The 72,089-nt window shown below is 35.2% G+C and overlaps 3 protein-coding genes and 1 non-coding gene across 4 annotated transcripts in view; 2 read left to right on the top strand and 2 right to left on the bottom strand.

The window, feature by feature from the left end:
- Positions 1-15,716: 15,716 nt before the first annotated feature.
- On the top strand, positions 15,717-16,400 carry LOC114189712 (protein FAR1-RELATED SEQUENCE 5-like). Its single transcript, XM_028078371.1, has one exon. The coding sequence runs from the start codon at positions 15,717-15,719 to the stop codon at positions 16,398-16,400; it is 684 nt and encodes a 227-aa protein (XP_027934172.1).
- A 3,576-nt stretch (positions 16,401-19,976) lies between these two features.
- On the bottom strand, positions 19,977-50,565 carry LOC114173498 (alpha-mannosidase At3g26720-like). Its single transcript, XM_028057951.1, has 29 exons — positions 50,243-50,565; positions 50,052-50,135; positions 48,822-48,910; positions 48,453-48,627; positions 48,144-48,263; positions 47,959-48,042; positions 47,810-47,881; positions 45,321-45,434; positions 45,092-45,192; positions 38,832-38,925; positions 38,551-38,718; positions 38,385-38,474; positions 36,341-36,406; positions 36,195-36,251; positions 35,388-35,610; positions 35,119-35,258; positions 34,890-34,958; positions 33,848-33,907; positions 33,677-33,748; positions 33,445-33,492; positions 33,230-33,349; positions 32,362-32,427; positions 25,482-25,594; positions 25,315-25,399; positions 21,370-21,480; positions 21,201-21,296; positions 21,033-21,080; positions 20,522-20,590; positions 19,977-20,432 (listed from the first exon to the last, which is right to left on the bottom strand). The coding sequence occupies exons 1-29, from the start codon at positions 50,438-50,440 to the stop codon at positions 20,181-20,183; spliced, it is 3,084 nt and encodes a 1,027-aa protein (XP_027913752.1). The 5' UTR covers positions 50,441-50,565; the 3' UTR covers positions 19,977-20,180.
- A 19,835-nt stretch (positions 50,566-70,400) lies between these two features.
- Positions 70,401-70,472, bottom strand: TRNAE-UUC. The gene has a single exon. It is a non-coding gene; the product is annotated as a tRNA-Glu (tRNA).
- A 1,419-nt stretch (positions 70,473-71,891) lies between these two features.
- The window catches only part of LOC114179487, a 1,087-nt gene continuing 889 nt past the window's right edge, over positions 71,892-72,089 (top strand). Inside the window, exon 1 of the mRNA XM_028065880.1 lies at positions 71,892-72,089. This exon is cut by the window's right edge and continues 53 nt beyond it. Within this exon, the coding sequence (XP_027921681.1) occupies positions 72,044-72,089 (46 nt within the window). The 5' untranslated portion in view covers positions 71,892-72,043.

Here is a 72,089-nt window from a genome sequence, read left to right on the forward strand (position 1 = left end):
TCAACAATTGTGCGTTTCATCTAGGTTGTAAACATTGAAAGCTGAAAGCTCCAACACTAAGGTCATCTGTAAGTATTGTTGAAAGTTTCCATGTAATATGATTTCTCTTATTGAGAAATTTTTGATTGAGTTTTGTAGGGGGAAAGGGTGAAAAGGAGTACACGATTGAACTTGTCATATGCCTCCCTTACCTTTGTGAGATTATTAAGTTGTATGGGGTTTAGGGTTTTTGTGATTTTTGCTATTTGAAGTTCAATTCAAGATGTGTACAAGTAGTGGGTCAATCAGAATTGATGTAGAATCTAAAGGCACACATTATTATGTGGTTGGTAGTTTTTAATGGTTGTTCACGTGAACTGTTTTTGTGGACATGTTAGAGGGAGGGAGGGATTAATTACTTATTTTTAGGTTAATTCTATGTTTAAAAAGACTTTGATTTTAGTCCTTGTTTTTAACTTGCATAGTGAACTGAACCTAGCCACTATAGAAAGCTTTGGAGTGAACTTGTCGTGGTCATAACATCAAAAATTGAATGATGGCCAAAAGCTTTCTCTCTTGTAGTCATTTTTTATGCCTTTGATTGTCTCCCATATACCTTTACAAAACTCTTCAAGATTTGGCAAGGGTATCAACTAATGGCAAGGGTATCTCCCATTTACGAGAGATATGGCTTTTTCATTTTGCCAAGAATTTGGAATTCTAGTAAAATGGATGCTGGATTCAAAAGTGTTAGGCAAGGTATGCTTCTAAAACAAATAAATATGTGTCTTGGTTCACACTAGAGTTTGGTTCATCCAAGTGTTGTGTTCATAATATAATTTTAAATATCATGGCATACAAATGGATGAGGTTCAATTCGTAGTGAGTTTATGCTTGTTAGTGCTGATGGAGGATTGTTCTGTCTTGTAGTTTGCTCAATGCAGACCCTCGAGATTGGATATATGATTGGTATGAATTATGAAATGGAATTTTTCTCAGATTAGTATCAATTGAGAAATGGAATGATTGAGGTTTTGTTTATGTTTTATAAATATTTTATGTTTGATTTGATTCATTAAGAGTAAGGTGCAACTTGTATTGCATTATATGATTTTATGATTAGGTAAAGACAAAGATTAATCGTGCTGATTTTAAATATTCTTAACCTGTTATATAATGTTGGTACCATCATTTATCATCATATCAAGATTATTTGCTTATGAACTTTTGAATAATAGCAATTTGAAGTTTTTGTGATGATCATATTATAGGAATTTTTGTGAAATTGATGAGACCTTTTTACAACCCGTGATTGAGGCTTTACAACTGATAGCAAACATCAATGTAGAAAGCCATGTGAAATGTCGTGTAAATGATGTAACAATTATTGCACGAGTTATTTGTTCCTCCTGTTTTGCAGGTTTTGTTGTAAATGATGTACTGAAAGAGGTATGAAGCCTGTTGAGGATTTATTTAAAACACTAGATAACAATGAATCACAGGTGAAACAAATAGCATGCGTAAAATCTGAAGCCAAAGGTTATTTTTCATATCCTAATTATTCTGATCTATAATCAATGTGGTTTATCTTCTCTGCCTCCAATTATAACAATGTAAACTTATCACATATTGTGAAAGACGAACAATTCTAATAGAAATAATTTATCTTTATCTTGATTATATATATATATATATATATATATATATTTGTAGTGTAGTTTTAATTGGCTAATTTGATTTTTTTTTTTGTTGTAGTATTTTCCTAGTTGCAGATGTCAACAATATTTTGACAATCAAATCATTGAAGCTAGGGAAGATTGATTTATTTATCTCAATAGTAAATGCTTATTATAGGTTGGTATGTTATGTTTGTATCCTTATAAAACTATGATTTAGTTTGAATTTGTACATTTCATTTTAATATTGTATCTAGTTGGTGATAAGTATAATTTTTTTTCTATTGTAGGATCAATTGGCTAGGATCAATTGGATGTGGAATATTCTAAGACTTAGGTTCATTTATACCGTGGAATTAGTGTGTTAGGTCAAGCTTGTATAAATTTTGTTACTTTTGTGGCTTGATATTGGTTGGTTATTTGGGCCATTTTGGGTTAGATGTTTGATTTGATATTGGTTGCTAGGCATTTTTTGTATAAGTGTGTTATAGTAGTTTGTTTACTATCTTGAAAGGAAAACTTGCCTAGCAATGCATGCATATTTTTTGAATCACATTTTGTTAGACTTTTGATTGATTGTGGTAGTTGCCATAGAAGTTTTATGCAGAAATAACACTAAAATAAGAAGGAATGAATGAAAATTAAAATAAATTATATAAAAAGAAACGCAACCACTAGAGAGTGTTTGTTGATCAAAGCACTGTGTATTAAAATACACATACAGAGCGCTTATTTAGAGAAGCGATGTCTATTGATATGTAGAGAAACATTGAGCAGATAGAGAGCGCTTATTTAGAGAAGTGTTGTCTATTGAATGTCATTAGATAGCGCTTTTTTGTAAGCGCTATCTATTAATAGATATCGGTCCAATAGAGAGCACTTAAAAAGCGCTATCTATGAACAAAAACAGCGCTGTATATTGACAATTTTGGCGTAGTGTCAGCTTCATATGCACTCACTTTGGAAGGGGGTGATTGAGGGTTTTCACATTTGAAGAAATCTTCACGAAATTTCTTGATTTCTGCCTATAAGTGATCAATGCGTCTATTATTTTTTTCCAATTTTTGTTTTGCAGAATGGGAATATTCTTGATCACCTTGAACGTCATCAACACCTTCATCCACCGTGCCTCCTTTAGAGAGATTCAGTGCAATCCTCAAAATAGCATTTCTTTTGTGTTCTTCGGTTAAAGAAAATTCCAAAACAATCTATAAATTAATAGATTAACCAAATATGATTAAAGCTAAACATAAAAAATATTTCAACACAATCTAAACCACAAAAATTGAAGATGGACATAAATAATCTTATTATTTTCAAACGCGAACTCAATGTTTGTTGTCCTTATGGTGAGATATGGCCATTCTAAAATTCTAGGGAAATAACATACTTGATCAATGAGACCTAAGGAAAGATGCTCCACAACCCAAAAATAAAACCCAAACTAATTTCACCCTACTAATGAAAACTTTGAAAGATGTAACAAACACAAAGATTTCGACTTTTACCTGCATCACTGAAGTTGTCCTAACTATGCTAATGGCATGCTTATTTTGTTGCTGCACATAAACCTCATATGACCGACTTATGGCGTCTATCAAGAAAGTATAAACGACCACCCAAATTGTAGATTCTTAAAGATGCAATGCTATCCAACAATTTGAAAGGTAACACTCTTATTCTACTAGAGGTTGTGGGAAAATATAAAACAACAAAACACATCAATATATACAACCGACAAACACCATCCACATCGTCCACCTCATCACTACTTAGCATGGAATAGATCTTCCTAGTTATACTTTAAATTGTTATGACCTCACCATCAAACAATGACCCAACTTCCCCACATAATTCGTCATCAAATTCAACGTCATCACCTATTACACTAAATTCCAAGCAGATGCAAACATCTACACACCTAAGTGGGATTGGGTTTTGCATTACACGAAAACCTTTAAATTCTGTAACTCATCACCTTAGCATCTCCCTTAACAATAGTTTTGAGATATCCACAACCCTTTCCATTTGCAAACACCATTTGAAAGGTGTACCTTCTAGATTTGAACGATGTATATGTCTCAATACACCATTGAGCTCAACAATGTATTTTTGTTTTAACAAATTCATGCATCCGAATCTATAAATAAACATGTCACAAAATAACAAGTAATTTTTTATTCAACAAATAAAAAATTTCCATATGATATCAAATATTTTTTAATAAACTCAAATTTACCGTCTTCTCTACCAAAATAACTACCAAAATAATTATTGAGATGTAAAAAAGAAATAAGCACACCTACCAAAATTCTTCACAAGTGAATTGTTTCCCAATTCACAGTTTCATAGACCTACTAAAAACCAATTCACCACATTATGATGTAAATAAAAAATATGATATGGATGAATTTTTAATAAAATGAAATTTACATGAATATAATTTTTACTTCAAACTTCAAAACAATAAATAAAGATAGAACACAAATGTATTTACACATAAGAAAATAAAATAGGAAAGTCAAAATTAAGGGTAAAAATCAAGTTATCATCCTAATAAAATATAAAAGACATCATTTTATATTTAAGTCCTCTCTTCTATCTCTAGGTTTCAATAACAAAAAGCAATTCTGCTTGCTGAATTCTTACCTCAATATTTGGAATTAAGAAAAATTTTCAATTAAAAAATGTAAACTATTAACTTTTTCGCATTTAACTTTAACTTTTTCATTGGGAAATTATACTTAAAGTTATTTGTGCTATGCATACGTCAAAATCAAGCTATACCAGTTTATACTATTTAATTAGTATAGAAATGAAGCTTTTTATGCAAGGTATATAGCAATATATACATATACATGTATCAGAAGTATGAGTAGGAATGCCACCATTACTTCATAATTGAGCACAACACACATGTCATACAAACAATATCATTATGCCAAATAGACATAAGTTAATGTGATGTTCATTTAACATATATAGTGCTATACAATGTGAAGCATGTTCTTATTTGTGAGCACGAACTACTAATGCTCAGGGAGGAAACTTATTCATTCTGATATATTATTGGAAGGTAATAATATAGCCAATATTATTATATATGAAATAGTAATGTGTGAAAAATTAATATAGAAGAAGCAAAATTTCCACATTACATATCCGTAGAAAGCACATAAAACCAGTGTTGTTAACATCATTCAACATCCAAATACACCAAAACTTTTGGAGTACATATTCACTGGATACCTTTTAAACATGGAAAATGATAAACTAACTCCATATTCTGACCCTTTCTTTGACTCCATGAGGTGACATGCATATGTGGCTTTTATTTTTTAAATTACAATTAATTTTATAAAACCATTTTCGATGCAGACGTGACTTTTATTTTTTTATTAAAACTTCTTTTGTAGAAAGACGTAATGGACAGTGGGTGTGGGTGTGAAAATTGAAGGGGCGAGAAATAGGTTTTCTTTGCGCAGAGCCAACAAAAACGAAGAAAGGGGAAAGAAAGAAAAAAAGGGAAAAGGAAGAAAGGATAAAAAGGGAGAAGACGTGTGTTGTAGTGAAATCGAAGAAGAAGAAGGGAGAAGACGAACCTCACAGAGTTAGGGTTGTTGGTGTTTTCCATTGTTCGATTCAGCGTCTTGGTTGGTAGGTTTGGTTTTTTTTTTTGCGTTTTTGTAATACGCCAACACTGTTTTGGTTTTTTTATTTGAAATCGCCATTGTGAGTTTTTTGGTTAAGGAACTGAGATTTTGTTTTGTTTTTGGTGGCATAGTCGTCTGAGTCATTCTTTAAAGGCAAAATTAACATCTATCTTGTGCAGGTGAATTACCACAACACTGTAATCGAAGAAGAAAAAGGGAAAAGACAAACCTCGCAAAGTTAGGGTTTTTGGTGTTTTTCGTTGTTGATTCAGCTGGTGGTTGGTAGGTTTGGGTTATTTTTTCATTTCTGTGATTTTGGTGCTTTTTGTTTGAAATCATCATTGTGGGTTTTTAAGTTAAGGAACTGTGATTTTGTTTTATTTTTGGTGGCATAATCTTGAGAGTCTATCTGGGTGTGTATGGTGATTTGCCGCAACGTATGAAATCTTCATTGTTAAATTTTAATGACAAGTTTTTTATTACAAATAATGCTTGTTTCATCTTAATTAAGTCTTTCTTGGTGTGTATGATTTTTAATGAACCAAGTACTTTGATAAGTGCATGAATACTAGTTTTCTGAATAGGTTGATTAAAATTGTGTGATTTTTTTGGTGATGACCTATGTGCACATAAGTGATGACCTGTGCTGCATTTTTTGCAATAATGTGGTATCACTCAATTTTTTGAACTTCAATACTATATCAGTCAATACATTTTTACGGGGTGATTCACTTTGGATAATTTGTGTTGATTTGTAATTATTTCTTTCATGTGGTTTCATCCACAAGTGGATTAAACATGTGTGATATGTTGATGATGACTTGTATGCACACAAGTGTTGACATGTGCTGCATTTTTTGCAATCATGTGGTACCACTCAATTTTTTGAACTTCCATATTATACCAGTCAATACTTGTTTATGGGGTGATTCACTTTCGATAATCTGTGTTAATTTGTAATTATCTCTTTGATGTGGTTCCATAGCCAAGTTGATTACACTTGTATGATTTATTGGTGATGACCTGTTTGCTCATACATGATGACCTGTGTTGAATTTTTTGAAAGCATGTGGTATGACTCAATTTTTTGATCTTTCATGTCATACCAGTCAATAGTTGATTATGTGGTGATTAAGTATGTGTAATATGTGTTGATTTATAATTATTCATTTCATGTGGTTTCATACCCAAGTGGATTAAACATGTCTGATTTGTTGGTGATGACTTGTGTGCACACAAGTGATGACCTCTGCTGCATTAAGTGATTATGTGATAAGTGTTTTGTGCACGAGTAGTAGTTGTTCAAAGTGAGAAGAATTACGTTGAAGTAAGTCTGAGTGCTTACATTGTGCTTACCTGACTTATGTATTCAGGTGATAAATATGAGTGCAACCAGTGAGGGAAGTGATTTCAGTGTTAACTGCAAAGTATGATATATTTTGGAATTCAATTTATTTTGAAATTTGTTATGATAAAAATGACATAACTGTATTTTTTTATTGTTTCATATTTGTTTTAGGCATTCATGCCGGACAAAATTGATTGGTAGTTTGAATAATAAGTTAACTGAGGAACAAAAGTCATTTATTCGAGGAACACCATTTGGATGGTTGGTTGAGTTGAAAGAGTCTGTGAAAATATCAAGGAATCTTTTGAGTCCGTTAATTAGTAGGTGGGTGGAAAGGTTTTGGGGGGGGGGTTCACATGAGTACAAAAGTTGTTGGATTTACCTATTTAGATGTATGTCTTGGTCTAGGTTTGAGGATGGTTGGTGAAAACATTGATTTAAACCAGGAAGGGTTAAATAATGATTCAAAGAATTTATTTGGAGCTGCCAAACTTGTTCATATCGAAATGGTATATGATTACATTTTAAAACATATTAAAGAGCTTTGTTTAGAGGATTTTGGTAAGCTTTATGTTTTGTTAACAATTTCTGAGTTTTTGTTGCCCAGTCGTAGTGGAACCGTTTTTTCTATTTTGTTCAACATTGTTGATGACCTTGGTAGTATTGGGAAATTTAATTCGGGTCGAGTGGTGTATAAGTATTTGGTTGAGAGTATTTGTGAAGCTAAATTGTTCTTGAAGGAGAAACAAAGTACCAAACACTTCCATGTAGCTAAATGTGTTTATTTGTTATAGGTAGTGTATGTTAAACTAATTTCAAACTCGTTTGATGACTTTAAAATATTTGGTTATGAGTTTTGACTGATTTTGATTACAATTGTGGCAGCTATGGTCTTTTGACCATTTTTTGATTCCGAATTTAAAGGATTGTCAGTGCACGACCAAGTTTCCCAGAATCTTGCATTGGATGAAAACAAGGGACAATCTAATTAAAAGGAGTTTCACAAATAACACTATAAGTTCGGTTTTTTTTTGTACGATTTTTTTTTTAAATGTGTCATCTATACTTATTGATGGTTCTTGTGAATTGTTGCAGGTTGATGTAGATGTTGCTGCCTCTGCAGAAGAGCTGACAATTCCTTCGTTAAAGAAGGTTTTGAGGTATATGGATGTCGAAATAAGGGTAGTAAAATAGTTGACTTAATTAAAGTTGTTGAACGTCAAGAAAGTGTGCTAGGGGAATTGCGAAAAGAACTTTTAGACTTGAATGCAATGATGATTGAGGGGAAGAACCAACGCCAGCAACACGAGGGCAAACTAAAGTTTTCTGAGTTGGGTGAACCAAGTGTTGGTGATTTGCATACACCTAATTCCAACCACCTCAAGGGCTTTATTGAATTTGGCGATTCTAGTGAGAGGGGCCATGTCGAAGAAGTACATTTTCAAATCAGGAAGCACAAGAATCTGAATAGAGCAACATGTATGTGCGACGAAGGGATGGTCCTCGGATGCGTGTCAAGAGTTTTGCAATAAGAACTCCTTTTGCAACATATAGTAGGAGGAAGTGCCATAAGTAGTTGATTTAGAAAAATTTATGTTTGTTGCAGTTAAGATTTATATTGCTAACTTTGATATTTTTTATTTGTAGACTTTGTAGAAGTGATTTATGACAATTTTTTTCTTGGCTTACTAATTGATTTATGAGATTCTGAGTGGTTTATGTGAAGTTGTAACATCCCTAAGGAATATTACTTAAATAAATAATAAAAAAATAGAAAATTGAATCTCAAAAGTCGCAATATTATTATTCCCAAACGCGGGAAAAATTATAATGTGAAAACACGCGCCAAATTTATAAAACATAAATAACAAGAGTATTACAAGTTCCAAAATTCTTATTCATAATTAAAACATAACAAAATATAGTAAAAACCTCCTAGCTCTAATCCCCAAGCTAGTCCTCACTCCGTCGCCTGAGCATCCTCAACATCACCTGTATCAACATCTACTCCCGTGTAACGAATCACACGATCATCGCCATACACAAACAGAAAGGGTGAGCTGATAAAAATAAAATAACATATATATATATATATATATATATATATATATATATATAATAACACAAGATAAGTCATCCACCCATATTATCCAATCTACTTAGTTCTTGGCCAAGACCTTAACCCCAAGGCTTTTTAGCCTTCAATCACACAAATGGTTAGCCTTGGACTCGGGAATATGATGCTCACACGAACCTGCCCGCTCGTGGTCCTACCTCTATGAACCTCCCCACTCGTAGTCCTACTCTACGAACCTTCCCGCTCGTAGTCTTGCTCTACAGACCTACCCGTCCGTAGTCCAACACATGTGATCCACCAACCACGTACCTCCCCGCACGCAGCATCTCTCAAGCGTGAGCACGAAACATACAAACCTACCTCGCTTGTATCCTCACGCGAGAGTAACTGGATATGAACCTCCCCGCTCATATCATCACATGTTAACCATCATCCAGGAACCTACCCGCTCATAGCACAACATCTCCCGATCCAAGTATAGCATCATTACTTAAAACGCAACACATACACAAGTCAAAGTCTGTAGAATTTTCGCCTGGTGCAGCCCCAATCGCCGCCAGGCGAAACAGGTCCAGACCGCCTGGCGATACCTCCTCACCGCCAGGCGCCAATGCTCTCCCAAACCAATTGTTTTACAGTCACCGCCTGACGGGGCACACCTTACCGCCAGGCGCCACGCGGTGCAAGGACCCCTGACGCTAGTCCTATCGCCTGGCGCACACACTCGAGCCGCCAGGCGCTACACTAGTGGCATACACACTATCTGATTTTCTTACACAGGACAGAGCACATGGACTTATACCACTAAACAACACCAAGATAATCATGTTCTCTTATTCTTCAACCTCGAATTGGTGAAATTTTGTCACACCACGCATGGTCCATTACCTATGATCCACTTCCTAATTGACTAGTTATGAATTGGCATTTAGAAACCATAATATCACATTCTCCAAGGATTTGTTTTAACATAACACCATTATTGCCCAATCCAGCACCTCCACTACATTTAACTAGTATTTCTATGCAATATTACATAATCAAATATCATCCATCATTGCATATAAGTCACGAGTGATACCTAGAGCCAATAAATCATACTCAACAATTATCCAATCACACATATGCAAGGACTATGCTTCCAGAACCTATCCTACTAATTAAAAATTATCCTTCTCCCTTTCTTTCCTTAACATTCCTACCAACACACCATATCCTAGTCTCCATTGCGTAAACATTATACCCCTCCAAAAGTACCCTAGTACATCAATCTTACCCTCTTCACTCACCAACTGTTCTGTATATTTCAAGTACCCAAAACTCTCTCGCGGCCAATCTACAGCACAACACCCAAACTGGGTCTGCTCACGTCACCGCCTAGCGGCCAACATGGAGCCGCCAGGCGACGTATCAGAACCTGGCTAAATTACAAGCGTTTCTGCATTCACAGTGAACCCCATTCTCACAAGATATGGTCTGGACTCCCATTTTATCAAAATCAAATAGCCCCTCGCAATTTATCAATTCGACTCCCAATCCTATTACTCTTTCCGCACCATTAGGTTTTACCCATACATCATTATATATCCCAAAAAAACCCAATATTAAATTTATTCCTAAGGTTGAATCACAATTCATCTTCTTTTCATCCCCATGTGTAATTTAAAATCATACAAGCAGTAATGAAATCATGATATCTTTGCAACCTCACAATTATAAGAATCATAGAGAGATCAATACATCACGAAATATACAATTCTGCAATCAAATAGTGACAGAATAATGTGCATCGTCTGGCGGTTCTTTCGTGCCGCCAGGCAGTTCATAACAGAACCCCAAAATAGGGAGAAAACTAACGTGTCGCCTAGCGACACATGCATGCCCGTCAGGCGATTTCTGGGCAGAACCCAGAATTGTTCAGAAAACCGCACAACCAGACATAGTGTTCATGCAATTATGATCATACAAGGCACAATATAGTGATTACGATTAGAAACACGCAGAAACAACTCCCCTTACTTGGAATCTTTGCACAAATTCGAATTTGATGCGTGTATCTAACTCAAAGATTCTCCCAAGCTTTGTTTCTTCTCCAATATTGGCTTCACTTCCAACTCTCTCTCTGCAACCAGTACCCATTCACGAAAAACTCCACTACCCAATGGTTCACCCTCAATTTTAGACCTTCTCTCTGCCTAATCTCTTCCTCTCTCAATCTTAATGTTCCCTTAATTACATTTTAATTTGCTAAAATGAATTTCTTAATTAAAAGTATGATTAAAGCCATTCAATGGATGTTAACCCATTCTTTTTCAGCTCTTACGTTGCCCCTGCATCAACTGCTAGGGTTTCTAAAACCCTTCCTAATCATGCCAAAAGAAAATTTGGCAAAAAGAGAGTAAATTTGTTCTTAGCAAGGTTTGAACCCACAACCCATCAATCAACAAGTCAAGTGCACCACCAATTAAACCAATTCATATTTGTGATAATTTCTATAATTCTAGGATTTTATTATCACGTCTAGAATTGAAGTATACCATCAAAATGATGCACAAATTAAAATAACATACAATTGGCACACATAGGACTCAAACCCAAGTCCTCTCACACAATCAAGTACTCTTAACCATTTGAGCTAGTACTTTTCCACATCATACCACCCCGCATCAAATGCCTTAAAAAGGCTTCTATTACCCGCATTTATTAAATAATTATTTAATTAACTATTTAATTTTCTCGAGTCTTACATTCCCCCCACCTTTAAAGATTTTTGTCCTCAAAAATATGACTTACCAGGAAACAAGTGCGGGTAGGATTGCCTCATGCGATCCTCCATCTCCCATGTCATATCCCGAGTAGCCTCATCCCAAAGCACTTTCACGGTCTTGATCTCTTTCCCTCGAAGCTTCTTCACTTGCGAGTCGAGAATCTGCACTGGTCCAGTGTTCACCGTCAAGTCTTCCCGGATCTAGATATCGTCCGACTCTAGTACATGGGATGGATCTGCTATGTATGATTTTATTCGTAGAATATATGTTAGTAATTTTTATTAATTAAAAGATAGTGGGCTTAGCAGAGACCACGAATTTTGAAGGTGTGCAAAATGTTTAGTGTAGGTCAACACTTAATACTTGACTGATAAACATTTATTATTGTGATAGTTGGCATGTATGTTATGTTCCACTTGTACCACAATTTTCCCACAGCTTCATCATGGGCAATATCCTACATTATATTTTATTCAATTTATGTGATTGACTGTAAGTGAGGTTCATACTGAAACCCTTTTCATACATTAAAAATTTTGAAGGTGTGCAAAATCTTTCTCGATGGTCAACAATTAATAGTACATAGATAACCATATAATATTTCTTGAGTTGAAATCAATGCCTTATAGGAGATGTGGCCTAAGATCATCAACGTTTGTTGTTGAAGTGACAGTCAATTACATGGATACCAAAGTGCACAAAATAAGTTTAATATCATACATGTAGTAGATCCTTCCAAACATGTAGTGTCATGAAAATTAAAATTAACAACAAAAACGCAAAAGTTAAAAATAAATAGCATAAAAATTAAAGACATTAAGCAGTCATGAGTTAGGTAAGTGATATATTATCCAGAACAGAAGATTCAACTTTGGAGCTCTCTCCAACCTCAAAACATGGAATATTGGAGGATGGAGGAACCATCTTCTGCAGTATATCCTCCACATTAGTAGTGTCAGTAGGCTGTACGTTGGGCTGCAAATTGGGTTCCATATTTATGTTGTCATTTGCGTTTGGATTGGAATTTATACTGGTCTGGGCATTGACTTCCACGTTTTGTTTGACAACATAGTTAAGTCGCACAACAGGCATAAAAGTTTTAACTTCTTCAATTGGATGACTTATGTCATACTTAAAAACCTATTTATGTCATAAATTATTATGTTGTGTAACTTGAAGACATGTTATGAAATAAAGAAAACATATATTTGTTTGAAGATTAGTTATTTGCCTTAACAACATTCCTAAGTGTGATGTTGAGGTACACAAAAGGTCTTAATATGGCAACCTATTCAATGAAAAATCATAAAGTTTTATGAGTAATTGTAGATGAAAAGGAAAAACAATAAAGAGACATAATTTCATAGTTTAATTACTTCTTTCAATAATAATACAGAGCCAACACCAATGTCACTACCAAACTCACGATCCGATAGAACTTTATTGTGTAGGAGTTATAATTTTAATGTCTCCATCGTCAAGTAAACTTGGAAATTATGTGATTTTAATTAATTAAAATTTTATCATAAAAACTTCAATAGTAGTGGTTTTACAGTAAGGAAAAAAATGCTAATTGTGGTGTTTGATGAACTTTTCTGCCCATGTCCATCCACTGGTATAGAAATCTCGTGCATGACTAGCAACAACCATGTTGTTCAAAAATTCTTGTGTATTATGTGTTTCATTTAACTCTTTGTTAAGCAAAACAATTTGGGCATGTCCAGCAGGGCCAGAGATGAAAGTGGTGTTGGCGTTCCACTATTCCAAAAATTCTTTCAAAACAGAATCATCAACAGCAAGAGCCAACACCAATGTCACTACCAAACTCACGATCCGATAGAACTTTATTGTGTAGGCTTCCTTTGGTTGTATCAGTTGGGTCCTAACATAGTCATTTTCCACATAAGCAATAAGTAAATAATGGACTGCACCGAAATCACTAAATCAAAAATAACCTTAATAGTGATGAGCATTTCCCCAAGGCCGTTTGATTGCACTCTTTGAAAACACAAGCCACAAAAGGAATTCTATTCATTGATTTTCTCTTTGATAGTAGAATTAAAACTTTTAATGTCTCCGTCGTCAACTAAACTTGAAAATTATGTTTAATTAATTAAAATTCTATCATAAAAACTTCAATAGCAATGGTTTTACAATAAGGAATAAAATGCTAACCGTGGTGTTTGATGAACTTTTCTACCCATGTCCATCCACTGGTATAGAAATCTCGTGCATGACTAGCAACAACCATGTTGTTCAAAAACTCTTGTGTATTATGTGTTTCATTTAACTCTATGTGAAGCAAAACAACTTGGGCATGTCCAGTAGGGCCAGAGATGAAAGTGGTGTTGGCGTTGCACTGTTCCAAAAATTCTTTCAAAACATAAGCATCAACAGCAAGAGCCTCCCAAGGATCCATTTTGTCAACCAACAATGGTTTCCTCTTTTGCACTTAATACCTAAAACGAAAGACAAAAAAAAAATGGTGAGGCAATGATATTTTAACGTAGATAATGACCAACGTGGTGTGCAATAATTGAAGAATGCACCTACATATTTATAGTTCAAGTAGAAGGATTGATAACATCAGAGTTTAAAACATAACCCGAAATGACCAATATGCCCTTCAATTGTTTTTTCAACACGGCAAATTTAAAGTTGTCTTATTATGCTTTCTTTGAAAGAGTGTGCCCTGTTACATTGCTTCTCACCCACCAAACAGAGAGATCATTAAATGGCTTTTACTTCGTCCAACCTCCTTCTTCAAAAAGAAATTGCTTTGAATGCAGGAGAGACCAACCATAGCAAAACACAATAAATGTTGAACCTAACATTTCGCACCTGCACAAAGAAGTTTTGTACAAACCCGTCCGACGAATCAAGGTAAGTACTATTGTGGTAGACGTTGTTGGAAGGTGAATACATAACTAGAAAACCTATAACTCTATTTTTTTTCTTTGTTAAAAAATGAATGCATTTAATACTTTCTATAGTAAGGTCATGAGGTATGGTTTTCAAAGGAAACTTACTAAAATGGCCATAAAACGTAACTTTGTCCTACTATGTATGTTGCTGCATTACAAATTAGATGAGTATGTGTTAAATTTTTTCCAACCTAAGGGACTTGTATGGATTACTTGTAGATGGATTACTTACAAGAAAACAATGCAATAGGTTTGGAGGACATCAATTTATTAGAAGAAGATGGGGATAGTAGAACTATCTTCGACGATGAAGGCATTCATAAGGAAGACAAGAAAAGCACTCTGAGGATGTTGTTTCTCCCTGTGTTGGAATGTATTTTGATAGCATTGATGACGTCAAGAAATTTTACAAAGAATACGCTTTTAGAAATGGTTTCGGGACAAGAATCAGAACTTCGAGAAAAGACAATGACAATCAATTATGTTACTTCCATTAGTGTGTTCGCGGGAGGGAAAGTGTGTGTCCTCCATACCACCTGAAATGAAGACACTATCCACACAAAGAAAATAATGTCCTGCGCGCATTACTGTGGTTAGAAGAGAATATAAATGGATGATTAGTAGTGTGGTCCATGAACACAATCATAACGTAAGTCCTTCCAAGTCAAGACTAATTCCTGGGAATAGGAAGTTGAATATGCAAGCCAAAAGAACACTTGACATAGATGACGAATCGGGTGTGCCTATTCACAAGAGCTTTCGTTCTTTGGTGTGTGATGCAGGGGGGTTTGAGAACTTACATTTTGTCGAAAGAGACGCAAGAAACTATATTGGTCAGCAATGACGCGCTTTAGGGAAGGAAGGTGACGTACAAGCTTTATTAAACCACTTTTCCAGTATGAGGGAGTTGAACAAAGACTTCTTTTTTGAAATTGACGTTGATGCAGATAATCGCATAACCAATATATTTTGGGCTGATGGAAGAAGTCGGGCTGCATGTGCATATTTTGGTGACATTGTGTCCTTCGACACCACATACTTAACTAATAAGTACAATATGCCTTTTGCACCATTTGTAGGTGTTAATCACCATAGTCAATCAATCTTATTAGGGTGTGGGTTTCTATGTACTGAAGACACTTGTACATTTGTGTGACTATTTCAAAGTTGGTTGCGATGCATGGGAAATAAAACCCCTAAAGGAATTGTCACTGATTAATGCAAGGCCATGCAAAATGTCATTGAAATTGTCTTCCCCAACACACGACATCATTGGTGCCTTTGGCACATCATGAAAAAACTACCAGAAAAATTGCTGGGATATACCAAATACAAGGAAATCAAGCATGGTGTAAAACAATTGGTATATGAGTCATCTAATGCTGAAGATTTTGAGAATAGGTGGGCAAAATTCATTGAAAAGTATGATCTAGAACTTAATGAATGGCTTTACACTCTTTACGAAGAAAGACGTCGATGGGTTCCTTGTTATTTGAAATGTCATTTCTGGGCAGGCATGTCCACAACTCAAAGAAGTGAGGGAATGAATGCTTTCTTTGATGGGTTCATGAACTCTACAACCACACTCCAACAATTTGTTGCCCAATATGACAATGCCCTTCGTTCTAAGGCGGAGAAAGAGTGCGAAGCAGACTTCGCTTCTACTAATACTACCCTTCCATCTGGGTCTCAATCATTTATTGAGAGACAATTTCAGGATGAATACACTCATGCGAAGTTTGGTGAAGTGCAAAATGAGCTTAGGTGTAAAATGAATTGTAATATCAAAAGTGTTGAAGTTCATGGTTGTAAGGCAAAGTATATTGTTAAAGAGGCGTTGATATGGAAAGACCAAAGTGCAGACAAATTTAATGAAGTTATATTTGATCTTATGACAAAAGACATTGAATGCACTTGTCGGCTTTTTGAGTTTAGAGGAGTTCTTTGCCGCCACAATTTGATAGTCCTTGCCTAAGAGGATGTAAAATTTGTATCACAAAAGTATATTTTGAGTCGGTGGAGCAAACGCATATTGTGAAGGCATACTTTGATAAGAGCATCATATAACACTAAGAAAGACGAACCAACTATTCATAGGTATGACTTATTGTGTAAGAGGTTCTATGACATTGCTGAGTTTGCATGCCAAAGCGAGAGGGGTACATAATTCTTGTGTTCCCAATTAGACTTATTATCAAGGAATCCTTCCTTATCTTGTTCCACTACATTGAGAAACTGTGAACAGGCAGATGTGCACATTTCTTCTCCAATTAATATTGGTGCTCACCAAACAATGATACGAAGTCCAATTCATGTTAAAAGAAAGGGTCGACCACGAGGTACAAGGAAGCAATCAACTGTCGAGAAGATATGCAAAAAAAAAAAAAAAAATCTATGGCAGCTAGGAATAAAGCATCTCGAAATGGCACTGTATGTATTTATTTGTTGTATTCAATGTACCATTTTTTAATACGCAGGTTATCCAGTTGTTAATTTTATTTGTCGACATGCACTTTAGGATTGGGAACTTCAAACTTCAACTGCACCAGCTCATGAAATTTTGAATCCTCAAAGGGATACCTCAACCAACATGGTTAGTTTTCATTTCATAATTATGTCTTGTTATGGTATTAAATGGAAATAAATAATTACCCCTTTAGCATGGCTAGGTTTATGATGACCAGTGCATAGGCTTTTTATCACTTTTAACATCAATAGAAAGTAATCAACACGTTACTGGTACAGAACATATAATTAAGTATGCTACAGTACAAATATGTTTAATTTTGCCTTATATTTATGATAGTTTAATATGCTAATTGTTTGTATTTTTTTTTCAAGAACTAGTATCAACAACAAACGACATTTTTTGGATCATTTGGTATGACCAACATGGCATAACCAAACACCTTTTGCTATTAGAGTTTGTGTTTGTCAATGGCATGTTTATTTATTCACACGGTGAAAGTATTTGTACTGAGTACTATTTACTATGTTCAACTTCAGAAGTAGTGATTAATATTATTCACAGTTTTCATTGACACCATTTTGGATTAAAGACTCACAATATAGTTGCTCACAAAAAGGTGTACTACCCTGGCATTTTATTAAAATCATGTTATCAGAATTTATATAGGAAAATGATATTCTAACTCTCATTTTTTACTCTTTCTCTTACTTCTTGACCTGACAGCTGAAGTGTATTTAATTTTTTAATTTGTGTTTTGTTTTGTAAAGACACTTTGGCAACGGGTCAAAAGCGAAGGGAGAAAGGGTTCTTCTATCCCGCAGACCACACCCAAACAAACAATTAAGGTTTCTCTCTTTCGTAGAACACAAACAAAGGTGGAGAAGACGAAATTTAATTCTGCCAATTTCCAACTATCACTTAGTTGAAGCGCTTCCATTTTTTATATTAAGGTATGCTAGGTAAGAGTTGTGTTCGTTAGCTATTTTAAAATACGAGATTGCTTTCGGAATTCAGCAAGTTTCTGAATGGCGATGACCGCAAATGACGGTGGTGCTGGCGACGACAACAACCAACCTACAAATTGTACCGTCACTTGAAAACCCTAACCGGCCACGAAAACGTTGTCTCGTGTGTGAAGTTTTCTAACAACAGGACGCTATTAGCCTCGACAAAACCCTAATCATTTGGTCATCTGTTCTGCTTCTGAAGACTGCACCATCCGCATCTGGGACGCCACCATGGACGATTGTGTGAAGATCCTCCGCGACCACTTTGTCGTGGTCTTCTATTTGAATTTCAATCCTTAATCAAACTACATTGTGTCCAAGTCATTGGACGAGAGCATTAGGGTTTGGACGAGAGCATTTCTAACCTTTCCAATCATCATACATCTTGTATACTCTCAGGTCAATTGCTCATTTGTGAAACTATGCACTATTTTTTCACTATTCTGAAAATAATCTCAATTCATAGTTGCGCACCTCTCAGTTAGATTCATTGAATAAATGTGCTTCTGCACAAACAGTTCTTGAATCAGAAGTTGTTGATAACTTAAAAACAAATTGGCAATATCTGAATGCAAACCTATATTTGTCATATGATTTTGAAAAGCCAGCTTAAGCAAATGTTTTGTGTAGCAATTGCAAGGAATGGAAGCAACCTATTATATGGTAAAGTCACATGCTTTTTCTACTTATTATTATTAATGTTTCTAGCATCATATAATGACTATGAACCTTATATTTTAGATCTCAAGGAACTACAGATTCCGTCGCAGCTCAATTTTTGCTCAGACATATACACTCTCAGATAGGAATGCTGCTTTTGATTTATTTGGGATCCTCAAAACTCTTCGATGTGGGTCTTCAAAGTCCAATGTCACTCGCAGCTGCCATATTTGGTTTATGACACTTCCAGTTATATTACATGTGTGTATACTAAAGGCAATTAATTTCTACATGAAGGCGATATCTGTTTCTTTGAATTTGTTCAAAACTTAACCCATTTGAAAATGCATAAAAAATATAAGTAAAAGGAAGATAATATTTTATCATCCTTAAAAAAATACATTCATTAATTTTAAATTAAAAGTAAAAAAATATGATAAAATATTATTATTTTTAGTTGTTAGTTAAGTGTCTTTTATTTTATGGGTGTCAAAATATCTGTATATAAAACATATGTTATATGAAATGTCTATAAAACATATATATTTATATAGAAATTAATGCACTGTCAATATATATAAATATATCTCCAGTCTACAGAGAGAGGCTCCTAACCAATTGTTGGGGCTTTTGCTTCCAACACCCTATAATTGCTACATACATGCACCTCTACAACTTTTAAAATATATTTTATGCTTTATTTCAATTGAACCTCTTGCTTTACTTTTCTTGCTTGTGAATGTATTCTTTTACTGCATTGAAAGTTTGTTCCCCATATGAAAGTGTGTCATGTGAATGTGAAGGGAGGCCTGAAGTATATTTTATGATGTAAATTTTATTTAACATTGTTTTGTAAAAATTTCGGTTCTATTATAAAGTTTTCTATGATTTGAGAGAATATGGTAAACGATATTGTAATAAGACTATCCGTTATATTTGTTTATGAAACATAAATGGGATGACACAATTATTATTGTTATAAGTGAAGAAATGGTCTAGATTTAATTATTTTGATGAAGCACAATAATTCACTTCATATTTCAAATTGTATAGTCCACTAAGCATTATGTAATTCAAAAAAGACCTCTAGATTATGTAAAGCAATTTTTTTTTTCGTAATATTATTCAACAATCCAATATAGAGTGTGCAATCCAATGTCCAAAGCAAGAAACCACAAGGGCACTAATGAAGATCAACGGAGATTTTGAAGGTTGAATTGGTTATAAAGCTGAAAGGACAAAATTAGCAATTTTTTTAAAAAATGGGAGTGTACGAGGAGAATATGTGCATACAATAAGTATAAAGCTTTTGTTATTGGTTGCTTCTCTTTTATTAGTATTCACGGTGTCTTGCGATTATCCTTTCCATGAAAATTGCTCTCTCTAAGGGATGAAGTTAGGTATGGATTCAATGTGACATAGGACTTGTCATCCAAGCTTTTCATAATAATAATTTGATTTTACAATAGCAATGGTTATAACTTTTTGCTAAAGAAACCTCGTTTTAACAGTCACCAGACACAAACCACGCAAACTTTTACTTATATTTTTACAAGAAAACATACATTCCAATGGAACATCATCAGATCGCAACCAGACACAATGCTTCGATGCTACTTTATTGGATGCTTCGATAATTTGCCATATGATTTTCTGCTCCAGAAACTGTTTGGAGGGGATTAAAGTCAATGAAGAATGTCCGAATCTCCATTGGAGCAAGTTCAACCACCAAGTTTATAGGATCAACAGGTCCTCCCCTCACCACCTTAGGTTCTTCGGTGGAACCTTCTACCTTCCAATTTAACTTCCTCTTTTCCATTTCAGCTCTTTCTTGATTAGCAGACAAACTCATCTCTGTTACTTTATTTATCTGAAAAGGATGGGTTGTTAAAAGGAAGCCTATATATGGATACATGATATGTGAAAACATAACCTGGAGTAGTTAGTTATCGCTCTTACCTTCTTGTTGGGAAACAACTTTTTCAATTCCACACTAGCCATTACTGAGTAATTATTGTCCTCTCCAATCTTTATATGTAAACAGGCACCAAACAACAATCCATGAATATAGGTTATGTGTGAATACAGAGTAAAATATGTGATATTCGGTGCCTAATAAAAACAATGGAAAACTTGTCGTACATCCTAAAGCTTCCAAACTATATCATAAATCATTCATATGATTAATATCTTTGCCTGGTTAAGCTTAGTTTATGGTAGCATTAACAAACTGCTATTGATCCCTAACAGTGAGGTAAAAAATATTATTTCCGTTTCTTTGATAGAAATGTATACATGTTTGCATTTTCATAGCACAGGTTAAGAGCAAGTAAAACATGTATGTGTCAGAAAATAATTCCAATCATGGTTAAGAATATAAGATTGCAAACAATCCTTGGAAGATCATTTTGTAAGGATCAGTTTAAATCTTTCATTATTATCAGTACATAAGTAAAAGAAATTACTATACCTCGAAAAGGTGAGCCAATCTTACGAGTATTTTTCCATTTTTAAATTCCTGCAGAAGTTCATAAAAACAATAGATACTCATCAAAGATAAAGATAATGTAAAATGTTAGAGGGAATCTTAAACTCATTCTATTTTTATCTCTAAATGTTCCCAATCTTCCTTGCACACCTGGAGGGTTAAAAGAGCAACGTTGTTTGGTAAACTGTAGGAAGAATCTGTGCCTGAAAATGTTGATGTAGCGAAATGTAACCAATTATCCCCATCCTGCATGAAGAGTGGAAGACAGTTACTCAAATGATTAAGCTACTACCTTCTTGTGGGTCACCCTTCATTTTACCTGTTCTGCGAAGGCCAAAAGCAGGGGTGAATATAACTCCTGGCCAACTGTACGACGCCACTTGGCACCTTCACCTTTGTGGTCAATTCTAAGGTAAAGTTTTCCTTGAATCTGTACATATCACAGAAACTTGGACTATTAGTAAATGGTAAGGTAAGTTGGTGCTTTGATGGGAGACAAATTTTAAATGGATTAGTCACGAGTACCACAAAATTTCTCAAGAGAGATGAACAAGAGCAAGAATAAAGAAGCTAGAGGAAGGAATTGGAGACTGTAAAATAGACAATCTCTTTTGTAAAAATGAAACTTTTTGTTGTTCGATATGTTAGAATATTCTAGAAACTTCAAGCATATTCTAGAACAAAGTAGGTAAATATCAAAAACTATTTCCAACTACTTTGTAGCTAAAGCTAGTCCATGCACCTCACTACTTCATGATTATATGAACCAAAAGAAATTGCAATCGTTCTCATTCATGCATCAATAATCCCAGCCAAACCCATCTACATTCCCTTAGGATTAGTTGTTTGACTTCTCTTTCACACCTTTAGTTAGCTTCTTGAACACACCTTCTAATTCTACGAATAAAAGACTCCTCTCTTGTATTTTTCACACATGACATATATGAAATTACTTGATTTTGTTTGAGATTAAGTGTGTTGAGAGTTTGATACTAAATTTAGGTGAATTAACAATGCAGTTATCCTTGGAGTCTGCAGGGGTGGTGGTGTGCTTTTCCATCTTTCTTGCCTTGTCCATTTGATTTTCATTTTACTCTTGTTTCTTATGATTTTCTCTTTGGCCAAGACATTGAAAGGTTTTCTTGGTTGAGTTCTTTGGGTGGAAATCCTTCTCAGTCTCAGAGGTGAGATCTTTCAAGTCCTATGGGAAATCTCATCAGTTAGGAAGGAATAATTGACGAACTTGAGTCAATTATTATCATTAGAATGAGATACAAAATAATTTAAGTTGTATAGCATCATTAATTCATCATTAGTTCAGTATTAGAAGGGCCAATTGAAGATATTTATGGAAAATAACAGATGGCAATTATGTATCAGGATAGTCTGCTGTCATTTGCAGTTCGTGGGCAGAGAATACCTCTTTAGAAGCTTTTATCTTTGGCAAGTATATTGTTGTGCTATGTACGACTTCTGTGCCTCCTAGTATTATATTGCCTTAGCTTATCAATTAATGTTCTATCATTTTGGTTCAACTTGTCAGATCAATGGGAAGAGGTATCTGGGTCCAGCATGTTGATCATTTGAAAATAGCTTGAGTTTCTGATTGTGCTGATGTACCAGAGGAACAATTAACTAGATTGCAAAATAATGTGGTGCATATGGATCAGAGGATTGCACACATGGAAGAGAGGCTTCTCTTTGAGGTGCAAAGTTTGCTCAGGAAGAGAACAAGGAATGAAAGTTATAATTCAAACAGGAAGGGAAATTTTCCAACTAGGGTTCAGATTTGAATTTCACGGTTGGATGAGCATTGTATAGCAGTTAAGAAAATGGAACTGTCATCCATTAAATGGGGAACACCCAGTGGACTGGATCACCAAGAAGGAATTAGGCTTTTGAAGTGCAAAATGCTTCGAAAATGAAGATAAAATTGGTTAAATTAAGTATGGATTCAACCAACCACTGAATCCTTGGAGAAAAAAAAAAGATGACCTCACTTAAGGGAAAATTAACGGCAGCTGGTTGAAAGGTTTGGAGGGTTTGAGAACCCATATCAGGAATTAGCAACCTCGAAACAATTAGGTTCTGATGAAGAGACAATCAAGGACAAAGCACTTTAAGAAATTGGAAGGCCCATGTCTAGGTTAAGAGCTAGGAATGCTCTGCAACAAAAAGATGACAACCCTAACTTGAAGATCTTGGAGCCAAAATTAATGAATTGTCAAAGCCTAAATGAAGAACCATGAGTCTTGAAGACAAGAAGAAATTTCAAATTAATTTACATTTTATATTGCATAAAATTTGTGATAATGGACCATTAGTTTTTGGCATTTGTTTTCGTTGATTTATTTTGGGCTTTTTTGTGTTTTACTTGTGAAGTGGGCTGATGTAGCAAACTTATGATCTGACCAAAGTTTGCCGGAGACATCTCAAGGTCTTTCCATGTTCTCTTAGTGAATATTTAAGGCAAGGCGCAGCAGTGGAAATTAAAACTCCACACGAGAAGTTTTAAGGAAGTGCTTAGGGGAGCAATTAGGAAGCTTTTAGGGGACTTTTATGAAGTCTCTAGGGCTATCCAAGGGGAATTAAACAAGCACTATGTAGCTGCCCCAATTCGTACTTATTTTGGATTTTGAAAAATAAGATGACAGATTTTGGCATTTTTTGAATTTTGTGAGAATAATCTCCTTGATTCTTGAATTTCTTCATTGAACTCTACATAGAGAAATATCAAGGGAAAACCACAACCGATGTAAGCATCCTAAGGTTTATCTTCCATCCTTGGAAATGGAACCTATCCTACCCATTCTATCTCTTCTTGCCTGGATCCATTTTCTCCTAAAAGTCCAATTTTTAAAACTCAACCACCTTTAAAACCCTAAACAAAAACCAAAATCATCTCTATCCTAATTCTTTGTATTTTTCCAAAGAATAAACCACCCTAAAACCACACCCAAAATTCATCCAACCGACAGCCCCATATTTCCCCTAAATTCCTAACCAACACCACAACTTGATTCCTTTCTCTAATTCCTAAATTTTCAGCAATTTTGTCTCCTCCATCCAACCCAGTTTTCTGAAAAAATTGTCCTATCAGAATCTTAATCTCCAGCAAATCAACAAGTCATCCCCTAACAAGGTGTGCATCAGGTTCTGTAGAGGATTATACTGAGAAATCTCAACTCCTCTCTTTACAATTAAATAGGCTGCCCGATGAAAAAATTTGGAAAGGTTTAAACAAGCCCTAAATGAAGGAAAAATATTGCCATTGAATTCCGTTGGGACAAGGCTAATATTTCAACAGGTGGGAACCAAGAGCCAAAGTGGATAAAGAAGGATCAATTGATGGATCTAAGGCATATATTATTAGGAGTTATGTGATTGTTAACGGTGAAGAGAAGAGAAGAGAAATGGATTAGGTTAAATAAAAAAGTGAATTCATTCAATTAACTAGAGAGTACACTGATAGTGTTTACATATCCACTGGAAGTGGTTATAGATGAACTAACTGCTCCGGCCAGGTACAGCTGTCAGTGGAATGCTGTCGGACTAATCCCGTAACAGACGTGTACTTCTAAGCTAATGCCTGAGACATAGCAGACATAGGTTGACCTCAATAGAACATTAACTCCTCCCCACAAAACATTCGAGGTGGCTGCAATCGAGAAAACTCAGCCACTTTGGAGTTTGTCTCGAAGAAAGTGCGACCATGTGGGAGGGAGGCTTCCTTGAGAGGTCAGCCCATTGATCCTGAGTGGGAATGCATACAACAGCAAGCTGCATTAGAAATTACACAATGCCAAATATATAGAGATCTTAGGTGATCTCTTAGGGTTTATTTTTCTTTTATATTTTTATATATTTCCTTATTTAATTAGGCTCTTTATAATTAGACAAATATCTGGTTAAAATCAAATTTATTATAATATGATTTTTGGGCATATCATATCATGTATATAGAAATAAAATATCCTTATAAGATGGAACCTGTTGTGTAGTCCATACAACCACTTTTATAATATCTTAAATGTACATTGCAAGCAGACCAGGATCCACACACAAGAAAATGGTATGTATGGAGAGATCAACTAAATAAAATCGCGTACTTGCACTCAGCATGACAACATCTATCTCTCAACAACAAAAGTCAACACAATGAGACCTTACCAGAGCATCAGAAAAATCTCTCACAAATGAACACAACAACCAGAAATCATTATGCTAGCAATTGTAGATGGATTGTCGGAAAGATTTACTTAACCGTTAAGCCCTCGCACTTATCAGCAACGCAAACTGTTTCATTGAGTACCTCACCTACACCTCTTGCATCATCATGAAGCAACCTCCTGACAAAATATAAAACCAAATCACAAAACCGAGTAAATATCAATCATTATTTCATTATTGAACTTTACCAATATAACCCACCTATGCAGCATCACCTCCATTTGGCCATCCTGCAAGCTGGAACCTCCAACTGAGCGGTCCACCAACACCGAGAATTCCACACTACTATCTTGAATATATATTCCTAAATTAACCTAAAGAATAGTGAAAAGCCATAATATTTATTAATATCCATTTGAAGAACAAATCATATGGACTAAAATGCAGAAATATATATTTCAAACAAATCAACAAGCTTAAGAAATAAAAAATAAAATAAAATAAAAGAAAGCATTTGTTACAAGTGAAGCAGAGAATAAAGATCAACGTGAGTGTAAAACTCTGTATATTGGTTAGTTAGTTAGTATTAACTATAACTTGTTCTTTACTCTGGTTAGTGTAGCTTCTTTGGTTAGACAACTACAACTAACTTCTTTGATCAGGACGTTAGTGATAATTACCAAAACACTGCTACTTAATTCTGATACCACAATATTAACAACGGAAACTAAAATCTTTATTCACTGCATATTGTCAAATTTCAAAATTTAAAATTCTTAACCTTAACTGAAACAAACGTTTAAATAAATAAGAAACTCCTTTCCGAAATACAACTAATAATAGTAACAGACTCTCCCCACATAGTTCCCAATATGACTCCTCACTATGTGCCTCTTCATTCGTATCTACCTAACATATGCTTCCACATAAAAATACAAATATTGCAGTCAAACACAAACAAAACAAAGATGAGCTAACAAAACAAACAACAAGACACAATTCATAACAAAATAATATATAAATCACATCAAATGCCTCACCCAACATTTTAACCACACATGTGATCTTATCCTACCATTCATAGCACTTGCTGTACCGCACAATAATTCAAAACACAACTCATTTCAACACGAGGCATCAACTCACAGAGTCACATGATAAATTACTTTTGCTACTGGCACACTCTCGCATAGAGTTTCCGGCCTTTTGCTCCAAGAATTAAGCAAATATAAGATTCTCAATTGCAATTCACACATGTAGCTTACCAGTCATTTGGTCACCACTAAAGTTAAAACTCCTCACTGCTCACCACTAGACGCGGATGGAGTACACTTCATACTTCTCTCCTGAAGAGACTAATGGACGAAGTTCACCAGCAGTACCACCACATAGAGTTTACTAGTCATTCACTCCGAAAGAGCTAAAGCCATCTTACTCACCTCTAGAGAGTGACATACGGAGTTCACTTCCTAGTGCCCTCCCAGATAGTCTTATGGGCAAAATCCACCACCTTTTGCTGAGACACGACACACTTTCCATTCTTTCCAATCTCTCAAATACCACATGCATCAACTCATTAAATGACCACACATATAAATTAATTTAGTCTTGCACATACAATACCACTACAAAATCTATAAACCACCACACATTTAACAAGAAATATAATTCTCCAGCGTTAAAGACTATTTCTTTATTCATCTTATGTATTCATAACTCACTCAGTTTCTAATTAAATTATCAAAACCTTCTAATTAAATTATCAACACCAGACATGCTAACTTTATGTTATATATACACGCTAACAAAAAGAAAGCTTACCTTTTATATATATATATATATATATATATGGAGGCTCCACTGTCAATGTATATAATTATACAAAACCACCGCATAAAAAATATTCCTATATATATATATATATATATATATATATATATATATATATATATGACCCCACCGCATACTAATTATGATACCAAAAAAAGATAAAGGAACAAATACAAAACCTTCAATGCTAAAAAAAACATTTCCGCATATACATAATAACCTGCATCCAGAAAGTATAATGCAACAACCAACCGTTATTCACCAACAAAAAAATCTTTACAACGTCAATGCTATCCATGTTTTGTTTTCTTCAAAAGAAATAAAACAATAAAACAACCAACTGAAAATCCAAAACAAACGAACTTTAACTTTTATATGCTTTAGGTATTATAATAATACAAAATCTGTAATTACATTCATAAAAGGAACCAAAACTGCAGAGTTTCCAACCTTCTATAAAAATATATAACCAAAAGAAGAAAATACAGAGCCCTAGGTTAGTAACCATAAATATACGTATCCAACTTTATTTTTTGTTTAGCAATCCCCGTATGATTCATTATCTTGCTTTATCTTTTTAAAATTTATTGTCACCTATCATCACGACCTGTACGCCCTACATACAAAACCAATTAACTTCCAGGAACCCAACCTTTTAATGCATCACAACCACATGATCTTACAAATTCACCGAATGGTAATTCACATTCACACCACCTTCATTATCTATATAATAATACTAGTAAAAATTTTACTCCATTATCACTATAATTATTATATTTCACATTATCTGTCCACCAATTCTTTCGTGTTATCTGCACACTCAAGTTGGTTTTAACAAATCTAATCGAAAGTGTCCCACGGATTACTCCATAAAGAGATATATCCTTTCCTCATAATTTATCACTTTATCTATAATCAAATAAATCCCCACAGAATTATCATTAATCAAATTAAATACTCTTATTTAATATTATGGTGCCTAAGCCCAAATTTTCAAAGAACCAAATAATTTAAATTCTACCCGGAAACATACTGCACATGCCAAAAAAAGAAAACGTTGCATCTCCATATGCCATAGTCTGATAATCATCAAATCCCTATTTCAATCTATGCTCTAGCTACAAAACGCAATACTTAAACAAAAAAACCGTAATTATATATTATATTAATACTAAAATTCCAATAAAACTACTCCAAAATCTGTCATAGAAAAACTAAATTAGTTAACTCATTTTACCTGGATTGTTACTTCTAACTCTTGATACTTTACTTTGCTAACCGGTATTGCGCTTAACTCCCAAACAATCAGTATTTTTCTCTCTCTTTCTTTTACCCTACAAGCTCTCAATCGGCACTATCCCATAATATATAGACTATCCCAAAGCTTTTGCAGTAAAAAAACCCTAATCACTACTTCAGGCCTTATTTCAGGTTTATTGCTCTTCTTCACGTCCAAATTCATTAATCTTCCAATACTTGTTTTAATACCCATTTTTTCTAAGGAATTGTGCACCTATAAATTCAATTTCACTCAATCTCACCCAATTCAATTAAAAGTTGTTGGTGGGACTTCAACCCAATACCTCCCATATGATACCCAAATACTCTAACCAAATGAGCTATATAACTAGTAAGTTATTTTACTCATTCTAAAATTTATAATTTAAACTTAACTCATTTTCATTATTCTACTAAATTAAAATTTTATAGGGTCTTACATTAGGAACTCAAACTCTGGCGAGCACAGCTTTTCATCCACAAATGGATGAACAAACCAAGGTTGTCAATAGGTGCTTAAATGTTTACTTACGATATCTAACAGATACAAAACCAAAACAGTTTACACTTGCCTTGGGTAGGGTTTTGGTTCAGCACAAGTTATAATGCATCTATGCGAATGTCTCCTTTTAGAGCACTTTATGGCCAAGACCCTCCTTCCCTGCTAAGAGGGACCACTATTCCTTCTTGAGTTAAAGGAATAAATTAGCTTACTCACCAAAGAGACTGTTAGAATCTGTTTTATTATTTGTATTAATTTTGTCAGGATTTGTGTTTTATTATTTCCTTATTTAGCAGATTATAATTGTAGTGTATGATGGTATCCCTGAATCATAGGGATTTGATTGTCTAGGTGTTATTATTATATTTCCTAAAATAGGATTCTAGCCTTGTATATAGGAATTGTATTCTCAGAATAATACATTGAACAATTCTAGACCAAGCTCGGGCTCTTCTTTTTCAACATAAGGTTCCTAAGAGGTTTTGGGGGGAGGTTGTTCTCACTGCATGTTATCTAATTAATAGACTACCTTCTAGTATTCTAGCTTCCAAAAGCCCTATAGAGGTTCTGTCCTCTTTTTATCCTAATGTGTCCACTTCCAACCACCTTGTTCCAAGAATATTTGGGTGTGTCTCTTTTGTCCACGTCCACAATGGTGATAGAGGTAAACTTGATCCTAGAGCCTTAAAATGTGTTTTCATAGGATACTCATCAACACAAAAGGGATATAAATGCTATCACCCCCCATCCCAAAAAATTTGTGTCAAGAGATGTCACCTTCTTTGAACACCAAAGTTACTTCCACCAAGCTCATCTTCAGGGGGAGACTGCAAGAAATGAAGATGAACTCCTTATGCTCCCTGACTTAAGTTTCGGACCAGAAATAGAGACTAAAAGTGTAACAACAGAAAAGGAACCTACTAAATCCAGTCAAGATGGGGCTGATGTAAGATTTGGGAAAAAATTGGTTTATACAAGGAAGACAAAGGCCATTCCAGAATCTGTCCATGTCCAACAATCCAAACCAACATTACTTGAGGTAACTACCCCTAATCCTTTAATATACACTAAATCCACTTCTGATTTTCCAAATGTACAAGAACCTGAATCCAGTTCAACACCACTTTATGAGAACCTAGATATTCCAATTGCCCTTAGGAAAGAGACTAGGAAATGTACCACCAAGCCACTATACCCTCTAGCCAATTACCTATCCTTTAAAAACTTCTCACCTACCCATAAAGCCTTCCTCACAAGCCTAAACACTACAACCACACCTACCTCTTTATCTGAGGCATTGAGTGATAAAAAATGGAAACAAGCCATGGATGCCACAATGGAAGCATTAGAGAAGAATAGTACCTGGAATTTGGTTGCTCTCCCAAATGGGAAAAAACTAGTAGGGTGCAAGTGGGTATATACTATAACATACAAGGCTGATGGATCCATTGAGAGGTACAAAGCAAGGTTAGTAGCTAAAGGATTCACTCAAACCTATGGAGTGGATTACATGGAAACATTTGCTCCAGTTGCAAAAATGAATACAGTTAGGATGATATTATCCCTAGCAGCTAATTATGATTGGAACTTGCAACAATTTGATGTTAAAAATTCCTTCCTTCATGGAAAAATTGAAGAGGAAATTTACATGGAATTGCCCCCTAGATATGGTGGAAAAACAACTACCAACACTGTTTGCAAGCTAAAAAAGGCATTGTATGGGTTGAAACAATCACCACGAGCATGGTTTAGAAGGTTTACTAAAGTTATGATAGGTCTAGGCTTTAAACAAAGTCAAGGAGACCACACTCTGTTCATTAAACACTCTAAGTCAAGGGGAGAAACAGTGTTACTGGTTTATGTGGATGATATTATAGTGACAGGTGATGATGAGGAGGAGCAACAACGGTGTTAGGCCAACATCTGGCCAAGAACTTTGAAATTAAGACCTTGGGAAAATTGAAGTATTTTTTGGGAATTGAAGTGGTCCATTCTAAAAAGGGAATATTCATATCTCAACAAAAATACATCACTAATTTGTTAAAAGAAACTGGTAAGAAAGCATGCAAGCCTACAAGTACACCAATTGACCCAAACTTGAAATTGGGAAGCGTCGAAGAAGATACTGCAGTGGACAAGGAAATGTATCAAAGGCTAGTTGGTAGACTGATATATTTATCTCACACGAGACCTGATGTTGCATTCGCTGTGAGTCTAGTTAGCCAATTCATGCACCAACCGAAGGAGGTTCACTTAGAAGTTGCACTAAGAATTGTGCAATATTTGAAGGGAACCCCAGGCAAGGAATTTTGTTTAAACGAAATGGGAATGTAAGTCTGGAAGCATATACAGATGCAGACTATGCAGGGTCAATTGTGGATAGGAGGTCAACTATGGGATATTGCACTTTCCTTGGAGGGAATCTTGTGACTTGGAAGAGTAAAAAACAGAACGTGGTAGCCAGATCCAGTGCTGAAGCAGAGTTCAGGGCAATGGCACAAGGGATATGTGAATTACTCTGGCTGAAGATCATCTTGGAAGACTTAAGGATAAAATTGGATGAACCAATGAAACGTTATTGTGATAACAAATCTGCTATTAGCATAGCTCATAATCCAATGCAGCATGATAGAACCAAACATATTGAGGTTGACAGACATTTTATCAAAGAAAAATTAGACAGTGGTCTAATCTACACTCCATATGTCTCCTCACAAGAAAACCTTGTAGATATTCTATCGAAGGGGCTGAGCAACAACTTTGAGAGTATTGTTTCCAAGATGGGAATGGAAAATACTTATTCACCAGCTTGAGGGAGAGTATTAGAATCTGTTTTATTATTTGTATTAATTCTGTCAGGATTTGTGTTTTATTATTTCCTTATTTAGCATATTATAATTGCAGTGTATGATGGTATTCCTGAATCATAGGGATTTGATTGTCTAGATGCTATTGTTATATTTCCTAAAATAGGATTCTAGTCTTGTATATAGGAATTGTATTCTCCCTAAATTATGAGAGAGACACATTGTTAAAGGGGTTACAAGAGAATCTGTTGAAGGCCCAAGATCAAATGAAAAGATATGTTTATCATCATCCTAGATATGTTCAATTAGAGGTGAGGAATTCGATGTATCTCAAACTACAACCATATAGGATGACATCTTTGGCTAAAAAGTTGAATGAGAAGTTGAGCTATTATGGTCCTTACAAAATTCTAGCCAAGTTAGGGCAGTAGCATATTAGCTGGAGCTTCCACCTCATTCTAAAATTCAACCAGTATTCCATGTGGCACTCTAGAAAAACGTTATACACCGTACACAAAAGTCTCAACCCTTATCCAAAGTACTAACAGAAGGTCATAAGTTGAATTTGTTTCCAGAATATACTGTGTTGTCTCTTTTATCTCTGTAAACTTCATCTTTCTTAAGTTTTCTGATCCAGTTCCTATAAGTACCACAGTACAATACATAATATAAGCTAAAAATAGAAAAATGGATAGCGAGTCTTCAATAAAATGAAACATACTGGGTAATAATTTCCAGCTACGGGTTGGTTCACTTGCAGATCCCAATCTTGCCTGAAATCTTGAATCTGCAAAACAATTTCAATCAATTGAAAAAGAAAATACATTAAAGAAAAAATGGAACAAAGCTAGAGAATAAGCCATCCCCTCAAGAATAATACAAAAGAGAAACATCAAAAACTAGAGACTGAATCATGTAACATGGCTTCCTAAACTCTCTGCATATCTAATAAAGAAAAGTCATGAAAAAAAGAAGTGATCAGGACAACATAAGTTTCAGAAGAAAAAAAAATCCTGTCCATGATTTTGTCTAGCATGCTTTCCTGCAAATTCTAGCATTCCTTTCCAGCCAAAATCATCAGAGAACAGAGAAGAGCATGGAAACCCTTACTGAAAGATGAAACTCTAATTTTGATGAAGAGAAACTGATGCAACCCTTAAGACTCGTCTCTCAAAAAAATCCCAAATAATCTAATTTGAGAGAAAATTTGCCTCAGATCAATTTAAAATAAGATGATTTCCTGTTTCCAAACTAGAACAAGACAATGAACATGTCAGGTGACAAAGGAAAGCACTTTCAGATAGGCCAGCACTTTGTCAGATATCATTGGTGTTAAACCTAAATGAAGTCTCTTCACATTTCATGCACCCATCATGGATCCTATGTGAGACCCCCATTAACAAGATGGTTCAACTCAAGGTTTTCCTATTAATTATATTGTATCTTCTGCTTGCAAAAATGTTGGAATTCTCCAATAGAAAATTTGAATAGTTTATCATAATACAAAGGCCAGCAGAGTTGATACTACAATCTAATAATCACTTGTATACACTATTTATAATACTAGATGGAGAGAAAACAAAACAAACCCTCTTAATGAAGTCACGTCCATTAGAATCAGTGTAGAATGTCTTGTTGGTCTTCATTGTCGTTTTAAATTGAGTAGTAATTTCTTTCCCAATGCCATCATCCACTGGTATAGGCCCAACCTACATATGTATGTATAAATTTAAAATGCAACATCTCAAATGTTTCTGATAATTGAAATGAAACAATCATTTGCTCTTCCAGTTCGATAACATACTGTGAACTCAATTTCAGCATGCTCTTTTTCCTTGAATACCCTTGTAATCTGTGTATGCAAAAAACAAAATTAGACTTCCATGCTTACTGTAAGGAAATCGAAAATTACAAGAGATATAACTTCTAATTTAACTGAAATTTGAGGGGGCGGGGACGCTGCAGGCATTAGGAGTGATGTGTGAATGCGCATAGGAAAGATTATTCGTATAATAGCTATTTTAATCATATTTTACCTGGGATACCCATGGATTGAGCTGTTGATGCACTTCATCCAATATTGGACCATGCAGGACAGTAAAAGATACCTGAACAAAAACCATACAATATAAATGTAAATTATTGTCTGGATTGGTCATAAATTAAAATCATCAACCATTGAATGTTTGAAAAGAAAAGTCCATAACCTGATGATCTGATTTAATGGGAAACGAGCCATTTGGACGAAAGACATATGCCCCTGAAGCCTAAGAAAAACGTAGTTTGCAATCAAAACAAATATTTAACCAGGTTCATTAAGAATATTACAGATTAAAGTAAGAAAGTGATCTTATCATAGTTCTAACTAGAAGACAGAGTAAAGGAAAAGCCAGAAAAAGAAACTAAAGAAAATGAGAAAACATGTACAATGTAGAGCATTAAGTCTATCTTCTGATTGACAAATGCTCTATTTATCCTGCACTGAAAACAGAAAACAAATGTTGGTTCTTTTATTGTTTCTATTTGCTAGGTTATTGAGAGCATATATGCTCAACTTGAGTGTACTTTGTACTGCATATACTACACTCTCAACACGGTATTTCATATGGCATAGGGAGACCATGCTATACAAATCATCCCCTTAGAACATAATTCTCTTTTCTCCTTTCACTACATGGTATGATGAGTATATAAAGGTAGCTACCAAACAGCTAGGGCAACCTGTTTCCAAAAAGAATCCTACCAGTCAGCCAACAGCTACTGGTGGGATCAGAAGGCTTGTATGGTGGCCAAGTCCTAATAAAGAAATCAATCACATCTGAAAACCACAGGTGTGGCAACAATCAAGTGTAGACACTGATGATTAGAGCAAAACAAGTCTCCTTTCGGCAACAGAGAGGAGAATCTCTCTGATCTGTTGAAAGCCTAGTCATTTTCAGGGGCTTTCTTTGGTATTGTTGCTATTTTTGAAGCAAATTGGTCAGTTACGATGCTGTTAGGTGAAAAATGTCATTCTGGGCTGTTTTTGGTGCTCTTTAAATTTAACAAACAAAATACTATACCAAAATATGCCTAACAAAGAAATGTCAAAATGTCATCATCCGGCTAGGACAACCTGATATATAACATTGCACAGAATAGAATAGCAAAGACAACTATATCAATAAAAAAATTATTCCCACTAACAGTGCACAAAATTAATACTAATGATATTCAAATATATAGAAGCTTCAGTATATATGTAACTACCTGGGGATCTTTATCAGTCCCATCGTTTCCAGAATAATAACTGTATGATTGTTCAACTGATGCTGTAACCTTCAACCAAAATAAAATAAGAAACTTCAGCATTGCTAACTTTATTCCTTAATCAAATTGAACTCAGAAAATAATGGAATCCCTTATCAGATAACAACTGATCTTGGAGTATATTGAGAAGACTACAAATAGAAAAACTAATAAGCTCATTGAAACTTACCAGGGTTCTACTGTTAACATAGTGAGTCAGTTTTCCCTCATCTGCTGAATAAAGTAGCATTAGATTCCCTTGTCCAACTTGTATGCTTTTATTAGTACTTCCTTCTGGACTTAAAATCTTTGAGATTGTTGAACTATCATCTATGTCATTCAAAGAGTCATAAAGTTGAAGTTAATTAATGTTATATTTCAGTCCCACTACACTGATACAGACAACAGACCAGAGACAAATAAACACAGTTAAAAACAAAGCAAGAACACATCACTAACTTGATTGATCAGAGCTTGTCACTGTATAGGTGCTGAAACCAAGGGGAGGTACAGACACTGGAAATGCAAGCCAATACTTGAGTGCGTTGCTCCCAGGAGCTTTTCCTCTATATGCTTTGACATAATATTTTCTCATAGTCAAAGTAGCATTAGACAGAGGCAGAAGCTGAGACTCAATTTTCTTCCCATCTGAATCCTGAACAAAAACATGTGTAGCGGAAATCTGGCAAATATGTTCAGGAATCAGTCACACAAAGATTAAATTAGTGTCTGAAGTGATTGAATAGTTACAAGTTATAAATAATCGGAATGATAATCACTAAAAATTGAATCAAAGAAATTTGTTCGAATATCATATCTGATGTGTATGCACATTCTGTTTCTTTCAGCTTGCTTATTGGTCCAAGGGTGCATTAATGCATACAATTAAAGATCCAAGGGGAGGAAATACGAATAAATGAAACAGTATATGAGTGCCTATAGATCTCTCGATTAGCTCATTCCATCAAACTTGAAGAAATTATGAAAACAAATGTTTTTCTTATCATCTTTAAGCCTTCTAACACACAATAAACAAACTTTACGATCCTTCAAGAGGCAAACAAAAAGCTCTGAAGAATAAAATTTGCAAGAATAAGTGAAGTAATATATTTTTCAAGACTACAAAAAAATGACCCAATGATAACAACCAAGTAAATGGAACATGGCAGCAACCACAGATTTTGAAGTGATGGAATACACCTTTCACAGCCCATACCCAAGTCTGACAAGAAATAAAATAAACAAACTGCCAGTAGAAGAACTTACAGGAATTCGGATTACATCTTCCCTCTTCCAAGCAAGAGGATTATAAACAACAATCACCTAAAATGGGAATAAAATTTGTGAGAAACTTTTTAATAAGAAAAATTCATGTCTAATTATAGTCAGGCAAAAAATCATATTATCCTTACCAAGCTCTTTCCATTAACCAATGTAGTTTCTGATGGAGGACAGTAACTTATATTAAGAAGAGGACACTGAAAATAGATTCACATAATTTAGTATAATATCAAATGTTCTTAAACTAAGAAGATTTAGGAAGCCTAAGTTAATAAAAAAAATAAGTGACAGATTGATAATAGTTAATAGCATATATCAGAAATCAAAAACAGTTAAAAGCAGCCAAAAACATTTTCAGTAGGATAAATAACTCCTTTGTCGTTCATTTATATCACTTATCAAGGACATATAAGACAAAAGAAATATGAATCCTTATCAACTAAGGTTAATGTAGAGAACTGTGTAAAACTATGTCAAGAAGTGAACTTTAAGTCTAACTCAACCTCATAAAACCGGTTTGTAGGATGAGATTTGCACCCACTTATATACTATGAAATCACCTTATCCCTAGCCAATGTGGGACTTTCAACACACCCCCTCACGCCGAAGTATATACATCTCGAGCGTGGGACTAGACATTAATGGGTGGTCCGATAGCGGATGGAACTACATGCCCAACAAACAAAAAACTTTCCGATAGCGGGTGGCACAATAGGCCAAACAAACGACAAATCTCGCTAGGATAGGCTTAACACATGGCTCTAATACCATGTTAAGAAGTGAACTTTAAGCCTAACTCAACTCCACAAAACCTGCTTGTAGGGTGAGGTTGGCACCCACTTATATGCTATGAAATCACCTTACCCCTAGCCAATGTGGGACTTCCAACAAACTAAATGCATAAGTTTGGATTGACCACAATTTTGTACAAGTATTAAGAGGAAAACATAGAGAAAAGGAGCTCTAATACCAAATTAAGAGACAAAAAGAAAAATATAGAGATTGACCATGATTTTGTACAAGTATTAAGAGGAAAACAAAGAGAAAAAGGAGCTCTAATACCAAATTAAGAGACAAAAAGAAAAATATAAAGCAAAGAAACCTTTGTATTGATTATTGAGTTTGAAAAAGTAACGAGCTTGTGTTCAAAGCAACTACAAATGTCGAGTGGAGCTCCTCTAGCTTGGTCTGAATGGGTTGCTACTTTTCGGTGAAGACACAATAGAGATGGAGATAAAGTAGAAGGTCAAAATCACTACTTGCTGGAGACAAAATTCAACACTAGTGGACATTTGTTGGTCACTCAAGCATACCCATGTGTAGGATGACAAAAATATCATCCTTGTAAATAATGTCGGTGTTCAAAAAGATTAATAAAATTTCAAAAGACCATGTTACTCAATTAAATTCACGTGATTAAAAGTCTTATCTTAAAGTGAAAGTATGTTAGGGAATAACTTGCACAAACTACAACAAGGTGGACCAAACAAAGTTCAATGTGGGAATAGTCAGACACCCACAATCTAATCCCAAAAGAGAGGGGATATGTAAAACAACCCCTAATCATGAAGGCAAGACCCAATTGGAGAAGGTAACACCAAGGCGAGTTAGCGGCCAATGGGCATGACCAAAACATTGGCCAGACGTGCCACCACCTTCTGCTGCCAGTGATTGATGGAGAGAAAAGAACATTTGCATCTAGGTGCATGTGGTAGCTCTGATGGCCACAATTTTGGTGGTGCAGTGGTCACATAGTCAGGACGATCCTAACAGTGAGGTAGCTGGTTAGAAAGCTGACAACAGCAGCAGTAGTGGAAAAAATGATGGAAAACACCTCGAAAAAATTGCACAGTGAAGAAGGGAAGCCAAAATTAGAAAGAAACACAATTTTCAGAAAAACAATTTTGCACCAATGGACAGTGAGTTCATTGTTGGGGAATGAATTCGACTCGGCTTTGGATACCCTCTAGAGATAAATGATAGGGTCTCATGATGGAATCCTTGTGTATCCCAAGAACAACAACTAGGATCATATAGTAAAATACGCTAACAAAAATCATTCATCTTTAATTTTTAATTGACTGTCAAGTCAAACTGTTTCAAATAGTAGGTAATTTATGTTTGATTCTTCCATAAAAACTAAAAGAAACTTATGCTATGACTGTGGTGCATTGCCTGTTGGAGGTTTGTCACTGGGTTCACCCTATGCGAACTTAATCTTTGATTTACCAAGGAAGCAAGTGCAGATGCAACCAACCTTTCTGCCTGAAAATTAAAAAGTTGTATGCATAAGTTTATGTTTATGATATCAATACTAAAGGAGAAAATTATTTATATACACCTCTTCATATCCTAATGAGAGTCGCAGCGCATAATCAGAAGCAACATGCTGTCTTTCTGTGCCACTAACTGCATCATGGTGCTGGGCAATTGCTAAAGCATCAGCTAATGCATCAGTATTTGGTCCTGTTTCATTCCTCCCTTTAAAATATTCCAATTGCCTTGCTGCCTAAATGTCAATAAAAGAAAAGCGATAAAGATAGCCCAAACAAGAAAACTGAGCCTTTAGCTCACAAGACTTAACAAATTAATTCATAAAGTAAAATAGGTCAAATATTTTACCTGATAATAAGAACTCAGCACTCTCACATAGCCCTTCAAACCTGGCCTACTTGTAAAATATCCAGTCCAATATGCATTTGGGTGATCTGCGTACCTAAAATGTTGTGTCTTGAAGTTAAAATTGGATCTCTAAACTAAGTGGAAGCTTTGAAGTGAAGGAAGAGATGGGAAGGGAAGTAAATGAAGGTGGTAATCTTCCTATTTGTCAAGATCCAACTCTCACAAAAGTTTATGTTAGTGTTAGAATTAAGCTGCGCATATTTAATTGATCTTATCACATATATAATACTGATTAGCTGTTATTAAATACTAATTCTTAGTTGATCAAGTCATTAATTTGTGCAAAATTGGCCATCAAAATTACCATCAGATTCCCTTGTGCGGAATGCTGTACAAAGTATGTTATAGTTATATATGTGTGGACTGATTATCTCACAATTTACTAAATTCTATATGGTCTCTAATCTGAAGTGGAAAAGGAAGAAGGGACAAATCACAAAGATGCTGACCTTAGAAGTTATAAGTATTGAGGAAAATAGCAATGGTAACCTCTCTACCACCCAGAATATCTAGGAAAAGACACTTCAGAGATTTAGCAGCAAACTTCTTTTCCTAAAGTAAGATCATGGCAAATAAATTGCAACCACAAATTGGAGTTGAACGGAGAAGACGGCTTGTTTTGGAAACATTATAGAGTGAGGTAACTGGTTTTGGAGAACTGCAAAGAATATGCAATTCATTTGATAATGTTAGAATTATTACCTATTGTATCATTAACCCTATGTATAGGGTGTTGAGTGTGGGAAACTATCTACTGCCATATCTACTGCTGCATCTAATCATGCCTAGTATCTTAGAGCAGTCTTTTCATATGTACTTGCTTCATTATAAATAGAAGAGAAGGAGAGTGGTACTGTTGTCCACTACTCATATATTTTAAAGTCTCAGTTTCAAGTTGGTATCAAAGCGGGTCGATCCCGCTCTGGTTTCTGTCTCATCTGGTCCATCACCGCTGTTCGCGGTTGATCGCCGTTAGTCACGGCCGCTGTCTGCGGCTGTCCAAGTTTGCTTAACCTCGTTTCTGAACTACCCAACACTGTCAAACAACATTTCAACACTGTCCGCCACTGTCTGCAGTCCTCCGTCGCTGTCCGCCGCCGTCCGCCACCATCCGCCGCCGTCCACCGACGCACTTCCGTCCGGAAACCACCGGATCTGGACCGCCTCTCCGCGCGACAGCCAACCCCGTCGGTGTCGCAGGCAGAGCCGTCGCCACGCGCCTCCACGCGTGTCATCTCTGTTCGCTCCAGTCAGGCGCGTGCCGCTCACGCGCCACCGGCCAGTCGCCGGTTCGTCGTCGCGCCACCTCCGTCGCCGTCGCCAGAGCCTCCTCTACCTATTTTGACCCTCAAACCTCTGTTCCGGTGAAGTCCAGTAGCACCCCTTGTGGAAATCGTCACTTTCGAATTCGAAAATCGTCACTGTTTCACTGTTTTCCGTGATCCTCTCTGTTTTTGTTTATTCTCTTGATCATATCATGGCCATTGGAGGTACTGGGAGTGCTATTTCATTCTCCGGAAGCCCCTGCATTACTTCCGAGAAACTAAATGGCCAAAATTACTTATCTTGGTCCGCTGCCGTCGAGATGTGGTTTCTCGGTCAAGGACATCACGACCACCTTGAGAAAGATGGCAGCCACGTACCTTCTGAAAAGGCTGAACAGTGGAAACAAGCAGATTTCCAACTATGTGCTCTATTGTGGCAGTCGGTGGAACCACGACTTTTGATGTCCCTACGGGCCTTCAAAACTTGCCACTCGTTTTGGAAGCGAACTCAGAATATCTTGTCAAATGATATTCAGTGCCTCTATGATTCGGCGAACAAGTTGGCATCTATGAAAATGACTAACCATGATATGATTTCATTCATGAATGATGCTCAAGCTTCTGTAGAAGAACTTCGAATGTTCTTGGAAGTCGACTCTCTAGATGAAATGAAGAAAAAGCTTGACAAATACTATATGGTAATGATCCTCTGCGCTATACACCCAGACTTTAATCATATCCGAGATCAGCTTTTGACCTCTCATGAGGTTCCTTCCATGGAAACTTTGATCTCCCGCATGATACGTGTTCCAGCTCTTCAAACTCCAGAAACTCTTGCTGTAATGGAACCATCTGTCATGATCGCCACCCGAGGAAGAGGAGGTCGTGGAATTAGAGGAGGTGGACGTGGAGGTCGTGGGCGTCCTCAGTGTACGTATTGTAAAAGGATGGGTCATACCCAAGAAAACTGCTACACTTTACATGGATTTCCTGCCAAAACAGCCAATGTCTCCCAGGCAGAGACTACTGACTCCAAGTTCACTGAGGACGAGTATCAAGAGTACCTACGCCTCAAATCCAACAGCTTGGCACAGTCATCTCAAGCTCCAAGTACATCAACTGTTTGCATCTCTCAATCCATGGAAGGTCACAATTCATGGGTAATTGACTCTGGTGCTTCTGACCACATTTCTGGTAATACCTCTTTGTTCTCAACCATTTCATTCCAAGAAAAATCTCATTTTATAACCCTTGTGAATGGTTCTAAAACATCCTCAAAGGGAGTCGCTCAAGCCATCTTATCTCCGTCCTTAAATCTAAAATCTGTCCTTTTTGTCCCTAATTGTCCTTTCAATTTAATTTCCCTAAGTCAGTTAACCAAAACATTGAATTGCTCTGTAACCTTCGATAACAAATCTTTTGTTATATAGGAGCGTGGCTCGGGGAGACAGATTGGAGAAGGATATGAAGCGGGCGGATTATACCATTTTGGATCTCGTCCACGGCTGTCATGTGTTGCAGCTCCCAATCCTAAAATGTTACATGATCGGCTTGGTCACCCTCACCTGTCCAAGTTAAAGAAAATGTTTCCTGAACTTAGTAGTCTCCAGACTTTAGAATGTGAGTCATGTCAACTAGGAAAACATGTTAGATCTACCTTTCCTAAAAGGTCTCAATCAAAGTGTACTTCTAGTTTTTCTGTCATCCATTCCGATATCTGGGGACCTAGTCGTGTCTCATCTTTTGGCTTTAGGTATTTTGTTACTTTCCTTGATAAATATTCGAGATGTACTTGAGTTTATCTTATGAAAGATCGTTCTGAATTATTATCCCTCTTCACATCTTTTTGAATGAAATCAAGAATCAATTTGGTCAAGTAATTAAAATCTTAAGAAGTGACAATGCCAAAGAGTATTTTTCGTCTGCTCTTTCTAATGTTTTGAGTTCCCATGGTATCCTGCACCAGTCTACTTGTCCTCATACGCCGCAACAAAATGGTATAGCAGAAAGAAAAAATAGACACTTAGTTGAAACTGCTCGTACCCTTTTGCTTAGTGCCAACGTTCCTGTCCATCACTAGGGAGATGCCATCTTAACTGCAGGTTTTCTTATTAATCGGATGCCATCTTCCTCTCTCAATCATAAGGTCCCTTTCTCCATTCTGTTTCCAGAAAATCCTCTCTTTCACACTTCTCCTAGAGTTTTTGGTTGTGTATGTTTTGTTCATGACATGTCTCCCGGGTTAGACAAGCTTTCTGCTCGCTCTCTCAAATGTGTTTTCTTGGGCTACTCATGACTTCAAAAAGGGTATCGATGTTACTCTCCTGAAACCAAGAAATATTACATGTCTGCCAATGTTACATTTTTTGAACAGACCCCTTACTTCTCTCCATCTGTTCAAGATGTCCATGTCATACAGCAGGTCCTTCCTTTTCCCGTGGTTGAGTACAATATTTCCAATGTCCCTGTCACTCCAAGCCTCAACCAAAGTCCTCCTGAGCCATCATATCCACCTATTGATTCTCTCCAACACAGGACACCGACGACTAGTCTAGTTGTACAAGAACAAGGTGAATCCCCTACTTCAGATTCTTCTCCCTTGTCTCTTGATCCCACGACTCCTGGTGAAGGTGATTCAGGTTGGCCCATTGCTCTCAGAAAAGGTACTCGTTCCTCTCGAAATCCCCATCCCATTTATAATTTTCTTAGCTATCACCGATTATCTCCTTCTTATTGTTCACTTTTATCCTCAGTGTCTTCTGTTGTTATTCCCAAAAATGTGACTGAAGCACTTGATCATCCTGGATAGCGACAAGCCATGATTGCAGAGATGCAGGCTCTTGAAAGCAATCATACTTGGGAGCTCGTGCCCCTCCCTTCGGGCAAGAAGGTTGTTGGTTGTCGATGGGTGTATGCAATTAAAGTTGGCCCCGATGGTCAGGTTGATCGACTCAAAGCCCGATTGGTTGCAAAAGGGTACACTCACGTTTATGGCCTTGACTATTGTGACACCTTCTCTCCCGTGGCCAAAATGACTACTATTCGTCTCTTCTTTGCAATGGCAACAATTCGTCACTGGCCGCTTCATCAATTGGATATCAAAAATGCCTTCCTTCATGGTGATCTTGAGGAGGAAGTTTACATGGAGCAACCTCCTGGGTTTGTTGCTCAGGGGGAGTCTGGTATGGTATGCAAATTGCATCGATCTTTATATGGCCTCAAACAATCACCACGAGCTTGGTTTGGAAAATTCAGCTCTATTGTTCAGAAATTTGGGTTAAGACGCAGTGAGGCAGATCATTCAATCTTTTACAAACATACCTCTCTTGGGAAATGTGTCTACCTAATAGTATATGTTGATGATATTGTTATTACAGGAAATGATACTACTGGAATATCTCAACTGAAGGAGCACTTGTGTAAACATTTTCAAACCAAGGATCTCGGAAGCCTCAAATACTTCTTGGGCATTGAAGTAGCTCAGTCAAAAGATGGAGTTGTAATCTCTCAAAGAAAATATGCTCTTGATATATTACAAGAAACAGGTATGATTGACTGTAGACCAGTAGAGAGTCCTATGGACCCAAATCAGAAGTTAACAACAGAAGAAGGCGAATTATTCTCCGATCCAGAGAGATATAGGAGGCTCGTTGGAAAGTTAATTTATCTCACTATTACGAGGCCTGATCTATCTTTCGTAGTTGGAATTGTTAGCCAGTTTATACAGACTCCATGTATTGGACATTGGAATGCCATCATCCGTATTTTAAGGTACCTCAAGAAGGCTCCAGGACAAGGTTTACTATATGAAGATAAAGGAAATGTTCAAATCTCTGGGTACTGTGATGCTGATTGGGCAGGCTCTCCTATTGACAGACGCTCTACTACGGGATATTGTGTCCTCCTTGGAGGAAATGTTATCTCTTGGAAAAGTAAGAAGCAAAATGTAGTGGCTCGATCCACCGCTGAAGCTGAATATCGGACAATGGCGTCTCTCACGTGTGAACTCATATGGGTAAAGCAATTTCTTCGAGAGCTTAACTTCTGTGAAATTCAGACCATGAAGATGTACTGTGACAACCAGGCTGCTCTCCACATTGCATCAAATCCAGTGTTTCATGAGAGAACTAAACACATAGAAATTGACTGCCACTTTGTTCAAGAAAAATTGATGACCAAGGAAATTTGTACTGAGTTCGTTGGGTCAAATGACCAACTTGCAGATGTGTTGACCAAGTCATTAAGGAGACCTCGGATTGAGTTCATTTGTTCCAAGCTTGGTTCATACAATTTGTATGCTCCAGCTTGAGGGGGGGTGTTAGAATTATTACCTATTGTATCATTAACCCTATGTATAGGGTGTTGAGTGTGGGAAACTATCTACTGCCATATCTACTGCTGCATCTAATCATGCCTAGTATCTTAGAGCAGTCTTTTCATATGTACTTGCTTCATTATAAATAGAAGAGAAGGAGAGTGGTACTGTTGTCCACTACTCATATATTTTAAAGTCTCAGTTTCAAGTGATAACAAGAGGTGAGTGTGGGATTGCCTGAAAAATGAAGTGTTACATTGTGTCCCTTAGAATTAGCATTAGATATGCTGCATTAATTATAAATATAACAATTTAAAAAATTCAATAGCTTAAGCTATTAGAAGAAAGCTCATGCTAGCTTTATTATATCTACTTATTATATCTACCACATCTTCATTGAAAGAAGGTTTACTTTCTTCCTTTTGTTTGTTGGGAGTTAAAGTTAAAAGAATGGGAATTGACATTTATATCAGTTATTTAATTTAAAATAAGTTATTTACCTTTCTTTCCCCTCGTTAAAAAGCTCCCAAACAGAAGGTTGTGACTTCCCTCCCCTTCCCTTCTCCCTCCTTACCTCTAATTCCAAAGATAAATCTAGAACATAAGTATAATAAACTCACGGGAAGAAATCACCAACTTTAAGGGGCCAATATTCATTAGCTGCATATTTTGCATCAGTGTAGATAGATGGTGTTGAATATAATGCATTGACACGTCCATCCTGAGAGAATGTGACATGATGTGCAAGTGCAAGTTGTAATTCCAAGGCGCAAAATCAGTAAGTCTCATAAATGATATAAAACAATAACTCCAGAGAAACAATTTAGACAAAAGCGCAAGCTAGGTTACCTGATTAACATAGTGAATGAACTTATCCATCTGCCTAAACCAAGAATTAGCATATTGATAACGGAAGTCTGTACCCATTGTCCACATAATGTGATTTGTTTTGGTCACATTAGCCTAGAAATAGGTAGAAAATTTATTCTGTATTTTCCATGATATACAAATACTCCATTTCAAACAACATAAAACCAACTAAAATATATGAATAAAAATAAAAGGTTTACTCTCATAAATTTGTCAGGCTTTTCAAAGGCCGTAGTGTTATAGATTCTCAAAGAAGATACCTTGCAAAATTGTATAAGACTTTAACTTAAGGCTACAAATTTGCTTCGGTGACATCTAATAAAAGTACAAAAGATGGATATTATAAAATTAAAATGTGTAAATATTTAAGTTAAAGGAAAATTGTTACAATTAATATAAGCCAGATTCTTTTTAGGTAATTCTTATTCTTTATCATCCATGCCTTTCGTTGAGTGAGGATAAAATATGTTGTTGAGTTACAAGGAGATATTGTAATTATTAAAAGTGTGCTAATGTAAGATACTAGAAATCATTGTATTATTACTCTAGAGGGTAGAGGTCTCTATATATGTTGGAGTGATTTACATTGAATCAATTCAATCAAAATCTTTTTTCCCCTTATATAGCTAGTCCTTTTCAAGTTGGTATGGATCTCCCAATCTTAGGGGCTCTACATCCACATCTTGCGCTTTGTCACCTTAGCTACAACTCTTTTGTTTTAGCTCAAAATTTTGCTCATGACCAAAATTGTTTTGTAACTTTCTTTTTCTCTCGTAGTATTTTTCAAGATCTTGCCACGGGGAGGATGATTAGAATTGCTAAGGAACAAGGACAGTTATATTGCCTTATAAAATTGGGAACCAAGGTCAATAATAGTAGACAAACAACTACTCAAGTCTAGGTGGACTTATCCAACTGAATCTAAATCTACATTTCCATATGTACCATTTTTTCTAGCCTTCACAATCAAGTTTTCATGTATGCTATAGTCGTACATGTTCATATTCAGCCGGAAGTTAGATCTTAGAGTTGTTAAATATATGTCTGTTGGTTATGCCTCTGATAAAATGGGATATCCTTGTTACCATCCTTAGAAGTAGAAGTTTTTTATCTTTATGGATGTCACTTTTCATTATGTCTTCAACTTTAGAGGGAGAGTTCTATAGAAATTCAGTCTTTTGAATCTCTTAAATCATCCTTTGTCCCTTTGGTACAGGAATCATCCCATACTAATACTACTCTTGGTACTCCTAGTACATCTGTAGGCATATCTCAAGTGAATGCTTCTGAAGCTGCTCCAGATGAGGGTAACTTTATTTGAGTCAAGATCATCTCTAATCAAAGGAGACAAAAAGCAACCAAACCTAATCCAAGAACAATTCTAATCATTTAAGCTAGAAGGAAGTGTTTCTACTTTACTTTAGAACCTTTGAAAAATTCCATGAATAATTGTGAACCTAACCTTGATGACCAACCTATTGCTTTGTGAAAAGGAACACGGTTGTTGAAATGTAATATTATTTTATTATTATTTCTTTTTGTGTGTACCCAGCTTTAGGGTTAGGATTTGAGGTAAATGTCCTACCTCATTTTGTAACCTATATATTTACATCAATAAGGTACAACAATGTAGGTCGAATACACCGTGTTTTCTCTATCTTATTTATTCAAGTTGTTATCACATCGGGTACGATCCTGCTCTATCTTCTCCTTTGTTGTCCCTAGCAACATCTATCATTATCACCACTACTCTCGACTATCGTTCACCACTATCAACATCATCGTTTACTGTCATCCAATGTTGTTCTCTTGGAAAAGGTCACGTTAAGGTACACCTCAAGGGTTATGATGAAGTCACGCGACCAATCAATCATCCACGCATCATCAAGGGTCAATCTACTTGCATCCGATTTTTGGCACATGTCCTCCACATGCCACCTTCCCATTGTCGAAACCACTTGGCAATATCTCCGTCTGGCTCTTCTTCGGCCATTTTTGTTGAGTTACAAGGAGATGTACCTATATGAGTTACTTGTCAAAACCACTTGGCAACATGTGTGGTATTGTAATACATTGTAATCATTATTCTAGAGGGTAGAGTTCCCTATATATATCTTCTTGTATAAAATTACTTTGAATGAATTTTCCTGTCATATAGCTAACCCTTTTCAAGTCCTTCTTTAAGATGCATACTTTAGGTGTCAAAAAGATCACGTGGCAATTTTAGAAGTACAAGAAGTTCCTAAAATACCTTTCCCACCAACACATATTTTTGGCCTTCAATGTGAAAGGTAACAAATCAAAATCCACTACATTCCTAGTTTACTAAGTAGAATTTAACTTGCATTCTTAGACCTCAATTTAGCATTTGAGCTATCAATGTAGAGATTTATATAAGAAAAACCAAAAAAAAACAAAAAACAAAAAAAAATGAAAACAAAAAGGTTCAATTGTCAGCCAGATCTCACCTGAGCTAAGGCAGCATATACAAAATCGTTGACCCTTTCTTGAACATTATAGTCAAATAGTAGAATGTCATCCTTCAAATAATCAAATAGAGAATTAAACATATTATTCAAGTAAGTTTAAAATAAATAAATAAACGAAGACTACCTACCTGAATAGGAGGGGAAACATCATTTATCTCAAATGTAAAACCATCAGGAGGATCATAATGCCTAGGAAATATCCCAGTAAATATCTGCAATGAAGTTTATCCTTAGGGATAATTCCTCTAAAGTACTTAAATGAGGGGAAAAAAATCTAACTTCTAAGTAGAAACAGAATCATTAAGGAACTAACTTGTGAAGAAGAACCAAGAGACTTGCAACCTTGCCAAATAACCTCAAGAGTCTTCTCCTTCAATCGCTTGGCTCTATCTTGGTAATCAATTCTAGCAAAAAAGAGAGAATCGAATCCTAGCTGCAGCAAAGATACAATCAAATACGACGTGCAAATTCATAATGGCATGCGACAACTTCAATATGATTGTGTGTGAATGACTTTACACATAATAGTACAATCTTCAAGTGACTAGAAGTGAAATAAAGCATGTTATGTTGGTAATTAGTACACATAATTGCCCACAGGGTTCAGTTATGATGAACATACCTCAGCACCAAGCAAGTAAGCCTGAACTGCAGAATGGCCAAATGGATCAATCTGCCAACCAACTCTTGGAACCTTACCAAATTCCTCTTTGATAAATTGATGCCCCCGCGTGGTCTGGTCAATTAGATCAATGTAATGTGGGGTAGCCTCATCATGCATACACATACCCCCATTTCTTCAAAAACAGAATCAGGAACCAAACAAAAAATAGCACAAAAATAAGAAATTAGTAGTCAGATTCAAAAGTCACTGACATAATATATGCCAGTTATAAATTAGGCAAAAGCACCCTCCCAAATTAGACATGAATTTGAAAAGAACTAGCTATTAACTAGCTTCAGGAAGAATAACATAGGGTAGGCACATTACATGAATTCCAACTGACCCGAGTTGACAAGCTCCTTGACCTTAATTTTCATTGCTTTACTTTGCTGTCTCCACCATCTTTGGAAAAAAGCCTACCCATAAAAAAATCAAAACTCAATTATTACTTAGTTCTTGTCCCTTAAAACCCAACATGTAAAAAAATAAAACACCACGAAAAGCACAGGAAGGTACTATTATTTATTCCTGTACACAACTTCAAAACTCACTCACTCAGTTAATATTTTCTCACTTCTTTCCTTTGTTGATGTATTTCACACATTATACTTGCAACTAATTAAAAGATTCTCTCAAACCATCGGATTTTTTTCTTGACACGTACAATTAATATTTTAATCACTTCTATTAAAATAAATTTTAATACCTTTTTAAAAAACTGTCACTAGTTAAAAACATATTTATATCATTATGCAAAGGCCTCATTATAAACACAAAATATACTTTATATACTCATAGACATATACTCTTTTTAATGCTTCCTGAAAGAAAGAACTAATTACAATGCAGGAAAAAGATGCCCATGCATCAGCTAATTACCAATCCGGTAATTCTAAAGGAGGAGAACTATGAACAACAAATGGCATGGATGCTAACAGCACCCTGATTGGCTAAAGAATCAGCTATGATATCCCAATCCTCTCTCACTGAGAATATGAGAAAATGAAATATTCCAGTCATATCTCATGAAACTTGTTATTTTGGCAAACAAAAGACCATGTGGAAGTGAATTATGAACTCCGTGGAGCACAAGCCTTATAATTTAAAATGAGATTCACATATCACTTGTCGCAACTGTTTAGACATGACTTTTAAGGATCTAGTTGGACAAAAGTATATGAGTTTCTTCACAATTAAAATCAGTATACACATAAGCTAATTTGTAAAATCTCTCTAATATAACTTCTTTAATTCTTTTTTTTACTTGTACATAAGCTAATTTTAATTTCCAAAGATGCTCATTTCACTTCTATCTCCTAGAATTACTCAGAAAGAAATTTGTCCAAACATGAGTCTCTTTGGACCAGCTTATACTTGAATTAATACGTAGAATTTCTCACATATAACTTCTCAAATATTTATCTTTAACAAATTAATTTTATTCATTCAGATTTATCATTATATTTTTCTCCCCTAAAATTCTTTACAAAAAAAAGTTCATCCAAAATACAAGCTACGCAGTGCAATGCAACTGAAATGCCATATATGATCAATTACCATCTCAACATATATGAACTTGCGATTCTTGTCCTCCAAGAGCGAGGATATCACAGAATCCAGCACGTTCTGCACACATGCACCCTGCAACCACAAGTCATCTCAATTAATTGTTCATAATACAATTCCTAACTTTGCAGCCAAAATTAATAATAATAAATTATATAAAAAAAAAAAAAACAAAGACAGACCCGAATGGAGTTGTTGGCCCCAACGTAGTATTGATCGACGGTCTTGAGCCAGCCAACATCGTCGTGGGAATGAGGTACCAAGTGCACGTTTATTTTGTCTGGTACTATCCTCTGCGTCGTATTATACTCTATGTACTCTGATTCCACAACCCAAATCGCCGCCACCAAAAAGGCGAATACCGCTGCTGCATTGACCATCGCTGCCGCTACCGATTTTCCACTGATTTTGGCTATATATACTGTTAGTTTCTTTTCATCGTTAATGAATTAAGTAACTGTGGAGTGCAAGGAAAGACACAAGAAAAGGGCCCTCCGTGAATGATTAACTTTCTTTTTCAAAGAAAATGTTATATACTTCTTTGGATGCATTATCTCAGTCTTTTTGTCTAGACGTGAGTGGATAAGTTTTCATAAAAGTTGAAAAAATGAAAGAATAACTAGGACAGAGAAAAATTCGTATCCGACTTAAACTAAACAAATTCAAAGTAAATTTGATAGATGAGATAAAAAAAATGATAATTATAGTCGAATTTGGATTACGATTACGAGTGAAATTTTATGAATATTGGACTCGGTTTAAATTTATATTTTAAAATTTTAAAATTTATATATATTTTAAAAAAAATAGTATAATATTGTTTTGGTGAAATTTACTAGTAAGTTATATAAAATTAAAATTCATTATAATTTTTTAGTTAAAAATTTACTATATTTATGTTATTTATATTATAAAAAATTATTAAAAAGCTTAATTTAACATAAATCTATAATCTGAAAAATCATATCAAATTAATTTATAATCAAACAATTAAAATTTGATTAACTCGATATCAACCCCCAAAATTCCAGCTTCCATCATCTCTTCCAAAATTATGTTCCAATATCATTTTGTCATTTATAATTATTTCCACACTTTTCTTTCATTCCAAATAGAAATTAGATCAATTTTTTGAAATAAAAGAAAGAGTAAGTGTTCCTCTTTTACTGAAAATTTGTTGTTGATTAATAAAATCGGACATTTTTTCTATTTCATTTAATATGATTCGTTTATTTATTATATTTCTTTTATTATACAAAATATATACAAAATAAAAATAAAATTAAAAAATAAGATGAAACAAAATTTTCTTCACATATTTTCAAACTTTAATTTTAGAAAAAAAAAGAAAAAAAAAAAAAGGAAGAGCCCAATTTGTTATTAATTATCACACTCCTTCTCATGAACCCAATAACTCAAATATTTTCTAACTTTATTCCTAATAGAGAAATTAGTTATATAATAATAATTAGAAGTAATATCTCTTCAAATGGTAAGAATCAATATTATTAATTGGGATTGATTTTGTGCTCTGATTTATCATTCATGATGATTATTTTGTGCTCTAATTTGCTAGGATTTGATTCCCATAATTTGCTATCATAACCAATTTCTTTTTTATATTGTTCATTATAGTTAAAACTGATATTGCATTGATATTTCAAGGTGTGAGTATAAATACGCATTTTGTCATGACCAGAAAAAAGGATTCTCTACACTTTTCTAATTATTTCCCATCACCAGTCTCACATACACACCTCCTCTTTCATCTCTCTTTCAAAAAGAAAAAACATATTGGACGGAGGTAAAAAAAAAGAGAAGATTCTTTATACTCTCTCTTGCTCTCTCATTACCACCCACACAAACTCATCTCATTTTTATCTCTCTTGAACAAAAAAAACAAAAAAATATTATAAAAGAAGGCAAGAATTCCTTATATTGTTCATTATAGTTAAGGTTGAGATTGCATTGATATTGCAAGGTATGAGGATAAATACGCACTCTGTCATGACCAAGAAAAAAGGATTCTTTACACTTCTCTAATTCTTTCCATTCACCACCCACAGAGACTCATCTCATTTTTATCTCTCTTGAAAAAAAACAACAAAATATTATAAAAGAAGGCAAGAAAAAAGAAGAGGCAGAAGGTACGTCATTGTTAGTTTCTTTTTCTTTTGATTTATTTTTTTTTAATTTTCATCATTTTGTTTAAATCATAATTTTTTTTTCCTATTTCTTTGGTTTGATGTTTGCTCGACCGCTCGCGTTGCATGACACCCATTTTAGACTTTCGTTCCTTTTATTCTAAAACAATATATACCAATCTAAGAATAAAAAAAATAGTTTTCTTTGTTTACTTTTTAATATCTATCTGGTTGCTCATGTCGTAGTAACATCCACATCCACTTTTAAATAACTTTAAAAAAATATAAAAAATTATAAAAGATAAAAAAGATAAAAAATATCAAAGATTAAAATAAAGAATTTATTTTCATTATCGGTCCGACCGCTCGCGTCGCATGACACCAATAATAAAATAATACTAAAAATTTGAATGAAAAAGTTTTCAAAATTATTAAAAAAAATTAAATAATTTTTCAAATTTTTTTCCAAATAGCTTTTTCAAAAAGAATTACGTAACTTTGATTCTCCATTATAAATGGAGATATGTAAGAGCGAGGATTAATCTTTGTCGGGCCCAAAAACTAAAAAAAAAAATTATTTTTTTCTTTTGTACATCCTTTTATTATTACTTTTGGGGAAAATTAAATATTTTGAAAAACCACATAACTTTTACACATTTAATTAAAGGTACCATCTTAGGATGGGCGTCGTGGGGTGCTAATACTTTTCCCACACGTAACTGTAACATTCCGACAGGATATTACGAATTTTAATAAAATAAAGGTAAATTCATAATTACACTGCATTTAATAAAACCTCATTTTCCAAAAACGCGAGAAATTTAAATATTTTTATTAATTGCAAATATAACCAAAGTTCAATACTCATAAAAACTGAACATGATAATAAATCCTTTCATCAGAGTTTACAAAATATCTCAAAACAAAATCATGTAAAACTCCTCACTCCACATCTAAGCCTCATCAACTCCACCTGCAATATCATCTGCTCACGTGTACCACGTACACGATCATCGCCAAACACAAGCAGATAGGATGAGCTAAAAAGATAACACATTATTATACATAAATACACCATATACATACATATATATATATATATATATATATATATATATATATATATATATATATATATATATATATATATAAAGAAAACATTAAAAGAAAATCCTTTATTTTATTCTGCATGGCCACAACCATGCATCAGTCATTCCACCACCAAAGAACCTCCTCCTTTTCTATCACATGGCCACAACCCGGTAATATCGATGCACATCAAGGAAGACTCGTTCCCTTCCTTCCACATGGCCACAACCATGTAATATCATTGCACATCAAGGAGACTCGTTCTCGCTCTTTCACATGGCCACGACCATGCTAGCAGTGTTCTACATCCTCTATTAAGTATCTCAAGGCGCTTTGCTGCCACACCTATCGGCCACAACCGATAAAGCACGTGCCGAAACCATGCTACGGATCACACACCGTAACGCCAAGTGGAGTTCCCAAATACGAACATAGTCCGTAAAGTCCTAGGACTACCAAACTCTTCAACAAAACACTGAGGAGGGCAATCCATCTGGACCCATCTGTACTGGCCACAACCAGCACACTCACACTGGTAACACTCGCCAACCCGAGCCACAACTCAAGAGTTTCTCGTGTTCATCCGCTATCCCGAGCCACAACTCAAGGGAAGTCATTCCGGTCCACAACCCATAGAATGCCACGTGCTTAACCCCTACCCTAGGCCACAACCCAAGGATACGTTCCGGGCCACAACCCATGGAACACCAGCAAGCCCACCATTAAGATATCCTAGAAGCATGATAGTTCACACATCCCAAGTCCACCACCAATCAGTTTAATACCACATAATCATATAATCATATGCAATTAAACATATAATCCAACCATCCTTTGTTAATCTTCAAGCCTTTGCCTAAGCACTCCAGTCCATCTCGCTTAAGCTAGGTTACCTCGCCTAAGCGAGCACCACGCACAGAACCAGCCTCGAACTCTCGCTTAGGCAAGTTACACTCGCCTAGGTAAGATCACATTTCGCCCAAGAATCAAAATCTCTCGCATGGGCTGCGAGTTAAGCTACCATCAAAACATTCTTCGAGTTCTCGCTTAGGCGAGACTCACTCGCCTAAGCGAGATGACCTTTCGCCCAAACCAAAAATCCTCTGCCTGAGCGATAGCCTCGAGCAGATAAAGGGTACGAGTCCCTGTATATCTCTCCTAGGCGAGTCTAGCTCGCGTGTGCGAGAATTGCAGGTTCTGACATTGGTTCACGCACACAAACACTACACCAGATACTCAAAACACAACCCAAAACATACCAATTCATTCAGCATAACTTCATTAGGCATATGAGCATAATTGGACAGGAATATATTCCCCTACAACCCAACTTTGCATAATCACAAAATATACAGAACACAACTCCATTAAATGCATATATTTAGGTCAAATTCCAATGAAACAGTACCCAAAACCCACAACCCCAAATTCCCTCATGTGCAACACGAAATTCAGGTCATAGCTTCATTAAAATCATGCAAGACAATGCAATTAAGATAGAATTTCGGGTTCAGCTCCCCTAACCTGGAATTTCCACTTGTTAAACCTTGAAATTGGAAGGTTCCTTTGATCACTAAAGCTTGCCTTATCACCACTTCAATTAGTCCCTTGTAATTCACTCTCAACCCACTATTTTTTCCTGAATTCGTGTACCTCACCACACCCTCTGAAAATCAGCCTCTCAAAACCCTCTTCTTCTCTCCTGTTATCCCTAGAGTACTTTTATTCGTTGGGCGATGACCCTTCCACTCGGCACCGTCGGATCACTAAGGTCGACTTTCGTCCCTGCTAAATGGGTGGGTCTTGCAGTCATGCTCCCTTCTGCCTTTGCACTCGAAGGCCAATCTTCGTCTGGCCCGAGGAAACCTTTGCATGCCTTTAGTACTTGGGTAGTGCAAAAAAAACGAGAATATGGTTTAATTGTGGATTTTATTGCTATTCAAGGGCTATTACTTGATTGTCAACCCCTGGGCCCTTCTGCTAGGTTTTCTCCACCCCTTCAAATTCAGCCCACAACTAAATTTTTAAGCAAAAAAAGTTAAATCTAGCTCACCAAAGATTGAACCCATGACCATACCAATGCCAAATCAAAGCTAAATCATCAAGCCAATTCATGTTTCTTGACAATTCACATAATTCTATAACCATGTTATCACCCCACATGACCTTGTATAATATTAAAATTAATAATAAATCAAACAACACATAAATGGCATACATAAGACTCAAACCCAAGTCCTTTCACACAATAAAATACTCTCAACCACTTGAGCTAGTACTTTTTCATGTCATATCAATCAATATTTAATGTCATAAAGGCTCCTCTACCCGAATTTATTAATTAATTAATTATTTAATTAATTAATTTTCTCGGGTCTTACAGTAACCGACTCCTAGACGAAAAATCTGATTTTTCGTAGACTATGTATTATCTTTTTGGTTCTTCCGTAGTTTTCAAAAATAAACTATGGTGGCGACTCCAAACTTTGTTTTTACAAATTTTTATTTTTGGTTCGTTGTCCCGTCGCGATTTCGGTTGCGACACTCGATAAATTATATGGTTGATTATAAATTTTAAAATATTAAATTTGAATTATATTAGATTGGTTAGGTCGGATTCAAATCTAATTAAATTTAAGAATAAATAGTTAAAACTAATTTATATAAATTAAAATATTTAAAAGTATTTTATATATTTTAAACTTTTTTTTCCTTTAATTTGTACAAAGATACATTTGTTCTATTAAAAAGTTGTTTTACTTTTACTTATATAATTTGTACATAAGATAACATTATTTCACATACTTATCTTTTTGTAATGGATAGTGATATAGTGACATGTAGAATTTTACTACTTTTACAACCATGCGTCGTACTAGTTTGTTAATTTTTTTTTTCATTTTTAATGAAATTCCATTTTGGTAGTGTTTGAAAGGCATAAAGGATTTGAAGATCCACAAACAAAGCGTGAGGCTAAAACCCGTCTTCAATCGCGTTTGTTTTCTCGAACTAGTCTTCCTCTTCTTCAAGCTCGCATATAGTTCTTGAACCAATGTTGTTGGTGTGCAATATATTTGTGTTTTTAAGCGTTCTTTTTTAACTTGAAACTCGTATTTTTGGAAGACGTTTTGTTCAATCTTGACGACTTGTTGTTGAAGCTACTTTTGTGGAAACTCGTGTTCATCTTTGAACCCCTCTCGTCCAAAGCTGATTAAACTCTGTTCGTGGTCGAAGTCACTATAAGTTTTGAAATTCCTAAACCTAATATAAATATCTTGTATTGGCGTAAGTTTGTGGCTTTCGTCTTTGGGATGGAATATAATTAGGGTTGGTTCTTCGTAAGGTTGTGATGGTAAATTATATTTATCTTTGTGTATTGGTTATGATTTTTTGTTCTGTAAAAGGCAAGGAAGAAGATGGATTTTTTCTTTGAAATGTGGGTGGTTGAAGTTATGGTTAACTCTTTGCCTTGATGAAGGAAAAGAATCCCCTCTTATTAGTATATGCTTACTTAAGAGTTAATATCGATCAACCCATGATGTATGATTTGTACATTAGATATCCATTGGTTGGCTTATGCAGTAAACTGTAAATCCACATTTGTGCTTACTTTAGACTTAATATATGTGAACCCATGGTATAACAACGAACCCATGGGATATGATTTGCACATTACATGTCAATGTTACTTGGAAAATGGAAAGATTTATAGAAGTTATACCCTTCATCGCCACTTTGAAGAAAATTGTCAGGTACTAATATGTTAGATACATGTAACTCGATGTTAGATACATGTAACTCGATTGGTGAAATAGTATCTCTATTCAAAAAATCATGTTTTTTTTACCATGGTGAAAGTTATCTAGAATGAAAGTATAAGCAGAAAAATGTTAAAATTTCCATTGCCGGGAATTAAACCCGGGTCTCCTGGGTAAAAGCCAGATATCCTAACTGCTAGACGACAATGGATTCTTGTTTATAAAGTTTTTAATTTTCACACAGAAAGGTTGGTTGCATTTGCACTTGCTTCCTTGGTAAATCAAAGATTAAGTTCACACAGACTATATTAAAAAATAAACTTTAAGTTAAACTTAACTTTGCAAATCCTAAAATTAATTTATATAAATTAAAATATTTTAAAAATATTTTATTCAATCTTTCAAACTTTTACTTTTAATTTGTACATAGGATAATTTTTATTTATCAAAAATTTATACTATTTTTATTTATATATTCTTTTAGAATGACTTTAACCCATTATTTTAATACCATGTTAAAAATTAAAAAAATAAGCTCTAAATTTAATTCAATTCTATAAAATCGACGTATAAGATAGATTTGTATCCACTTATATATTATAAATTATTTTATGTATAGTTGATGTGAGACTTTTAACAATTTATAGAGAAGTTCCTCAATAGAATATTATTATTATTTAGTTAAGAAATAAATGGTCTTTGCCTTTTTAGCTTATTGTATATTTCGGTTAGAGAAATTACGTTTAGGAATAATATACTTAAAACTTAAATTTAATATAATATTATTGGAAAGAAGTGTTCTACTATGAAGTGAAAAGTGTAATGACTTTAGGAATTGAGCTAATCTTTTTTGAGAGATGAAAGTTGAGTTGTCCATTAATGAGTAAGAAAAGATCACAATATAGAACATTCTTCAATGATTAAATCAATAAGAGTTTTGTATAAGAGTAAACGATATATTAAAGTATTGAATAATGAATGAGTATTTCGTCATATATTATCATGTATTTATAAGGTGTTCAACCTCCTAAAATAAAGTCTTAACTAACCAATTAGATATATTTAATTACGCAAATAATTGAAAAATATCTCACATTTTCTATTAATTGTTTATTCGAGTTATTCCAATATAGATAAGTACTTCGCCAACCATATTAAGTTATGATTATATTTCTAAGTTGCACACATATAGGTGGGTACATATGCCCCTAAACTTGAAATACACAAATGTGGTTATGCAAGTGAAATCGATTTCTAGGATGAACAAGCTTTTATTGTATCAATTGATTACAGAGGTTAAATTTTTAGTACCAGGTAGATGCTTCGTAAACCTTTCATTGGAGCTTAGTTCATTTAACTATTACATGTTGACTGCTTTTAGTTATACTTTATGAGAAATGTTACCCCAAGAGTGATTTCCAGTGTTCATTTATGAGAGGTTTTCAACATTAATTTGAGACATTGCAACATTTAGACAGCTGAGGTTTCACTCTTCAAGACACATTGTTCTAGGATATAACGTTTGAGGACTTCGTCATTAACCATGTGTCTACCACTGCATTGAATTCCAACTCTTCCAGACATATTAACATGAAGGCCAACCCTGTGAAAGTTGGAGGTTATGATATTTTAAAAGTGGTGAGGACGGGTAAGTGTTTCAACGCTTATGAGATAATGTTGGTGAGGTGAACGAAGATCACCTCGTTAAGATCAGAAGATCTAATGAACCACGTCAAACAATCTGATCTATATAAGGTCATTTAATGATTTTGATGATAACAAACGCTTATAATCTTTTTAACATATGTGTTCATGTAGTTGAAGGATCCTTAGACAAGTTTGTTTCTTCTTAGATTATATGACTTTAAAGACCTCATCTAATCCTCTGTCGGACGGTGTATGATATCAAATTCATTTATAATAAAATCAATCAAGTCGTAATGGTAAATGTTTTACAGACTAAGTTAAAATTACTTTCAAACGGCTAGTTTATGCATGATAAATTGGTGTTAATAAAATCAATGTTTGTATGATAAACTCTTTTGAAAACAAATAATCTTATGCACTTATGATTAATGACGCTTAGTTGATATTTTTGAATATTTTGTTTGGATTGTTTCCTTTGGTAGATTTAAAGATATGAGTGTTGAGAAGATTAGATCAAATGTTTTCACAGCAAGATTTCCCTATCGAAAATATGGAAGATACAACTTGAAATTCCTATTAAAATATCAGTAATGATATTTTAACAATGCACATTTGACAACTTCTCTCACTACCTGACGTGGTAGTGAGAGATTAATTTTTTTTTTAAAAAAAAAAATCTACGTAAGCAAGTGTTTGAATGAAGCGTGAGAGAATGGAGGTTTTATTTTTGGTGTGCAGAGTGTACAGCGGTTACGTTGTGTTGCAAAAAAACTCACTTGGCATTGCATTTATAGGCGATTCTTCTTCCCCTTTCACTGAAAACCAACTTCTTCCGTTGAAGAGCGTTCCTTTCACCTGTGTTGAAACCCTATATTCTGTTTTGATTCCTTTCATTCCATTCTTGGTCACATTTACGATGGTGGAGGAGGCATGGGTTGACGGAGTCGCTGAAGTTGGGGGTGGGTAAATCCCGTTCTGAATCCTGTTCGCGTTGTGATTTGTGTTTGAAAGCTGTCATTTTTGCACTGGTGTTGTTACTGGTGTGACTATTGGAGGAGGTGCATTTGGTTTCTTTTTTGAAGAAGTTTTTGCGCGGTAAGTAAATGATTTATTCCACATTTCTATGTTTGGTTGCCATGGTGGGTTATGATGTAGTTGGAAATTTTTTTGTGAAAGGGGATTTCTAATTTCGTTTAGGGTTGATTTATATGAATGTTGGAGTTATTTAGTTATTGTTGCGGAAGAAAGAAATGAGGTTACTTGTTTGGGTTTAATTTTCGTTGCTTAGTGCGTTTTGGGTTTTGGTTGTTTGTTATGTGTTACTAAGTTGGTTTTTTTTAAAGTGAAATGGCTGGGAAACACAAAAGAAATTCGTCATTAGAGAAAATGAAGGAGGATGTCAATAGAGGAAAGGCACCTGTTAGCACAAACAAAAAGGATGTCAAGAGAGGAAAGTCATCCAACACCACAAAAAAAGCATTTGTGAGTGATGCGAAAGCTTGCGATAATAAAGAGGTAACTTAAATGATAAATGTTTATATGCATTAAATTTGGTATATTTGTTACATTGCTGACGTTTGTGTTAATTGTAAGTTGAAATATTTTTTTTAGGTTCGCATTAAGCACCGCTACCAAACCAAATACATTGTTGAAGGAAACACCTTACTTAGTAGTAATCACCGTAGCATACTTGAATTGACCCCTTTTTCTTCATGCCTAAGGATAAAGAAATAGTTGAACATCAACTATGCGTTGCTTAGAGAGGTTTTGAGTCGGTGGGTTCCTACTGGGGAATTCATCCAAGTTAGGCAGCAATTGGTTAAGTTAAGTTGTTTAGATGTGACCATATGTTTGGGCTTAAGTGCTGGGGGTAATGATGTTGTTTTTGATAGTGAGTTGTGTGGAGAAGTTGGTTTGCTATTTCCTTTAAGGGAAATAAAGGTGAGTGACATCATTGAAAGGATGCGTGATTTGGTTGGTGAGGAAGATAATGTGCAAAATGTTTCCCGCCTTTATGGGCTTGTATGTTTTGCTGTTTTGTTTTTCCCTCGGACGTCTAGGACCCTGACAAACCTACCTTCTAGGTTATTAGATAACCTAGACACACTGAGGCAGTACCGGTGGGCTAGTCATGTGCATAGTTTTCTGATTTCTTCTTTGAATAGATCATTGACAGTGTATAGAGAGAAGTCCAATAAGCACACCATATTTGTGTCTGGCTCAGTGGTCATTGTTTAGGTACAAATTTTTTTGAATTGTAATATTTAGTTGATGTGTTTGTTATTTGAGGTGTATTAATAATGGCAAATTTCATAAATGCGTGGGCATGTCAAAAGCTTGGTTTGGGAGATATAAGTGGTACAATTGCCTTTCCCAGATATTTGTCATGGCCACTGGTAAGAATGTGGGGTGAAAGAATCAAGAAGTGTTTTGAAGTTAACCAGGTGCGTTATAGTTGTGCATATAATTGTAAGTGTACAACTGCCAACCTATATGTATTCATTTGCTGAGTAGCTCTGTTTTTGAACTTTTAATGCTAAGTATGCAGTGTATAAGTGCGAAGTCATTGGATGTTGAAAAAAAAGGAATTCTGTGTTTGTTTTTATGATTTTGAAATGTACCAGTTACCATAATGTTGCATCGCATTAGTGTAATATAATTAGTGCATGTAGAAGATCAATGATGTTTTTGTACAACAGTACGTATTTGTGAAGCCATGTAATATTATTTGCAGAATTTACTTGAAATTGAATTTGACATGATGAGGCTCAATGAATTTAACTATGTTTTTCGAACTGCAAATTCATGAAATGTGATATCAAGAAGTGTTTGTTTTGTTTTTGTTTGCTGCGTAATGTGGCTTCCCATTTGGGATGGAAGTCCTGATGCAGGAAATTTTGGCATTGAGGAAGCTGAAAATACTGTTGAAGCTGGCCCAAGTGCTGAAGAAGACAAAACTGGTGAAGAGCACAAGGATGTTGTTGATTCCAGTTTAAGTGAGGATGCTTTGATAATTGTTGAGGCACTGGCCTTTGTTTCGCAGCAACTAGGGGATCTAGAAGCTGACAACACAACTGATAGACAGTTGTGTTAAATTAATAATATATACTTTTAGTAGGAAGGTTGTAACATGTCTAAAATTTGTGCAGATGTGTGATGAAGAAGCCCATGATTCCCTTGAGGAGGTGGCATATGCTATATTGAGGGAAGAGAAGGTGATGGAGGTTGAAAAATGTGATGACAACCCGAATCTTCTAGCAATTGTGCCTTACGTGAATCCCAGTAGTCCTCTTCATCAACCAAGTAGTCATCTTGCTGAACCAATTACTCCTCTTTCTCAAGTACTTGCTCCCCACGTGGAGAAGTTATTTTTGTATCAAATTGTAACTTCCAAATCAAGAGGGTAATGGGAATAAATTTTTTTTTGTCATTGTTTGTGTTATTTTAATGACTTTAATATAACCTTGTTGACATGACAGATGTTTATTTGTCGATATTAATGACTAGATTCTGACTAGTTCTGAAACGAGAAACTTTGCGTCGCGTGAATGGATTGACAATATGGTAAGATTGGTGAGTTAAGTTAATTTGACATGGTAAGATTGGTGATGACTTTTTTGTTGTTGTGTGCATATGTAGTCCATTCTCTTTGCAGCAGGGACATTTATGTACAAGGAAAAATGTCAAACTGGGAGTATTAGTAGAGTAATTTTTAGTCCAATGTACACGGTATGTGTAGTGATTTTTTTATATACAATTTTAATTTATTTGCTAGACTTAATTCTATTAATATTTTGTGTAGGATAAGGTGATCCGTGATTATGCAAAGAGGAAGGTTAACGGACGGGTCTGGTCTTTACTGAACTATAATGAATTTTTCTCAAATCGCCTTCTTTCTATACATGATCTTTTGACAGCAAAATATGTTAGTGTTGTTATTTTTATTTTTCTTTATTGTGGCTATGTTCAGCTTGTGTGTACCAATTATGTGCTTCTAAGTTCATTTACTTGTTTCAGCTAATGACACTAGTGCTTCATGACAACCACTGGTGGTGCTATGCCCTTCATTGGGAATCAAAAAAATTGTTTGTGCTTGACTCCCAAGGATACAAATTGACAACCATATTGTAAGTACTGGTATGTTGTTTAGTTTACAAAATTGATTTATAATTTGTTTTGCCTATTAAGTAATATGACATGTTACTTAAATTCATATGTTTAAAGGCACATAATCTGGAGTTGTTGTTTTCTATGCTGATGTCTCCCGAACCGAAAGAGAAACCAACTTTCAAAGTAATCATTGAAGAGCTGCCACAACAACCAAATTTGAAAGTTGTTGTGTTTCTAAGTTGAAAGTATCGTGCCATGTCAGAGATGATGAGTTATGTGATACCCGATGTTACTGAATTTGATTAGATTTGATTGTGGTATAATGGTACTCAAATATCTTCAGCATTGGGAACATCACAAAAAGTATAATGGGCAAAGTATGCCTACTTATACTGGGATAAGTTTAATGTGTAAAGAGGAAAATTGTTGATTCATGCCTTGATGTGAAAAGTTAAGTTCAATGTAATGAGTTGTTAATTTATGATTGCAGGCGAAGCTGCAATAGTTCAAGCAAGACTACATATGTGATTGGGTTATGGATCCCCAAAATATTCACCGCGACGCTGTTCTTTTCGCCATTCAGTACAACATATTTTCTTTTCCATCAGTAGATTAATAGGTTTAGGACATCAGCTTTTGTACATGAAAGGGTGTTTTATAAGCTTTAAGTTAATTAGTTTGTGTATAGGGCATGCAATGTAGATATTAACATATTTATTTTGTTGTACAAATGTTTGCAATATTGTTGAAACCCAGGACGCAATAAATGCTAAACTTTGGATTGCTTTCTCACATTATGGTCATAAATTTAATTTGGACGTTTGAGAGGTTCCAGTTTATGTGCGTACCAGGTGGTTCGTAAGTGCGAACCTCAATTACTCTAGATTTAAGTGATTTTGGATATAAGTGCGAACTAATGTGTCCCCTTATGCTAACCTGCGTTATATGATTTGAACAAATTGTTTAACACTTGTTCGGTTGGATGAGAACTATCCCGTATGGTGGGGTGACTAAACTATTGACTCCCTTAAGATTGACATCAATTCATAAGGAATAACTGTAATGATAAGTTTTTCACATTGTTGTTAATTTTTTGCAAATGACCAACTCCCACATTAAGTGCAAAACATAGTTATCATAAGTGCAAACCTGCACTTTAGTGCAGAATATTGATTTCCCTCACCACGTACAAGTTGTTGGCCTTAAGTGTAGTCAATTTATGATTTTGTATTGATGTATGAGGTGGGTAGGTCTGACGTGAACCCATTTCAGTAGGTGGTGGTTTCAGATGTGATTCTGGATATAAGTGCGAACTAACGTGTCCCTTCTGCTAACCTGCGTTATATGATTTGAATAAATTGTTTAACACTTGTTGGGTTGGATGAGAACTATCCCGTATGGTGGGGTGACTAAATTATTGACTCCCTTAAGACTAATATCAATTCATAAGGAATAACTGTAATGATAACTTTTCCACATTGTTGTTAATTTTTTGCAAATGGCCAACTCCCAGATTAAGTGCAAAACATAGTTATCATAAGTGCAAACTTGCACTTCAGTGCATAATATTGATTTCCCTCACCCACGTACAAGTTGTTGGCCTTAAGTTTAGTCAATTTATGATGTTGTATTGGTGTATGAGATGGGTTGGTTTGACGTGAACCCATTTCAGTAAGTCGTGGTTTCAGATGTGATTATGGATATAAGTGCAAACTAACATGTCCCCTTCTGCTAACCTGCGTTATATGATTTGAACAAATTGTTTAACTCTTGTTGGGTTGGATGAGAACTATCCTGTATGGTGGGGTGACTAAATTATTGACTCCTTTAAAACTGACACCAATTCATAAGAAATAACTGTAATAATAAGTTTTTCACATTGGTTTTAATTTTTTGCAAATGACCAACTCCCAGATTAAGTGCAAAGCATAGTTATCATAAGTGCAAACCTGCACTTCAATGTAGAATATTGATTTCCCTCACCCACGTACAACTTGTTGGCCATAAGTTTAGTCAATTTATGATGTTGTATTAGTGTATGATGTGGGTTGGTTTGACATGAACCCATTTCAGTAAGTCGTGGTTTCAGATGTGATTATGGATATAAGTGCAAACTAACGTGTCCCCTTCTGCTAACCTGCGTTATATGATTTGAACAAATTGTTTAGCACTTGTTGGGTTGAATGAGAACTATCCCGTATGGTGGGGTGACTAAATTATTGACTCCCTTAAGACTGACACCAATTCATAAGAAATAATTGTAATGATAAGTTTTCCACATTGTTGTTAATTTTTTGCAAATGGCCAACTCCCACATTAAATGATAAGCATAGTTATCATAAGTGCAAACTTGCACTTCAGTGCAGAATATTGATTTCCCTCACCCACGTACAACTTGTTGGCCATAAGTTTAGTCAATTTAAGATGTTGTATTGGTGTATGATGTAGGTTGGTTTGACATGAACCCATTTTAGTAGTCGTGGTTTTAGATGTGATTATGGATATAAGTGCAAACTAACGTGTCCCTTTTATGCTAACCTGCGTTATATGATTTGAACAAATTGTTTAGCACTTGTTGGGTTGAATGAGAACTATCCCGTATGGTGGGGTGATTAAATTATTGACTCCCTTAAGACTGACACTAATTCATAAGGAATAACTGTAATGATAAGTTTTCCACATAGTTGTTAACTTTTTGCAAATGGCCAACTCCCACATTAAGTGATAAGCATAGTTATCATAAGTGCAAACCTGCACTTCAGTGCAGAATATTGATTTCCCTCACCCACGTACAAGTTGTTGGCCTTAAGTTTAGTCAATTTATGATGTTGTATTGGTGTATAAGGTGGGTTGGTTTGACGTGAACCCATTTCAGTAGGTCGTGGTTTCAGATGTGATTCTGGATATAAGTGCGAACTAACGTGTCCCCTTCTGTTAACCTACGTTATATGATTTGAACAAATATTTTAGCACTTGTTAGGTTGGATGAGAACTATCCCGTATGGTGGGGTGACTAAATTATTGACTACCTTAAGATTGATGTAAGACCCGAGAAATTTTAATAATTATTTATTAAATGCAGGTAGTAAGAGTCTTTAAGAGATTTAATGCGGATTGCTATGACGTGAAAAAGTTTTAGCTCAAGTGGTTGAGAGTACTTAAATATGTGGGAGGACTTGGGTTCAAGTTCTATGTATGTTGTTTGTGTGTTATTTAATTATTATTGTTTTTACTAATATGTTAGAGCATGTTGAGTGATAATATAATCATAAAATTATATTAATCATCATGAAACATGAATTGGTTAAATGGTTGAACATTGATTTGGCTTTGGCATGGTGAACCTAAATTAAACTTTATTTTTGCCAAAATGTTCTTTAGCATGAAGGTGAAAGGGCAAGGAAACTCTAGTAGCCAAGGGAGGGCTGATAAACCATCATAAGACAACAAATTGAATGACATTAACCTTAGTTTAATTGTAATTTCGTTTTGCATCATTAATCCCACATTAAGACACCAATTATTGGCCAATTAAGAGAAAAAGAGAGAGGTTTTGTGGCTGGTTTTGTTGGATGGGTAGAGGAATACGAAAATCAGAGTAAGGTAAGTGTATTGACCGAGGCATTGAAGCTAAATTCAGGAGAACTAAGGAAGGCTATTGGAAGTAAGGGAGAACCAAGGGCTACTCAAGTTTTAAGCAAAGGAAATAAGGTTAGAGGAGCTTTACGCGTTAATTTTATGCTTAATTCTGATTGATATGATAATTAGAGTACCTTACATGTTAACCCTATTTTAATTGTGATTGGCATGATAAACAAGGTAATTTTATGTGGTGATTATTTTAAGTCTGATTAGCATGCTAAGTAGGGTATGATTATGTATGAATTGTATATTCCATTTTAAAGTTTGTGATTCTGGGAAATTTCAAGAATTAGACTGGTTGGTAGTGAACTGCCGCCAAACTATCTTTTCCTTGCTAGGCCATTTAGGGTTTCTGTAGAGGAACCAACTGCCACAAATAGCGTAAAATAGATAATTTGGCCATTGTTGACCGCCCTTGCCATAGTTGACTGGTTCACCAATCTTGACTCTCTGACAATCCATTGAGAGACTGCCATGTGTCAAGGAAGTCTCTCCATTAGGGTTTGACTGCCATGAGTGATTGCACAAAGGTTACGGGGTTGCCTCGGTGGCGGTAGAAACATTGAAGGGGCAGATTCCACGACTGTTGAAGAAAAATGGAGGTGGGTTCGCGTTCCAGAATTACCACGGTGTTGCACGAACAGTTGCGGTTACAGGTGCTGGTGCGCACTAGTACGGGGGTTGCTGGTGATTCGAGGTTGCTTCGGTGAGATTCAGACTCGCGAACGTGGTGCTGTCATGGTGGTGGCTGCGGGATGCACAAAGAAGATGACGCGGTGGAGCTCCGTGGTGATTGATACAAGCACGAACTCCGACGACAGCAGTGGGGGCTACGTTTCTGACGATGGTGCGAGGAAGAAGATGATGTGGTAGCTTCGTGCTCGTGAATACAGTCTACTATTCCGGTGAGTGCAGTCCCTGCGTGGTGGTGGCTACAGGACGCGTAGAGAAGACAATGCAGTCGCAGACAACCGGTGTAGCAGCGGTGACGGTGTTTTCCGGGGATAGCGCATCGTGGTGGCTGCATTCCGGTGTGAGCAACAGTGGTCGGACTGGTTCTTGACGACCATGAAGGATGTTGGCGACGAAAGAGTGATGGAGAAGGAGAAGAAGATTAGGGTTTGGGTTAGGGTTTGGGTTATGTGAAGGAGAGAGAGAGTGATGAGGTGGCATGTTTTGATTGGTGATTTGAGTTAGTGGAGGATTGATGATGTGGCAAACTGTGAGTGGTTATTTTAGTAAGGGGGGATTCAGGACGTGGCAAGCTTTAATTGGTTAATTTAGTAAATGGAGGAATCCCACATGGCGCAATCCGGTGGACTGGAGTTTAAGTGATATCAGAGGTGTAAATTAGTAAAAAGAAGGGGTGCAGAAAAGAAATAGAAAGTCCAATTGCAGAAGGGGTGTAAACCTGAAAACAGGGGGTGCAATTAGCTCCAGAAATGTTTTTTTCATAAATAGATATTCCAAAACATGAGAATTGAGGGTGCATTTAGTACCTGAACTATTTCTCCCCAAAATTCCTATTTTGGGACTTAATTTATGAATTAAAATATTCATTATTTACACTCTTAAGGACCTAAATTAAATCACAGTTGCATTATTAAACTCAAGAATATCTAATAATATAGTATGCAACTAAATACAATTTTTAAGCGCAAAATAATATTAAATTCCCAAAAATTTAATTATTGAATGTGAGCCAAGGTTTGACTCACCATACCTTCCAGGCGATTGTACTGTAGTGGTATTGGGTTTCTTACTCTTGACGTGCATGATCTACAAAGTTTTAGTGATACCTTAAAGGTCGGCTTGATGGTGTTCCTTGAGTTGAGCTCGGAACGTATCCCTTGAGTTGAGCTTGGGATCGGGGTTAAGCACGTGCCATTCCTCGAGTTGAGCTTAGAATGACATCCTTTGAGTTGAGCTTGGGATGGCGGATGAACACGAGGAACCCTTGAGTTGAGCTCGGGTTGGCGAGTGTTGCTAGTGTGAGTGTGCTGGTTGTGGCCAGTATGGATGGGTCCAGATAGATTGCCCTCCTCAGCGATTAACTAATGAGTTTGGTAGTCTTAGGATGTTACGACCTTTGTTCGTATTTGGGAACTCCACCTGGCGTTGCGGTGTGTGATTCGTAGCATGGTTTCCCGCACGTGCTCTATCGGTTGTGGCCGATAGATATGGCAGCAAGACATCTTGAGGTAATCGCTATAAGACGTAGAACACAATTATCATGGTAGTGGTCATGTGGTGTGGGATCAAAGGAAGAGATTCCTTTGGTGTGATTGGGTGATATATATAATTGTGCAATATATATATATATATATATATATATATATATATATATATATATATATATATATATATATATAGATATATAGATATTGTAGGTGGATCTGGTGAGGCCTAGAGACGGAGCGAGACTAGTATTGGGAGAAGATTTTATCAGAACTTTTATCAGAGTTTTTATTTTGTTTTGGAACAGTTGTAATATCACCTTTTATCAGACTTTTATTAGACTTTTATCACCTTTTTCCCTACAACCATATGTTCAAACCCATTCAGACCATAATCCATCACAAAGTATGATTCTTGTCCAGTTCCCAAAGAGACCATAGTCTAATTATACCTCAAACTCTTCATTTCAAAATTAAATCAAGTGATACAAGGATCTAGCATGTAGTTTCTTAGCAAGCATGCATCATCAGAGCATATTCTTAAAGGGTAAACTTCATTTAGGAAGTCGGCGAGAAAATTATATATATTTCAACAAAAAGTTAATACCATCTGATAAAAAAATTGAGACAAGAAATTGGCATCAAAATATTTAATGCAAAGCTAGTAAGTCAAGCAACACCCCATTCAGTTAACATGAAACAAAGAAAACTTATAGAAACCCACAATTTCATTAATCAACAAGAATAACATCGTGTTTCAATGTAACATATATGATCTTTGGAAATTATCATTATATCCAATGTAACATATTAAATATTGTTTCATCGTGTTTAATTTTTAGGGAAATCATTTTATTGTACAATTTAAGAAATGATCTTTGGAATACAAGTATAAGTAACATTGATATGTAATGTACAAATCATATCCCATAGGTTCATAGTTATGAAGTGAAGAGTATGCACATAATGAAATCATCCCTCCTCAACTATAACTAGAAGGGGTAACTAATGTGCAAATCATATACCATGAGTTTACAGTTTACTGCATAAGCCAACCAATAGAATCATCCCTGATAAACTATAAGTAACATGAATATCTGATGTGCAAATCATATAACATGGGTAGGCAGATATTAACTCTTAAGTAAGCACATACTAATAACAGGGGATTCTTTTCCTTCATCAAGACAGAGAGTTAACCCTGACTTCAACCATCCACATTTCAAAGAAAAACCACATCTTCCTCCTTGTCTTTTACAGAACAAAAAATCACAACCAATATGCAAAGATAAATATAACTTACCACCAACGACCTTACGAAGAACCGACCCAATTAGATTCCACCCCAAAGACGAAAACCACAAACTTATGCCAATACAAGATATTTATATTAAGTTTAGGGATTTCAAAACTTACGACACATAGGCCACAAATAGGGTTTAATCAACTTTGAATAAGAGGGGTTCAAAGATGAAGACGAGTTTCCACAAAAGTGGCTTCAACAACAACAATAACTGACAAGATTGAACAAAAAAAAAATTCCCACACTTATAAGAGTCGACTTCTGGTTAATGACTTCCCCGAAAGTAGACTTTTGGTTCCTCCCAGTCACAGAAGTGGACTTCTAAAAAGAAATAATAATGAGCACTTCCGAAAATGTAGTTAAAGGATGTCGACTTCCTAATTTTTATGAGAGACGAAATATAATATCGAAATATAATATTTACCTTAGATGAATACATTAAATTGATATAAATTAAAAATGTTAAAATTTTCCATTGCCGGGAATCGAACCCGGGTCTCCTGGGTGAAAGCCAGATATCCTAACCGCTGGACGACAATGGATTCTTGTTTATAAAAATTCGATTAACATTTTTGTTTCCCGTTCATAATTGTTTTAGAAATTAACTTTTGTACATAGCATAATTTTTGATTTATTAAAAAGTTATTCTATTTTTATTTATATATTCTTTTAGAAAATCTTCAACATTTTAATACTATATTAACAAATAGAGTTTAAGTTCAACCCAATTCTACAAATCCTAAAATTAATTTATATAAATTAAAATGTTTAAAAAATATTTTATGCATTTTTAATTTGTACATAGGATAATTTTTATTTATTAAAAATTTATTGTATTTTTATTTATATATTCTTTTAGAAAGACTTTAATCCATGGTTTTAATTAGGGATGTCAACAGGACGGGTAGGGTGCGAGTAGTACCTCCCCCGTATCCTACCCGCTGGATAAATATATGTCTCGTACTTGTACCCATATCTGTCGGGTATCCGTTATGCGGGTACCCGCATAATATTTTAATATCCATGGATATATACGGGTACCCGCGGGTATTTACAAAAAAATAAAAATAAAAATTTAACAACATAGTTTAATCGTAAATTCAAATAAAATAAAATACATAACATTCATAAATTTTAAACAAAGTCCAAATAATCCATTTATATAATGTTAAATGATAGTTTACAAATAAATTATTATTTTTAAACTAATTGATAAAAAAATAACTCATTCAAAATCAATATGTTAATATTTTAATCATTTTTTTTATTTTTTTTAATTTAAATTAGTGTATAGTGGGTACGGGTATCCACGGGTACGGATACTATGATACTTGTTGGCCTTAAGTTCAGTGAATTTATGATTTTGTATTTATGATATCATAAATGCGAATTGGAACTTCCTTCACCCTATTACTCGCTCAACATTAATATCAGCTTCAATATGCTTTTAGTGGCTTTAATGGTGTTTTTGCTTTTCTAATTTATTGTAAGCTGAAATTTCAGACAATGCCCTTCATTGCAATGAATGCAATTAAATGTTGTGGCTTGTTTAAAAAGTCACAGAAGAAGTGCAACAGGACAGTCTTTAGAGTGGGAAAATGTCACGTCACTTAAATAACCACTTTGGAAGGGTATTTTCGTCAAGAACTCTGCATCACACAGACTTAAGGGAATTTCTTCAGCTCCAATTTGAACGTTGTGTCATTGGGTGATATTGCATAAGAGAAAATGGAACAATGGGAGTCTCTAGACTTAGACGAAGCGGAATTGCAGAGCTTCATGCAACGGTGCAGTGGAAGCACGTCTTTGATCTCTGGTCCAGCAAGAAATTATCAAGTTGTGATCATGAACCATGAGGCAGGAAGACAACAGTCCACGCAACAGTTTATGGAGCACATTGATGTTGCAACTTTTGCTCGTGACTTTGAATCAAATGCTTGAAATGGGCGACCATGTTCATCAAACACCACGGTAATTTGTGATTCAAACACTCTGTTATACATATATACTATGAACCTGGTTATAAGCTTCATGAGTAATAAAATATGAGTGGACTAAATAATGCCAAAATGCAGGTTTGGTGGAAGGGGGTGACATAAAAAATGTTACTCCCATGTACACGAAAAAGTTGTTTGACAAATTACCCTTTGTGGCATGTG

Source organism: Vigna unguiculata, chromosome 1, assembly GCF_004118075.2.
Source record: "Vigna unguiculata cultivar IT97K-499-35 chromosome 1, ASM411807v1, whole genome shotgun sequence".
NCBI classification, from domain to species: Eukaryota; Viridiplantae; Streptophyta; class Magnoliopsida; order Fabales; family Fabaceae; genus Vigna; species Vigna unguiculata.

What these genes read in the sequence shown, in the direction of transcription:
- LOC114189712 (XM_028078371.1), top strand. Translation starts at nt 15,717, where the DNA reads ATGAAAAAACTACCAGAAAAATTGCTGGGATATACCAAATACAAGGAA.
- LOC114173498 (XM_028057951.1), bottom strand. Translation starts at nt 50,440, where the DNA reads ATGGTCAATGCAGCAGCGGTATTCGCCTTTTTGGTGGCGGCGATTTGG. An exon ending in ATGCTGAAATTGAGTTCACA is followed by an intron (nt 33,350 to 33,444) that starts GTATGTTATCGA and finishes ATACATATGTAG; the next exon opens with GTTGGGCCTATACCAGTGGA. An exon ending in GATTGGCTCACCTTTTCGAG is followed by an intron (nt 20,591 to 21,032) that starts GTATAGTAATTT and finishes TTACATATAAAG; the next exon opens with ATTGGAGAGGACAATAATTA.